Source organism: Leptopilina heterotoma, unplaced genomic scaffold (genome assembly GCF_015476425.1).
Source record: "Leptopilina heterotoma isolate Lh14 unplaced genomic scaffold, ASM1547642v1 Lhet_462, whole genome shotgun sequence".
Lineage (NCBI taxonomy): Eukaryota > Metazoa > Arthropoda > Insecta > Hymenoptera > Figitidae > Leptopilina > Leptopilina heterotoma.
The window spans coordinates 693,359-765,447 of record NW_025111094.1 but is presented as its reverse complement, the minus strand read 5'-3'; the positions used below and the strand labels follow the sequence as shown (position 1 = coordinate 765,447).

The following is a 72,089-nucleotide window of genomic DNA, read 5'->3' as shown; positions in this document are numbered from 1 at the left end:
TCGGTCCAAGATTCCAAATTTTCATTTTCGAAAATCGTAGCTGATTCTTTTTTCGAAAAAAACCAAAAAACATATATATATATGGGCAATTCCACGTGAGATTTTAGTCGACGTCTTGAAATCGCCCAAAAATATTTTTTTTCTATTCTGTATTGAAAAAAACAGATACGTATTTTTTTATTTTTGTTTAATTGTCCAAATTTTAGAGTTATGAATTTTCGAAATTTTGGACTTGTAATTGTAGACCTATATTTAGTAGCTTATAAGTCCGAAATTATTCAGTTTAGGAAAAAGTTGTCAAAGAATGAAACTTTTAGTTTTCTTTCGACTTTTAAGAAATGTAAACAAAAAAATTTTTTGTTAATTTTTTAAAATTTTTTATAAAAAAAAATTTTTTTTTATAAACAAATTAATTTTTTTTAACTTTAGCCCGGATTTTTTTTAATTTTTTAAAATTTATTTATTCCTTATAATATATGGAAGATTTTTCAAAAAATCCCGAGGTGGGACTGATGTGTTGAATGAGTTTTAAAACATTTTCAAAAATCACTTGCAAGCATCACAGTGGGATTTTTTTACAATTAACTTTTTAAAACTGTCTACAGTGTATAATTTTAATCTATTTGAGAGTTCTTTTTTTAAATTAAAGGATCTACGCTGTATAGACAATTTTAGAAGTTAATTGTAAAAAAAATCCCACTGTGATGATTGCAAGTAATTTTTGAAAATGTTTTAAAACTCATTCAACACATCAGTCCCACCTCGGGATTTTTTGGAAAATCTTCTCTATATTATAAGGAATAAATAAATTTTAAAAAAATAAAAACAAATCCGGGCTAAAGTTAAAAAAAATTAATTTGTTTATAAAAAAAAAATTTTTTTAAATAAAAAATTTAAAAAAAAAATTTTTTTTAATAAAAAATTTTAAAAAAATTTTTTGTTTACATTTCTTAAAAGTCGAAAGAAAACTAAAACTTTCATTCTGTGACAAATTTTTCCTAAACTCAATATTTTCGGACTTATAAGCTACTAAATATAGGTCTACAATTACAAGTCCAAAATTTCGAAAATTCATAACTCGAGAATTTGGACAATTAAACAAAAATAAAAAAATACGTATCTGTTTTTTTTTCAATACAGAATAGAAAAAAAATATTTTTGGCCGATTTTAAGAGGTCGACTAAAATCTCACGTGGAATTGCCCATATATATATGTTTTTTTGGTTTTTTTCGAAAAAAGAATCAGCTACGATTTTCGGAAATGAAAATTTAGAATCTTGTGCCGATTCCAGATAAAACTGCGTTAGCACAATTTTTACTCATTTTAGGTAAACCTAAAAGTGCTTGAAGACAACCGTGTTATAATGATAATGATTTTTTTGATCCTAACTCTACGAGATTTCATACACTTTTGCGTCAGCTTGTTTTTAGAGATATGTAATTCACTATTTTTAAGTTCAGCCACTTATGTTTCATTTATTAATTTCGCTTAGTGCAATAAAATTAGTATTAAGAGTACTTTGTACGAAAAAGCATAGTCCCGTTTACTACTTAAATAAATAAATAAATATTTAAAAATATTTTGTGATTATATAAGAAAACGAATGTATTTATTTAAAAATAAGAGAAATGTATCTTAAAAACTAATCTTAAAATGTGTTATTTTATAATAAAAATTTCATTCTATGCCTTTATTTAAATATGGAGTTTTTATAAAATAAAATTAAAAATATTCTTTAATTTATGGTTATAATTTTCCAATTCAAAAAAAGTTTAACATAAATTTTTAGGTCAAAATTGATTCCAAAAAATATAAACTTTATAAAAAAAATTTTTAAAAAACTTACAAATATCTGAACTATTTAAAATTATTTTATCATAAAAAACTGAAATTTTTTGAGGACATTTTAATTAAACAATTTTATAAACTATTAATATACTTAAACTATTACTATGTATTTTATGAAATGACAAACATAACATTAAATTCGAATAAAAGCTTTTCAGTCATTTAAAATGGTCTATTCAACGCGGGCTTTTCATGCACATGCGCACCCCCACAGCACCGAAACTTTCCTAAAAATTTATTAAATATTTACTTGCAATATTTGGAATATTTAATTGCAATGTTTATTGAAAGTTGTGAACAGAATTAAATGTCCCGATTAAATAGATGTTTAGCGCGAAGCTTTCCTGAACATTTCAATAAAATTTTTAAAGATGTTTAACTTTTTTGGATTGTTCTAATATAGTAAAAGATGTTATTTGTTTTTTAAAAAATCAATCCACATTTATTCAAACGATTATTTATGTCAAATGTGAAGCTTTTCGTCCATCGACGATGGACCTCTTTAGACAATATATGGAAACTGCAAATTATTACTTAACATAAGTTAACGGTTCATTAAAACAAAAAACAATACTGTTATTATATTCCATTATAGGCTGAATCCATTTCAAATCATGCAGACTGACCAGCTTCAAGTCTTGGATTTAACTGCTGATAAAATATGTCATTGTATATGAAAAATAAAGAGACACGTATTTTTTTATTTTTCATAAGAACTATTTTGAAGGAAGTTATGCATATTTGAAGTTTCAGTGGCAAAACTCGAGAAAACATTGGGAAAAAATTGTTTCGCTTTAATTTTTTTTCTAATGAGTATAATCAAGTTTTTTTCTTGGAACTTGTAGGTGGGCTAGTCCTCTTCAAAATCCAATTTTAAATTTTAAAAAAACTTCAAAATTAACAAAATACGAGATAGTTTTCTAAAAAAAAAATAATGTCGATTTTCTCAAAAACCCCACTTTTTTTTCTTTCTAATTTTTACCATAAATTCTCATCAATATAGAGAACAAATCTTATAATTTTCAAGCGGGCTAAACCATCCTGTTAGCCAGGAGAATTTTTTTTCGAAATATTTCCTTTTACAAAATTTGAAAGTGTTTACTTACATTTTGGAGAACAAATGAACAAACTGAAGTAAGTCATTTTATAATTAATAATAATAAATGCAGGGAAAATAACCGCAAAATTAATTCTGTCAAAGGTTTTCAATTTCAATACATTTAAAATTGTACATTTTATGTATTATTTATTACCAAAAATTATATTGTTGGTGTAATGTAATTGATTGAGTGAATGTAATTTGATAAACAAAAAAGTGCAATCTGATAATTTGATTTTTCGTAACAATTTTCAAAGCGGTATTTCACTATTTGCTAAGAGTGAGTTTATTATTTTATTTTACTTTCTAGTTGAATTTATAAAAAAAATCCTAATTTAATTATTCTTTTCAGGAATTAAAATTTACTGTGTTTTTAACGTCAGATGTTTAGTTTTTGCAAGTTATAATGAGGAGGAGTGAAAATTGTTATTTTTCTTCAGATCGTAAAGTTTGTCCTGATTTTGAAAATGTGCACAAGAAACGAATACGTAACCTCGAAAATAATCGATTTATTGAACTCGGAGATTTGTCTTTGCTTTTACAACCTTTGTTTCCGGATAAAAATATTAATTCCAATGATTACGTCTGCAAAAATTGTTATAAACGTTTTGCTTCGAAATTTATGGTTCCTTCTGATTATAATATTTTCGGAATAAGCGATGGTGATTTTAACGATGATAATTTCTTGAATTCTAAAGCTGAAACACTTGTACAGGATGATCTTTTTGAACCTGATTTTAAAACGCAATGTGAAGAAATAAACGAAATTTCTTCAAAACTTTGTTTGAACGTTTCACCTTTGAGAGAATTAAATTCAAAAATGACAGTAGACCAAAGAAAAAATTATGCTTGTAGGAAAAGGAAAGAATTCACTGATTCATTTGCGGATGTCACTACTAGTAAGCTTTCAAAGCTTTATACTGTAACTTTGTCAAAGGAAAACGACTGTGATGTTTGTGATCAGTGGATGGATAATTTTAATTTGGCTTTTCAAAACTGCGCAACAATTTCTGAAAAAATCCGCCTTTTGACTATTGTACCTGAATCATTCGCGAAAAAAGCTTTACTTTTAAAACTTTCAGGAGCAACTTTGTACATGATTGATGAAGCAAGAAAATTAAAGCAAAATAAAGGAATTTATAACTTGCCTGATCTGTATAGTGGTCATCCAGTAAGCAAAGAAGACATAAAAGTAGCTGAAGAGTTCTACTTAAATGATGATTTCGACTGTTCCAGGCAAAGTCCAAACAAAAATGATGCTATTAACGTTAATATCGATGGAAAAAAAAAGTGAAACGTATTTTAACTCGGAGCATTAGAGAAATTTATCAAATTTTTCAAAAAAAATATCCTAACACAAATATTGGAAGATCAAAGTTTTACACGTTGAGACCAAAATGGGTAATAATTAAACCACAAAGGGAAGTGTGTGTTTGTATATACTGTGCCAATTTCGAACTGTTTCTTATTGCTTTAAAAAATTTAAGAAAGGAACGCTTCTTAGATATCAAGGAAATTCAGAAAGATCTCTTCACAGCCGTAATGTGTTCTCCTTCAACTGAACAATGCGTTCTTCAAGAATGTAGTCTGTTTCCTGGTGCTGAAGGAATAACACTGCAAGTTCTCAAAATTTCTGAAGAAATTTCTGTCGGTGAAGTAACCTACGCTTTGTGGAATAAGGACAAGCTTGAGAAAAGAACAACGAGTTTCAGCACATTTTTAAGTGAATTACAAGAATACACGCTTAAAGCAAATATTCATAAATTTATAAAAGATATTCAGAAAGAAGAAATAATGAAAATTAAGGAAGAAGTTAAGTTAAATCCGAAGAAACTGGTATTTCATGTTGATTTCGCAGAAAATTGGAGTGTAATTTTTCCAAATGAAATTCAAAGTGCCTACTGGAAGACGAAACAGATTTCTATTTTTACAGCGGTTTGCTACAGCAGTAAACAACCAAAAAGTTTTGCTGTCGTTGCTGATGACACGAAGCACGATTCTGCCCATGCATTTTTCGCCTTAAATTTGATAATCAAGAGCTGTAAAGAAAACTTGGAATTAGAAGAAATAGATGAAAAGACGATTATTTCAGACGGAGCCGCTGCTCACTTTAAAAATCGGTATCAATTTTTCGAGTTTTCAGAATCGACTATTGATAAACAGTGGATATTCTCAGCAACAGGCCACGGAAAAGGAGCCTGTGATGGAATCGGCGGAATTGTGAAGCATTTTGCGAGTGTTCACAATTGTCAAAAACCCCACCTTGAAGCAATTGATAATGCCGAGTCTTTTGTGAGAGAAGTGCAGAAGTACACTTCTTCAATCAATTTACTTCTGATCTCATCTAGGGAGTTAGAGAAATTTCGAAAAGCAAAACTTCGTAAATTTAAAAATGTAGAAAAAGTTCCAGGAATTCAAAAATGTCATATTTGGAAGATCAAACACATTGAAAGTGGAGATAAAGTTTCCCATATGGCTCGAACCGCCAAACATGATTTGGAGAAAATTAAATAAACAATTATGATTTGGGAAAAATTTAAAAAACAATTTTTCCATCAAATGTATATATGTATTGCAAGCTTTAATAGTTATTTTAAATATGTTTAAATGAATAAAAAAATGTTGTTTACATGTTTAATAAAAATTTCAATTAATTAATTTATATTATTAATAATAATATAATAAAAAAAATCTTTATTACTCACTTTTTTGAATTCTCATAAAATTAAATGTTCCAATTTTAAATTATTTAATTTATTTTAATAATAAAATTTGAAAAAACATTTATTAACAATTAAAAATTTAAATTTATTATAAATATTTGTGTAGTATTCTTTATTAATTACGATAATTATTTTATTAACTTTAAGTTTCAGTCTTTTCGAATAATAATTAGCACACAAATTTCAAGAGTATTCCGCTGAAAGAATTATTTATTTATTAATTAATTTATTAATTGAATATTTATGATTCGAAATATCTGCCTTTTTTGACCTTGTATCTGACGATTCTTAAATTGTCCAATTTTAATTGTATTGATGTTGAAAATCATTGGAAAAATGATTAAGAATTAATTTTGCGGTTATTTTCCTGCATTTATTATTATTAATTACAAAATGACTTACTTCAGTTCGTTCATTTGTTCTCCAAAATGTAAGTAAACACTTTCAAATTTTGTAAAAGGAAATATTTCGAAAAAAAATTCTCCTTGCTAACAGGATGGTTTAGCCCGCTTGAAAATTATAAGATTTGTTCTCTATATTGATGAGAATTTATGGTAAAAATTAGAAAGAAAAAAAAGTGGGGTTTTTGAGAAAATCGACATTATTTTTTTTTAGAAAACTATCTCGTATTTTATTAATTTTGAAGTTTTTTTAAAATTTCAAAATTGGATTTTGAAGAGGACTAGCCCACCTACAAGTTCCAAGAAAAAAAACTTGATTATACTCATTAGAAAAAAATTACAAGCGAAACAATTTTTTCCCAATGTTTTCTTGAGTTTTGCCACTGAAACTTCAAATATGCATAACTTCCTTCAAAATAGTTCTTATGAAAAATAAAAAAATACGTGTCTCTTTATTTTTTATATAGAATAACATATTTTATCAGCAGTTAAATCCATGACTTGAAGTTGGTCAGTCTGCATGATTTGAAATGGATTCAGTCTATAGTAACATTACGTACATAACCTCAACTTACCAATGTGGATTTCTTTCATCACATATACAATTCTAATAAAATTTTACAAAACAATCATCATATAAAAAATCTGTTTTTTGCATCCAAAACGTTGAGATCTTTGAAAGGGTCATACTGGCCGGTATTTTGTCTCTTTAAGGTTCTTAACAGGAAACAATACGTGCCTTGATATGACAGATATGTATATCGGTTAGTAAGTAGAGGCACCCCTGTCCGTCTTTCCCAGAAATTAGTCAGCTTAGTGGTTTGCACTTTAATGTGCAAAAAAGTTCCTCGAGATGGCGCAGTACTCACTACTCGTCAGCAATATTCGTTACCTCATTCATTATTGTATTTGTTGTGTTGAAATCGGTTAGAAATCTCAACTAAATTTTATAAAAAAATGTGAAAGTAAAAAAAGTATTAACATTAAAAACTATTTTAATGTTGTAAAAAGAGCATATTGTTTAAAAAATGAAAATGTTTTTAATAAGTAGCCGGCAAAGCTTGCCTTAGTTTAAAAATTTTAAAAAAAGTTTAAAACTTTTAAATTTTTATTTAATATTATATTTTTTATTCATTGTATACGTTCATGTTTGTTTTTGTCTTGAGTAAAATTTCATCTCAAATAATAAATAAAAAAAATGGATTAAAGTTAACCCTCCGTCACACACCTAGGGAGGGATTCCCTCTACGGTTTCAGTATTTTTTAAATAACTTTTGTTTTCCTCATTGCAAAATAAAATCAGTTTCTATACCTTTCGACAATTTACTCCTCAACACATTTCTAAAAAAACATTTAGTTTAAACATAATTAATATTTAATTATGAAGCTTCAAAGCCAGAAGAAACTCGAAAAAGTGAGGTTATGTTAAATAAAAAAATCAAGTTTTAAAAACATTTTTTGTTCCACTGTTGGTTGATGACAAAATTATATTATAAATATAATTAAAATAAATTGTTTAATGATTTTTTTGCTTATTTGTTAATGTTACATTATTTTTACATGTCGAGTGGAATTTCTTTGAAGATGTGCATTCGTGTAATTAATTTTTATTTTTGAGACCGAAAATTAATTTGATTAATTTTATAATTTAGAATAATTTACTACATATTCGTAAGTTTGTGTTAAAACTAAATTTTTGTTGATTCCTTTGTTTATGTTGTAATGTTGCTTATTTTACAATGTGGTGAGCGATTCCCTCTGAACGTGTGTAAGGTCGGAATATTTTCTCATGTGTGTGACGGAGGGTTAATGCTATTTATATTATCTAAATTTGTTTTCTTTATTTTAAATATACTTTTTTTCTATGACTTTCCTTTAACTTTTATTATAAATCAGTTTATCTGATAATTTAAACGATTTAAACGAAAGTCATCAGTTTATTGTACAACACATTTATGTATTTTCATACTAATTATTCAATTGTTCTATATTCATCTTTAATGAGTTAAAAATACAATATTATTTCTTATCGTGTATTTTTAACATCACTAACAACAAGATTTCATTATAAAAACAAATAATTTATTCGTTTCTATGATATTTTTCTATTGCTTTAGTGAATTTTGAGCGAGTGTTGAGAACAGCGCCATCACGTGTTACTTTTTGGCACATGAAAACGCAAACCACTAAGCTGACATATTTTTCCTTCAAAATACATAGGAGTCGGACTGGGGTGGTAGAGGAGAGAAAAAATCTGAATTTGATACATTTAAAAGGTTCAGTTGATAACTATATTATAAATGGTAAAAAAGAAAACCACTATATCAATCAAATTTAAAATGAAAAACAACTTTATTTTTAAAAACATTAAAATTTGATAAAGTAAAATGAAAATAATAAAAATTAATTCAAAAATTAATTCAAAAAACTTTTTTTATAAAAAATTTTTCCTATTAAAAACAAAAAAAGAAAAGAAAAACAAACTAATAACTTCCTATTTTAATAAAATCTTCGCATAATTATAATTATAATTATAATTATGCGAAGATGTAATTTCATGTTCAGGAAATGTTCAGGAAAGCTTCGCGCTAAACATTTATTTAATCGGGACATTTAAATCTTTACACAATTTTCACTAAACTTTTCAGTTAAATATGACGAATATTGCAAGTAAATATTTAATAAATTTTAAGGAAAGTTTCGGTGCTGTGGGGGCATATATCGTCGGTTGGGTGCAGAAAGGTGTCAATTCAGACTAGTCGTGAAAAACGTGCCGTTTCAAAAAACACGTGAGAAACCTGACACTTCAGCTGCGATTTGGAAAACATGCCAACTCAGAATTAACGTTCATTTTTTTAATTTTAGGTTGACATTTGGCAGTACAGAAAAATTTGAAGTTAAGATTATAAAGTTGTACAAAAATTATTTTTTTAGTTGCATTTTGCATAATTGTTATTTTTCTTTGAAAAAGGAATATTTTTACTAATTTATTGAATTAATTTGTTGATTATTTATTATTTGATAAACAACTTCTTTCTTGTACCTAAAATGAAAAAAATGAACGTCAATTCTGAGTTGGCATGTTTTCCAAATCGCATCTGAAGTGGCAGGTTTCTCATGTGTTTTTTGAAACGGCACGTTTTTCACGACTAGTCTGAATTGCCACCTTTCTGCACCCAACCGACGATATATGGAGATACACTACCGACGGAAATTGTGCGAACGCTAACATCGGTTTAAAATGAAGCTAGATGCTTTTGATGAAAAAAATTGTTACTTTTACAGACTATTCCTTCTAACCTAAGCTTTAAATAGAGACCAAGATCAGCAAAAAATATGTACGGATTCCCGAGATATTACAAAAAGAGTCGGACCGTGCAAAGCAATATTTTCAATCATCGATTTCTCTAATTCGCCGTTGAGTCAATTGCGTGGCTGTGAAAAAAGTGTCGAAAATTAATTTTACCAAGTACATTCTTACTGGGATCCATTTTTTAATTTAATTTATTAGGGGAGTGTAAGGTATGGTGGCGCACTTGTCAAATCTGGCATGTAACGTCACATCTGAAGCGCCTTATCACTATGGTCGATGTCTTTTATCGTGATGACATTTTATATGCAGTAGTATTAATGATCAAACGCGTGCTTTGTACTTTAAGTGATTTTGAATAAAAAAGTAGTGAAAAAAAGAAAAAAAGTTTTATTGGATATGTGTGTTAACAGTGCCAGAGTGAAGATTTTTTGAAAATTGAGTCTGGTAAATGTATGGAACGTATTGTTTAGACCTTGGACAACAGTTTTTTGTATTTTACATTTTTCTCGATTCGCGCTGTATGAAAGTAACACCATCATATTTTCATCAATAGCTTGTAAGGTATGATGGCGCAATTTTTGCAACGTACAGTGGCGGATCATTTTTTGCACGAGTTTCAATTGTCTTTGCATTTTTTGTGTACTAATGCCTCATGTGCTCCAACGCAACAATTCTCGAATATGTGACACTTGCGGTCTTCTCTTATTCTAGTTGCGTTAAAACAGCCACCAGCTACTTCACATGTCCAAAATTGTAACCATAACTGAAGTGAAACTTTTTTTTCTATAATGTAAAATCATCAGTTTTCTCTACTTTTGTTATTTTTCATCATTTCTAGTAGTTTTAAAAAATAATTTTAACATCTACATAATATTTTAGTTAAATACACCAAATGCGCCACCATACCTTACAACTTTCAAAAATAAAAAAAATCAGTTTTTTGCGCCAAGAGCTGTAAAATTTCACTGAATTTAAATTTTAACAGCCGCTTCTGACAGAAATATGCTTAATAGATGTCAGCAACTGCCTGCTTTTGAAATTTTGAAAAATATTGTTTTTTGAGAGAGAGAGACGCAAAAAAGAAAGTGTCCGCCACCATACCTTACACTCCCCTATATAATGATATTTAAAAAGTGGATCCCAGTAAGAATGTACTTTGTAAAATTAATTTTCGACACTTTTTTCACAGCCACGCAATTGACTGTTGAGTCAATTGGCTGTTGGCGAATTAGAGAAATCGATGATTGAAAATATTGCTTCGCACACGGAAAAAAATTTTTACTGTGGGGAACAGCTAATTTTAAAAATAAATAACATAAAGAATCTTTTAAACTAATTCAGTGAATGATTTCCAATGTAGTAGTCAAACTGTTTCCCTGATATAGAGAAAATGAATTTCACTGGTCAGCCATATTGGAAATATTTGACAGTTTACCATTCTCATAGAAATTTCTCTAAAATCACAAATGTCAAATTTACATTTCTTACCTCTAAATACGTATTAAATTTACTAATTTTACATTTTATTAGTTATAATATATAAAATATAATTAATAAAATTTGAATATACGCTTTGAACATTAATTTAAAAATGTTTTCATTCAAGTGTTATTTTGAGGTTATGTTGTTTTCAAAAGGTAACGCAAGAAATGTCATTTTCGCTAGATCAGCGAAAATGGATTATCGATGGAGCTAAAACAGTGAAACTTATAATATATGTAATAGCTATCTATTACAGTGATTGTTATCTCTACTTTAGTAGAATTTTTTTTAGCGTGCACGGTCCGACTCTTTTTGTAATATCTCGGGAACCCGTAAACATTATTTGCTGATCTTGATCTCTATTTAAAGTTTAGGTTACAAGGAATAGTCTGTATAAGTAAAAATTTTTTTCATCAATTTTTCTAAATTTTGCCAGAAGTCAAAGTCAGGGTAAGAAATTCCGAAAAAAATTGATTTTTTTGACTTCATAACATGATATCTCCGATTTATACAATACAACTTAAAATAGTGGCATCTCATTGGAAATTTAATAAGCTTTCCAATGCAATTTAAAAAAAGCATCTAGCTTTATTTTTAGGGTTTCGTGGCCAAGGGCCAAAACACTTATAGCGAGACTTCGGTGTCCGTCCGTAGTTTTTACGTCTTAAGTCTTATGTAATAAGTCTTAAGTCTTATAGCGAGACTTTGGTATAAGAAGGTCTTAAGTCCTATGACTTAAGACTTAACTTTAGGGCAGCTCCATACGAAAAGCAAATGGTGGATCACCGATTTTTCTTAAAGTTTGTAATTTTGTAGTACTTGGGGTACTAAATAACTGTGCCAAACAGTTTTGCAAAAAAAAAATTTTTTTGCAAGATATTTAGATTTGAAAAATCGGAAACTGAAAAAAATGACTTTTTTTGAGAATTTTTATTTCGAAAACTATTGATTCTACAAGAAAAAGTCATTTGTTAAAAATTGTAGAGAAAATGTCAATTTTTTATAATATTAAAAAAAAGTTTAAAAAAATTAATTTTTCAATAATTTGTTTAAACAATAATTTTTTATTGTTAAAAAAAAGAGCAAAGGACATCATGGAATTTTCTAGAAAAATTATTTTCTCAAAATTTGAACCTTCCTTAATAAGTGGTTAAATTTTTAAAGAAGTGCTTTTTGATGTTTTTGAGAAAAAAATTTTTGAAGTTTGCGCTACGAGTTTTTGTGCGTTGCGCTAACTAAGCAGCGCCTATATCAGTGTATTTTAAAAGATGATAAGACCTTTACTGCTCGCCCCTAATACATTTATTAATTATATACGTATATATTATTATTATAAACAGTTTAATAATATATTTTTAACTTTTTTATAAACATTATTTTCCTTTTTTAATCCATTAATGCCCATGGGCACAGGAACGCAGATATAAAAAGTAACTATTGAGATCCTGGTATTGGGTCTAATGATAATTTTTGACGTTAAAAATTTAAAAAAAAAATTTTTTTGTAACAATTTGTTATAAACAAATGAAAAAAGATTAATTTTCATAAAAAAAAACTGATAGCGACATTCGATTCGACGCAAAAAATACTACGAGAACGTATATTACATAATTTTTAAAAAAAGACATACTATTATTGTAAAAATGTTATAAACAATTAGCCTGCATTTATACTGTATGAGATAGAAGGATCGTTTTTCAGGTAAAAATTTTGTTTAAAAAATTTTTAACGTCAAAAACTCTCCTTATTAAACTAATTTTGTTTAAAAAAATTTTTAACTTTAAAAACAATCATTCTATCTAATACAGTATAAATGCAGGCTAATTGTTTATATAATTTTGACAACCATAATGTCTTTTTTTAAAAATTATGTAATATACGTTTTCGTAGTAGTTTTTTGCGTCGAATCGAATGGCGCTATCAATTTTTAAAGAAAATCAATTTTTTTCATTTGTTTATAACAAATTGTTACAAAAAATTTTTTTTTTTAAATTTTTAACGTCAAAAATTATCATTAGACCCAATACCAGGATCTGAATAGTTACTTTTTATATCTGCGTTCCTGTGCCCATGGGCATTAATGGATTAAAAAAGGAAAATAATGTTTATAAAAAAGTTAAAAATATATTATTAAACTGTTTATAATAATAATATATACGTATATAATTAATAAATGTATTAGGGGCGAGCAGTAAAGGTCTTATCATCTTTTAAAATACACTGATATAGGCGCTGCTTAGTTAGCGCAACGCACAAAAACTCGTAGCGCAAACTTCAAAAATTTTTTTCTCAAAAACATCAAAAAGCACTTCTTTAAAAATTTAACCACTTATTAAGGAAGGTTCAAATTTTGAGAAAATAATTTTTCTAGAAAATTCCATGATGTCCTTTGCTCTTTTTTTTAACAATAAAAAATTATTGTTTAAACAAATTATTGAAAAATTAATTTTTTTAAACTTTTTTTTAATATTATAAAAAATTGACATTTTCTCTACAATTTTTAACAAATGACTTTTTCTTGTAGAATCAATAGTTTTCGAAATAAAAATTCTCAAAAAAAGTCATTTTTTTCAGTTTCCGATTTTTCAAATCTAAATATCTTGCAAAAAAATTTTTTTTTTGCAAAACTGTTTGGCACAGTTATTTAGTACCCCAAGTACTACAAAATTACAAACTTTAAGAAAAATCGGTGATCCACCATTTGCTTTTCGTATGGAGCTGCCCTTTAGTATAAGAAGGTCTTAAGTCCTAACACTAAAGACTTAACTGCGGTATAAGAAGGTCTTAAGTAATAAGTCTTAAGTCTTATGTCTTATGTCCTATGTCTTAAGTCTTAAGTCTTATAAGTCTTAAGTCTTAAGACAACTTAACAACCGTTGCCATGGTAACCGGTGCTATGTTAATGGTTGACATAACAAACGTTGCCGTTGCAACCGTTAATACAGTAATGGTTGCCATTACAACCGTTACTATGATAATAAAAAAAAATTTCAATCTTAAGTACAAAAAAATTTCTAAATAAATTATTATTTATGTATTTTTTGTCATTTTAGGCCACGAAACCCTATGATGTAGGCGCATTGCGCCTGCTTCTATGACTGATTTTTAACCGAGTTATCACTCTTTCTGTGCGGGTGTGTTTTTTAAGAGCTCGAGATGTTAGCGTTCGCACAATTTCCGTCGGTAGTGTACGTATATTGGAGAGGGCATTTAATAAGTCTCGAATTCCCAGAATTTTCCTCTCCTACAGTCCCGAATGCTGAAACTTATCGGACTTTGACTGTAACACTGCTGCGTATGCCTGACATTGATAGAACACTACTGCACATGCCTGACATTGATAGAATACTACTGCGCATGCCTGATATTGATAGAACACTACTGCGCATGCGTAACATTATTATAACACTAGTGCGCATGCGTTACATTGATATAACACTACTGCACATGCGTGACATTGATAGAATACTGCTGCGCATGCGTAACATGACATGTATGTGTTTTGTGTATATGTGTAACATACATGGGTATGTGTTTTTTGGACATATGTGATCCACTACAGAAATTTTTAATCCGGTGTAATTATATAATTGTATAAAAATATACACAGATACGACAGCTTATTTGACATAAAATTAGAAGATTTTCTGTTTTTAGCAGAGCATTTTCATGTCACTTATTCTCATGGGAGAGCGAGGAAAGAAAGAAAATTTATAATAAGTTTATCAGTTGACGAATCTTTGTGTCTGCGGGTCGCTGTTGATCTTCGTGAATGAATTCATGGTTCTTGGCAGTTCTGGAGATTTGATAACTTTGAGAAGCTGTAGTAGAGCGATAGTACACATGGAGCAAGAAAGAGGCTAGAGTGCATAGGGAAATTGTGGGTGTCCGGTGTTTTAGAAGCTGTAATGGATTATGAAGGAGATTCTGCCCAGCCGGTGGGTATAATGCGGCTTCTGTTCACGGAAAGATCTACAGCAAGGCGGAGATAAGCTATGCCTTATAAGCGTAGATGTTATCTAAGTCGCTGCTGCATGTGCAACAACTTTTGTAGTTTTTGCGACTCACCAACATATAACAACTACACGTCTATCATTATATCTCATTTTCCTTTGTCAATTTCATTCTTCACTTGTGTGAATTTCTTTTCCGCCATACATATGCGTTTTTATCGCATATCTCAATTCATATTTCTACTGTTCATATACTATATATGAATGGTGTCGTCCTTTACTATCCTTTATATTCCTCTTGTTCCACGTCGATGGACCATGCAAACCCGAAAAGAGCTAAAAGCTTGATAAAAATGCAAAATCGCGTTGAATTTGGACGTCCTCCAAAATAAGATAAAAAACAGCGCTTCTGCTTAAAATCACTTTGACAAAGGAATATCTAAAATCTATTTCGGTTTCGATTGCGGATTTTTTTTTATTGAAAAACGATTTAAACTTCAAATATCAAAAAGTTATATTTCGAGCTAGGTATATTAGATAAGTTTCTCTTTTTCGGTTTGATTCGAGATTGGATTGAGAAGATATTTTCTATATAGTCTGCATTGTTTAAATGCTCCAACAATTTTTTCTATTGCTTCGTTTATTGCATTGACAATTTTTTTTGTTCAAAAGAAATTTTTGTGAATGATGAGGGGGTGAGGATCCTTTTATTTTTATCAAATATAATACAGTTTTCAATCACAATTTAAATATTTTTTACATTCCCATCACATGAGAAAGTATTAGTTTTGGTCGAAAATTGACTTTCGCTAATTTTATAAAATCTTGACGTTTTGGGGTACCCTGAGTCCGAAAAATATGGACTAGAAAAAGTGTTTGTATGTATGTCTGTCTTCGTGTCTGTCTGTAGACACAATGGTGTCGCCACGATAACTTTTTAAAAACTTATTGTATCAACTTGCAACTTTGCAGGTACAAAGTTAGTGTTAAAATACAGATCGAGTTCATTAGCCAGCAATTTTCGTCAAAAACTACAAAAACTCTACAGTACTTTCAAAATTTTGAAAATTCCATTTTTTCAAATTTTAGAATTTTCATATGCATATTATTATAGCTTATGAAAATACAAACAACTTTTCTCTACAATATTTTTTAATAGAAAGTCAAATTTTTTTTGTAAGTTATTTGTTAATTTTTGACTTTTTATCCCATCTCACTGGAAATGATTTGTTTTTGCCTATTACTTTGAAGGTTAAATTTGTAGGATTGTTTTTATTTTCTTAGTCCAAATTTTTTTTGAGCTGCAGACCTAATTTTTTACTATCTTAATTTTAATCGTTTTGGTATTCATTTTGAAGTAATTAAATTTACCTTAAGAGTCAAATAATACGTAACGTTTTTTGGGCGGGGGTCAAGCTATCTGTTACGCTCAGCAGAAAAAATGGCGTTATTGTATACAACATTGAAAATGAAATGAAAATGAAAAATGGTAGCAGCAGAATTTGACAGGCCTGACTGCATTTACTATTTGAATTTATGAAGTCGGTAATAGTACATTCTTTTCAATCTATTTGAACTTAGTTTTTTGACTTATTTTTTTAGTAATTGTAGTCGCGTCTGGCAAATTTTTGCTTTATTAATTTTCAACAAATTGTTATTGATTCTTTTCGAAGTCGTCATTTTTGTACTCTGCTGTAGGGAGAATCTTTTAGGAACAATATTTTCTTTATTGCTTATTGTGAGCAGATACACTGTGGGTTTTGAATAAAACACTTAATGAAGTTTAATACACAAGAATATATTGTAACATAAAAGATTCTAGAACATGTATCTTGTACAGATGTCTAAAAGGAAGTGATAGTCGGAAGTACACGAGCATCCGCGTCGTAGTCACAAATATAGAGGGCGGTGTTAGTGTTTTTTGAAGAGACCGCGAATCGTTTAAAAAGTAAAATGCACTTATTTATTTACAACACTTATCTTTATGTAAAATAAAAATAGGTGGATTCAATTTGATAGACGACTTTCTTAAAATTAGATTTAATTTGCTTGAAATTTGCTATATTGCATTTTTAGGTTCGTTTATTACGAAATCAGTGTCAGTTTTAAAAAATTTTAAATCGCGTATCAAATATGAATTATATTTTTTTCTAATTAAAATAACAAATGTGTCGTCCATAAACCACGTAGCTCTATTTTTGTCACATCTTGACCCTCTGCTTTCTAAACTGGCTACGTGGATTATGGACGACGCCAAAGAAACATGAAACACATAACACCGGCTCACAAAAAAAATTCTTTTCCTAATAATGTATCTAAGAAAAAAACGTAGTCGGACCTAAAGTTTGGTGCTGGTATTTTGTTTACACGCCTGGTAAGGTTGTGAAGTCTGAGAAATTTATTTGCATGGGAATTTACTTACTTTTTATATCTAAAACAGACTTTTCGCATATTTTTACTATTGATTTGAATTCAGTGACTCTAATTACATAAACATTGAAAGCACGAAAGAAATTAAAAATGTTTAATCCAAAATGGCTGACCTAAAATCGCGGATTTTTTTTTAAAATTCGGATTTCTTAAAAAATTGTTGCTCGAGGGTTTTTGGGGTCGCTGATTACGAATTTGAAGTCGGTTTTTAAAAATTAAAAATGGCGAATACAATATGGCGCCCAAAAAAATTTTTAATTTCTCAGATTCGCTTGAAAATTGATATTCTGAGGTTTTCAGGGTCCCTAAAACGAATATGATGTCGGTTTTGACAAAATTTTAAATGGCAAATTGAATATGGCTTACGACTAAAATCTTTGCATACTCTTCCCAGCAAACACGTTATATAAGGTCATTTCCACGTGAGATTTTATAAAATGACATATTTTGATGTTTTGATTGATCCTTAATATGTAATATTCAATATTCAATTAATTGGCTTTAGGCTTTAGGAAAGCCAATTAATTGAATATTGAATATTTTATAAAATAGTTGACCACTTAAAATCAGGCAAAAATATTTTTTTTCTATTCTGTATCCAAAAAAAGCAGATATGTATTTTTTTATTTTTGTTTAATTGTCCAAATTTTCGAGTTATGAATTTTCGAAATTTTTGACTTTTAATTGTAGACCTATATTCAGTACCTTATAAGTCCGAAAATATTGAGTTTAGGAAAAAGTTGTCAGAGAATGAAAGTTTTAGTTTTCTTTCGACTTTTAAGAAATGTAAACAAAAAATTTTTTTAATAAACAAAATAATTTTTTTTAATTTTGGGCCGGATTTTTTATTTTTTAAAAATTTCTTTATACCTTATAGTATAGAGAAGATTTTCCAAATAGTCCCGAAATGGGCCTGATGTGTTAAATGAGTTTTAAAACATTTTCAAAAATCACTCGCATGCATCACAGTGGGATTTTTTTATTTGTATGTTCTTTGTTTTAAATTAAAGGGTCTACGCTGTAGACAGTTTTAAAAAGTTAATTGTAAAAAAATCTCACTGTGATGCTTGCAAGTCATTTTTGAAAATGTTTTAAAACTCATTTAAGGGGGAGTTACAACTTTGAGGCTTCTTTTGAACCTGTTTTTCATGAATTTTTTTAAGACACGGGAATAAAGTAAACGAAATTTCGTTTTGAGAGATTTATTTGTTAACTTTTTAAGTTTACAAAAATATATTTATACGTTAAAAAAGTTTAAATTTGTTGCCTGTAGAGGGCGCCGAAGTTGGTCTCCTTTCTCTGCAGAGCAAATCGGTGGGCAAGATTCCGGTTAGACCGTTTAATCTAAATCAAAAATTCAAAGTTTTTCTGAATATGAGATAGATTTAGCTTTCGAGTACGTAGGATATTTTAAAAATATTAATTTTGGTGTATTTGGCAGTTGTTTGAAGTAAAAAGTCGATTTTTAGGGCGAAAATTTGTCAAAAAATCTGTTGCCAAAAAAAAACAAAGAAACCAAAAGAAAATCCGCTACGTACTCGAAAGCATTAGTAAATGACGATAAAAAAAACTTTGTCCAAAGTCAATGCGATCAAAACTGTTCTAGCTAGACTGCCCACCGTTTTGAAAAACGTCATTTCGAGAAAAATGCGTTTAAAATTTTGAAAGCACTTGAAGCGCTCTTGGACACCTTTTGCAGATTTTTATTTTTCTCACATAAAATAACTTCGAAATCATCTCTAATGATATGATTTCTATTCTACACAGTATAAAGTATCGTTTAAGCAAAAAAAAAACCGATTTTTTTTCGGGTCAAAGGTGTCACTCCCCCTTAACACATCAGGCCCATTTCGGGACTTTTTGAAAAATCTTCTTTATATTATAAGATATAAATAAATTTTAAAATAATAAAAAAAAATCCGGCCCAAAGTTAAAAAAATTAATTTGTTTATAAAAAAAAAATTTTTTAATACAAAAATTTAAACAAAAATTTTTTTGTTTATATTTCTTAAAAGTTGAAAGAAAACTAAAACTTTCATTCATTGACAACTTTTCCCTAAACTCAATATTTTCGGACTTATAAGCTATTGAATATAGGTCTACAATTAAAAGTCTAAAATTACGAAAATTCATAACTCGAAAATTTGGACAATTAGACAAAAATAAAAAAATACGTATCTGCTTTTTTTGGATACAGAATAGAAAAAAAATATTTTTGGCCGATTTCAAGAGGTCGACTAAAATCTCACGTGTAATTGCCCATATTTAGTAATTATTGACAACAAATTGCTTTCTTATTTCTTTTATACTACTATTAGTAGCATTTTTTACTCTATCTTTAAATTTTCTTCAGTTTTATTATTCTTCTGGTGACTATTTAAACAATATTATTATGTATAAAAGTCTCATAAATGTTTTAATGGTGTAATGTAATCGATTGTACATAACATAATTATACTATTTTTGCAAATACAGTATCCTTTTTCAAGTTACAAAGCACATTTTGATAGTTCCTTCGTTATATGGGTGATTATCATGTCCTGCCCAAAAATCTGGAATACTAGTTCATATATAAAAGTTTTTGAAGTCAATTAATTTTCTTAATCACTCCTTCTACTTAAATTAATAATTCTTAGTCGCTAGAAATTCTCTTAAAAAATTTAGCAGAAGAATTAGAAGCAAAATGTCAGTGGTGTCCCTTGTCCGCACTTAAGAAATCAGAACTTTACCTAATAATAAAAATTGTTGATTCTCAAATTTTTAGTACCAGAAAAATTATTTTGTACAGCTAAGAGTCTATATTTTTATATAGTAATTGTGCTGGCAGAATAATTTTGATCCAGTGCTAGAAAAAAATCAAAATCGCCTGTCCGTAAGTTTCATATTTTTAAGTAATTATCGCAAATTTTGAATATCATGCCTGATATTTAAATAACCCAGTGCAGATAATTGCCTTATTAAGCGTTAATAGTATTGGTGATATGTATAGCTTCTTAAAGAAAAAAACATTACAACATTCTATCACATTTATAACTTGTACGGTTGATGGCAGAAAGCAAGTAACACTTTGTCGTGCACACCATGTCAGTGGTGACCCCATCAAAAAATTGTTCATAATATTAATATTTTTTAAATATTATTGTATCTCATATTCAGTTATTACACGTACTTTAAAAACCGCAACGACTTTAACTAAAAAATAAAGTCTTTCTTTTTCGAAAATGAGAAATGAAGCAAAATGTCAGTGGTGTCCCTTGTCAGTGGTGTCCCCTCAAAATTCTGTTTCTTGCAGCTTATTATTTTATTTTTAATAAATTTGTGTTAAATTTACTCCTTATATGCAGTTAATGAAGATTTGATACTGGTTTGTAATTTATAAGCTGATTTTATTCTCACTATTCAAAAAAAATTATCAGTGAAATCTTTCAAAAATGTCAGTGGTGTCCCTCAATGTTCATATGTCTTTTTGGTCTTCAAAAGTATATTATTTTATGGCAGAACTCATTACAAATATTTTTTAAGTCATGTTGAAACATTCATTATTGTAATTTGAAATATTTTAACTTTTTAAAGTTGTAAGAATTTATTTGAGAAAAGAATAAAGGAAAACAGAAAATTTTTTATCATTTCTGCCTATCGTTTTTGACCTGGTGAAAATTAAAATTTGCTTTCACCTGCTCGACCGCTATTATTTTTGTCCATCATATATTCTAGTCAACCAAAATAGAGTATCGTTAAGTTCAAAATCCAACATCGAAAAATCAAAGTTAGTAGGATCAAGAATGACATTTTAAATTTAATCACCCATATATGTAAATGCTAAACTTCCTTTCATGAGCCTCCGTGGCGCAGTTGGTATAGCGTTTGATTTCTAATCCACTCCTATAGCTGCGTCTTGCGTTCGAGACCTCGTGATTGTAAATATTTAAATAAATATCAAAAAAAATTTTCTTCGACAGGTATAAACATTCCAAGTATGTATGACATGCGAAAACAGCGTGGAATATTTTTTTTATTTTAATTTAAAAGTTTTTTTAATGACAGATATGAGTAACTGATATTTGTAACTGTTCTAGAACTGTGACAAGTATCTTTGTCACCATGTTACAAATCTGTTACTTAACTGTGACATCCCCCTGACTACGACATTTTGCGTACCCAGTAAGTCCCTTGTGAGTCACTAGTTACAGAACATGTTATTCAATCACTTGTCACAGTTCTGTAACAGATCTGTAATAGTGTTTGCTGGGTTGATTCTTATTACTTAGGTGTTTTTTCAAGCCGCTAACTGTAAATCTGAATTTTTTCTAGTTCTGGAATGCACGGAAAGGCGATGAATTTCATTTTGAACATTTAAAACGATTGAAAGTTGCATTTGAATAAAAATTACAATTTTTTGTCAATAAGAAACATTTGTTAAGTTTTAGGTTATGTTACTTAAATCATTTGTTATTGACAAACAATTATAATTTTTATTCAAATATAACTTTAAGTAGTTAAAAATTTAGAAAATTAAATTGCTTTCCCTTATATCAAAAGGAATATTAAATATAATTTGACCTCTTCTTTTAAAATACGAAATTATTATGATATTGGACTAACTATTGTTCTGATTGTTTATCAGATTTTTCCTTAACATAGACTTATTTTGAGTCACAACAAAAATGATTCCAATTTTTTTTGTCTGGTTGCTTGTGAAAATAAAATTTTAAGTATTTTTTTATTTTTAAAAAAATTAGTTTCGTGTTTATTGATTTTTTTTACATTTTTGCGATTAGAACACCTCCCCTTGGTGAAGGCGCACAACAAATTTTCGCTTAATTTTCTAGGTTACAATTATGCCTTCATGGAAAAAGTATATAAGAAGTTTACGATGCAAAGGAATCATTTTGAGTTCATTTTCTTATGTAATTATTGTCGGAGCGCGAAGCGCGACGACCTTTCTTCGCGCGCCACAAGGCTTTCTAAAAAATTGACATAAAAATAGTGCTCTTAGGTAGCATATGACCAGAAGTAAAACCATTCACTTATTCGATCGTATGAAGATGTTGAGTGATTTTCATAATTATATTTAGACTTTTCATTAAAACTTTTTTAAAATAATGTTCATTGTATCAGATAATACATGGTTTTATGAACTTTTAGCATACCCTTTTAAATGAGACTGTAGCCGACTAATATGCTTCAACCCTTAAGGAAGGGGGTATGTTTTTGTCCAGGAGTGCGACAACTTTAAAATACATATACAAAAATAATTATTTAAGGGGTGTTTTTAGGGTAAACTTAGGGTAATGTCACCTTGAGTGAACCGCCTGAACTTTTAAGTTATCTGGCAGCAAAAACGTGAAATAAATAGTCCAAATAGCATCAGCGCACCCGAAAACCGTAAGAAATTAAGTTCCGCGACAAACATATACGTTATCGTTTGATGAAACGCGTTTTTAAGAACACAAACCAAAAAAAAGTCACTCTTACAATAAGTAAAGTGAATTGGAAGTGTAAGAGTAGTGTAAAATTTATGTTTTAAAAAGTAACTTATTTTTTTCCTACTACTTTGGACATTGAAATTGATTGTCTTAGTTTAATTAAGTGATAATTTTGACTCGAAAAATAATTCTGGTGCGGCTGCCATAAAAAGTTACATGTCACCATGAGTGGACCATTGTTAGTAATCATGAGTGGACTGCCTGTTTTTTCCATTTTTAATGTAAATTTTCCAATTTTATGGATATAAATTGACAGTAAATTGCTTTGAAACTATCTTTTATGTTCTTTATTAATTTTTTTGTGATATTGATGTGATATGTGCCAAAATTATTAAAAATGGTTTCACTTGAAAACATTGCGACACAGATACATGGTCTGAAGCTGCATAAGCATAATTTTTGTTTTAATGTATTAGAAATATTAAATACATTAAAGAATTTAAAATAACTTTTGCAATTCTTTGAGATTTTAATAATTTTCAGACGCAATTCTTCAGGAGTGGTCCACTTAAGGTTACATTTTCTTCATTCCTTAAAAATTAGCTTTTTTTAAAGTCAATTTTTTCTCAAAATTAGAAAAATCAAAGCTATTATGGTATAAACACTTATCTAGGAATCTAAACTAAAGCTTGGAATAGAAACCTCCGATTAATTTGCATTCATAAAGAATTTTTACGAAAAAAAGCTTATGCGGTCCACTTAAGGTAACATTACCCTACACGAAGTACTTTGCGCGCTCTGAAAATCGTACAAATCATCGAGCTCGAGTATTAAAAATTTTTTTTTAATGTATGCAATTGACCTTATTTTGGCACTCGGGGGTTTTCGGGGTAGCCGGTTACGAATTCGATGTTATCAAAAATTCAAAATAGCTGATCCAATATGGCGGACATTTTTTTTAAATTTATACAATAATTGACTTTAATTTTGTCACTCATCGGGGGCTTTTGGTGTCGCTGATTACGAATTAGATGTTAGTTTTCAAAAATTCAAAATGGCGTATCCAATATATCGGAAATTTTCTTTAAATTTGTGCAATTGACCTTAATTTTGTTACACGTGAGTTCTAATACCAATCAGGTAGCTTCAAATGGCCTAGGAGCGCTCACTGACAGTTGACTTCTTTATTAGCGCTTGCGTCGACGCACGACAATTGACCGTGGATGAAATTTTTTTAAAATTCTCTTCCACAATATTATATTTAGCCACTTTGAATTTTTGAAAACAAATATCGTTTTCGTAATCAGCGACCTTAAAAACCCCCGAGTGACAAAATATAAAAGAAAAAAAATATTTTTACTTTCGTTTTCTTTCTGTATTCTCGTAATCTTAATAGAGCGCTTTAAATTGACGCGCTTTATTCTACCAATAAGATCATTTTTGTAGCGCAAGCGCAGTTGCGTTTGAGAACGGTCGTTAGCATCAAAAAAAGTACCGTAGCAACTGTTATAAACAGACGCGCTTTTTTCACTAAAATGAATTTAAAATGATTTAAATGGAATTTCGTTAAAAGTTTATTAATTTGAAAACACGCGGTTATGTTACTCTTTTACCTGGAAAACCGGGAATTTAATATGAACTTAAAATAGTATATTAAGCAACAAGGGTATAAAGGCAGCCATTTGTTTACGGTGATTTTTGTGACACGAGTGGAGGTCTCGGGGCGCCATCGACCTCCACTCGTGTCACAAAAATCATCGTAAACAAAGTGGCTGCCTTTATTCCCATGTTACTTACGATATTTTTTATTCCTAATGCACAAAAGTGGCGATTTCAGATAGCAGACGACAGGGAATAAAAGTCAGTCCCATACTGAAATTCTACATATCGTCACCTATTGAGCTAAAATTCGGTATACGTTTAAATTTGCAATTCTAGATTTTAGGACAATTTTAGCAAACCTGATTGGAGGTCATATTTACGAAATAGAAAGGAATGAAATTTAACTTTTTCTAAAAAATGTCAAAAAGTGACCCTGCCCAAGTAGAAATGTAATACTGGCATAGTACTGATCTTGTACTGACTGCCAGTATTGCAGTACTGACTCCAGTACTAAGTCAGTACTGGGAAAACCCTGGCTGGTAACGCTGTCCAGTACTGATTTTTACCGGCGGTCAGTATAAGCTCCTTATTTAATTCACAGGTCAACAAAAAAGACTTACTTTTTTTTTATGAGATAGCGGAATGGTTTCCTATGTATTTTTGGACGCTGAACACGATCCCGACTTCCAAATTTGCCCATCACGTCAGGATTTTGAGAAAAGTGGGGGTAAAGACCCCAAAAACGCTTTTTTGAGGATTTTCAACATTTCTTTTCTCTTTAACCTGACGTGCTAGAGACTTCCACAAGGTCTTAAATTAAAGCTTGTAATGTGCACTACAAGACCAATATCCATAAAATAAAAAAAAATTAAAATTTTTTTCAAAAGATGGGGTTGAAGACACCAAAAATTTGTGTTTTTGGATTGCTTTAATAGACTTCTTGCAATCGCTTGGATTCGCTTGAAAATGGGTACTTGGGGTTTTTGGGGTCGCTGATTACGAATCCAATATTTGTTTGCAAAAATTTAAAACGGCGAAACCAAGATGGCAGATGTAAAAATTAAGAATTGCTTGGATTCGCTTGAAAATTGTTATTTCAGGGTTTTTGGGGTCGCTGATTACGAATCCGCCATTTTTAATTTTTGCAAACTAATATCGGATTCGTAATCAGTGACCCCAAAAACCCCAAGTAACCATTTTCATGCGAATCCAAGCAATTGCAAAAAGTCTATTAAAGCAATCCAAAAACACAAATTTTTGATGTCTTCAATCCCATTTTTTTAAAAAAAATTTTTATTTTTTTTTATTTTATGGATATTGGTCTTTTAGTGCACATTATAAGCTTTAATTTAAGACCTTGTGGAAGTCTCTAGCACGTCAGGTTAAAGAGAAAATTTGAACACAATCCCGACTTCCAAATTTGCCCATCACGTCAGGATTTTGAGAAAAGTGGGGATAAAGACCCCAAAAACGCTTTTTTGAGGATTTTCAACATTTCTTTTCTCTTTAACCTGACGTGCTAGAGACTTTCACAAGGTCTTAAATTAATCTTTTTTTGTCTTTTTTAGTCTTTTTTTGTTGACCTGTGCGTCAACAAAAAAAGGCTTACTTTTTTTTTATGAGATATCGAAGTGATTTCCTATGTATTTTTGGACGCTGAACACGATCCCGACTTCCAAAATGGCCCATCACGTCAGGATTTTGAGAAAAGTGGGGGTAAAGACCTTAAAAACGCTTTTTTGAGGATTTTCAACATTTCTTTTCTCTTTAACCTGACGTGCTAGAGACTTCCACAAGGTCTTAAATTAAAGCTTATAATGTGCACTAAAAGACCAATATCCATAAAATAAAAAAAAATAAAAATTTTTTTCAAAAGATGGGGTTGAAGACACCAAAAATTTGTGTTTTTGGATTGATTTAATAGATTTTTTTAAGTTGCTTGGATTCGCTTGAAAATTGTTACTTGGGGGTTTTTGGGGTCGCTGATTACGAATCCGGTATTAGTTTTCAAAAATTCAAAATGGCGGATCCAAGATGGCGGATGTTAAAATTTAAAATTCATCGGAATCGCTTGAAAATGGTTACTTGGGGGTTTTTGAGGTCGCTGATTACGAACCCGGTATTAATTTTCAAAAATATGTCGAGATTAATATTTATTATTTATTTTTATGTTTTATTTATACTTCATTTTTCTCCCTGAACAATATGGATCATTTGAAACTTGTCGCATATTTTAGTGGCGTTGAGCTTCAACCTTGAGCATGGTAAATATAATAACTTTTATGCAAATAATGTCTCTTTACGCTCTCAGTGTTGTGATCGGCAACCCTAAAATATCCTGTGTAACAAGTTCCAGCCAATTTAATTAAAAAATTTTGAAAATTGTGGTTGAAAGTCGAAAAAAATTTTGATATTAAGTATTTTTAAAACGTTTTTATTTTTAACCTATGGTGGTAAGAATTTTAAACCACTTTCAATTAAAGTTTAATTTTTGAACTATACCAATAAAAAATACAATAATATTAAAAGGTAATAGTAATAATGTAAATAAATAACGATATGTAAATATGTACCACGCCAAATTTGTGTTCGTGTTTTGTTTTCTTATGGACAAAGTATTCCTAGAATTCTAAACATGTATGTAGTGACACCTTTGTGACGCGCAAGGATGTGGGCCAATCAGTGATTTGCACTCGCATCCCCTCCACCGCACTGACACACGGACCAGGGTTCGGCGCTAGCGTATTTATTTACCATTGAACCTCTAAGCGTTTAATACATTTTAATATATTTTTCGAAGCTTTTTTCAATCAGCGTTTTAAGACTCGCTTTGTAGGAATCTGAAAAGTTAATCTTTTCTTCCTAATTTTTTCTTTATTGATTTAAATATATGCTATATGTGATATATTTTCAATATTTCTTTATTTTTGAACTATTCATTTTTCATGTCATTAATTGATATATTTTTTAATGTGATTGTTTTATGATAAGTTACTACTTAAAGAAATGTCGAAAAGATCTTGCATTAACGACCCCGACAAATTTTGTTATATTTGTGGTAAGTATGTATGTCAGAAACAGAGTCTAAATATAACTGAATTTGTCAAAACCGCATATTTTAATTACTTTAAAATGAAAATAGAAAATCAGGACAAAAAATGGGTACCTCATAAGGTATGTCAATCCTGCACTCAATTTCTAAGATTATGGGATAAAGAAAAAATTAAATATTTGCCATTTAGTGTGCCAATGATTTGGCATGAGCCTTATAGTCACGATGAATGCTACTTTTGCTTATGCAATGTATTGGGTTTTAATCGTAAAAATAAAAAAAACCTTGTTTATCCAGATGTCCCATCTGTATGTAAACCAATTTTTGTATCATCAACAGATGTTTCTCCGATTCCACCAAACTCTGAAAATTTAAATGAAGAAACATCATACGATTGTATCGATGTTAATGATGATGATGATGATGATGATTATGATGATGATGATTTTGAAGATCATGATGTTTCTGAAGATTGTGATGATAGCAATTCTAATTTGTATAGTCAATCTGCATTAAATGATCTTGTAAGAGAATTGGATTTACCAAAAGAAAAAGCAGAGTTATTAGGCTCGAGATTAAAAGAACGTAGTTTCCTTCAACCAAATGTGTCGATTAGTCTTTACAGAAAGCGAGAGGGAAAATTCATTGATTTTTTTTCTGACAAAGATTCTATGTCCTATTGCAATAATGTTCAAGGATTAATAGAAGAGTTTGGAATCAGGTATGATTCTAAAGATTGGCGGTTTTTCATTGATGCGTCCCAAAAAAGCTTAAAAGGTGTTCTGTTAAATAACGGTAACAAATATGCATCGATTCCCATATTTCACTCAGTCCATTTAAAAGAAAATTATACAAACATGAAAACCATATTCGAATGTGTTCAATATGAAAAATATCAATGGAAAATTTGCGGGGACTTGAAAGTAATTGGTATGGTATTGGGACAGCAAGCCGGGTTTACTAAATTCCCTTGTTTTATTTGTGAATGGGACAGCAGAGCAAGAGATCAACATTGGATTAAGAAAAATTGGCCACTTCGAAAGTCACTAAAACCAGGTACAAAAAATGTTCTAAATGTGTCTTTAGTTGATAGGAATGACATTCTGTTTCCAGGCCTTCATTTAAAACTGGGATACATGAAGCAGTACGTTAAAGCACTAAACAAAGAAGGCGATTGTTTCCTTTATCTGAAAAAGAAATTTCCAAAATTGAGTGACGCAAAAATCAAAGAAGGTGTTTTTGTTGGTCCCCAAATCCGAGCATTGATGAAAGACAATGAATTTGAAAAGACAATGACGTCGAAAGAGAAAGATGCTTGGCAATGTTTTAAAAAAGTTGTTAAAGGGTTTCTGGGCAACAACAAGGAAGACAACTTTAAAGACCTTGTTCGAAATATGCTAAAAGCTTTCAAAAACCATAAATGCAATATGAACTTAAAGCTTCATTTTCTGAACTCCCACTTAAATTTTTTCCCAGACAATTTGGGTGATGTGAGCGAAGAACAAGGGGAACGCTTCCATCAGGATATCAAGAACATGGAAAGCAGATATCAAGGACGATGGAACTCGGTTATGCTCGCTGATTACTGCTGGAACCTAGATAGAGATGACTCAAGCCAATCATACAAAAGACAATCAAAATCTCTCAGTTTCGACAAAAAACGAAGACGATACCACTGAATTTTAATTAGAGTTGACATTTCTCTAAAATAATCTTCCCTTGTCGGACTCACACTAGTCTTAACTTTGCTGGTTGGTCCCAAACTAGTCTTACCTTAGGTGGTTGGACTCACACTAGCCTTACTTTTGCTGGTTGGGCTCAAACTAGTCTTACCTTTGGTGGTTGGTCCCAAATAAGTCTTACCTTTGGTGGTTGGAATCACACTAGTCTTACCTTTGCTGGTTGGACTCACACTAGCCTTACCTTTGCTGGTTGGGCACAAACTAGTCTTACCTTTGGTGGTTGGTCCCAAATAAGTCTTACCTTTGGTGGTTGGAATCACACTAGTCTTACATTTGCTAGTTGGACTCACACTAGCCTTACCTTTGCTGGTTGGTCCCAAATAAGTCTTACCTTTGGTGGTTGGAATCACACTAGTCTTACCTTTGCTGGTTGGACTCACACTAGCCTTACCTTTGCTGGTTAGGCACAAACTAGTCTTACCTTTGGTGGTTAGACTCACACAAGTCTTACCTTCGCTGGTTAGTCAAAAAACTTGGATCCGCAATTTTAAATTTTTGAAAACTAATACCGAATTCGTAATCAGCTACCTCAAAAAACCCCAACTAACCATTTTCAAGCGATTCCGATGAATTTTAAATTTTAACATCCGCCATCTTAGATCCGCAATTTTAAATTTTTGAAAACTAATACCGGATTTGTAATCAGCGACCTCAAAAACCCCCAAGTAACCATTTTCAAGCGATTCCGATGAATTTTAAATTTTAACATCCGCCATCTTGGATCCGCCATTTTGAATTTTTAAAAATTAATACCGGATTCGTAATCAGCGACCCCAAAAACCCCCAAGTAACAATTTTCAAGCGATTCCGATGAATTTTAAATTTTTGCATCCGCCATCTTGGATCCGCCATTTTGAATTTTTGAAAACTAATACCGGATTCGTAATCAGCGACCCCAAAACCCCCCAAGTAACAATTTTCAAGCGAATCCAAGCAACTTAAAAAAATCTATTAAATCAATCCAAAAACACAGATTTTTGGTGTCTTCAACCCCATTTTTTGAAAAAATTTTTAATTTTTTTCGGTCTTATGGATATGGGTCTTGTAGTGCTCGATTCAAGCTTTAATTTAAGACTATGTAGAAGTCTCTGACACGTCAGGTTAGGGAGAAAAAAAATACTGAAAATCCTTAAAAACACGTTTTTTGGGTCTTTACCCCCACTTTTCTCAAAATCCTGACGTGATGGGCCATTTTGGAAGTCGGGATCGTGTTCAGCGTCCAAAAATACATAGGAAACCACTTCGATATCTCATAAAAAAAAAGTAAGCCTTTTTTTGTTGACCTGTGATAATTATCAATTTCAAAGACCACTTAAAGAATACATATTTAAAAAGAATAGCTAATTTTAAAAACGCGTTCCCTAGAGACTCATTAAGAACTTTTATACAAAATTGTAGGTGGTTAATGAGCAATACGGTACCTTTAAAATTTACAAAGTATTTTTAATACTTAATAATAGACAATTCATTCCGGGACTAATTTTGCACTCAAGAAGAAAAGAAAGTAAAAAAGAAGGAGGAGGAAAAAATATAAAACTTGTTTCTGAATATAGTGTCCATTGTCGGTAGATTTATTTCATGCTCAACTGGAAAATTCTGTTTCTAGAGAGGTGAAAAAAGTATTCGTATGATGTACTAAGAGATAAAATCCGGCTCTTTTCTTAATAAATGAACTATCGTCAAACGAGTTTCTAGATGTGACGCTCTGCCTGTCGACAGAAAAGAGTGCTTCGTTTCATTTTCCCCGAAGAAAACTTTCATCGTGCGACTAGTGCTTGATTAAAAGTAAACGGGAACGTAATCTCAAATTCGTTACATCGGAGACCCACCAGAGTTCCAGAGTATTGTTGAATGAGATGGGAGTTGTCGTCGACATCGTCGTTTTCGTCGAAAGGATCCTTCGAAACGAGAAGCTTATAAACTATTCTTCAGTCTCCTATTAAACGATTTTCTCTTACCCCTTTAACTTTTCACCTGTTTTCCAACCTTCCGTCATTTGTTTTATTGTGCCACGTTGTATTTAACAACCTGGAAAAAAGTTAAATTACTCTAACCAACATAAATTTATTAAAATAAACTTTTCTATATACACAAAATTTTCTTTCTTTCTTTTTCATTTATCCAAAATATGTTTTCTAAATAGCAAAATAAATTAATTTTTTATTTACAAATATAATTTGCAAGAATGTTTTCACCATAAGAAACAACTAATAATATTATTTTTGATGAGTTGGTTATTCAACTAAGAGCCAACTCTACTTTAGTTGAGACGAATAGAATTTTTATATTGAAATTTAAGAATAAAAATATGTTAAATTAAGTCAAATAAAATAATAAGATAAATCTGATCAAAAATAAATAAATTCTTATCTATACCCCTCGTACTTAAATAGTCCTTTAGGATGAGTAAAAAATTGTACTGGATCTTTATCTGATCTAGGGAAGGAAATATTTCAAGAATTTACTATTTGACCGATCTGAATAGAACTTGAATTCTCCGCAGAAGCTGAACAATACGGAGGAATTAATCTATTCTGTGATCTATTCGAAGAAAACCTCTAAATCGATTTTGATCCGCAGACATAAAATGATTTTGTCCAATTTGTTCATCCTCTCTAATGTCACTATTATTCCATGGAAACATTGAACCTATTCTACGATAAATTGATCTTGACAAATCACGATCAGGAATATCAAAATTATAACCGGAATACCCCAAATCACGATTCACGTTCTTATTAACTTGAATAACGTTATGCCTTAAATAATCGATCATTTGACTATACTGATCTTCATTTACGAAAATTTCTTCGTCGATCAAAGTTCCGTCTGTCAACGGCTTACTAACCATTACTCGGATTAAACGAGGGGTAGAGTTTTCAATATTCGGTTCTGAATTCGCACGCGAGTTCCCAGCGCCCTCTATTCCGTTATTAATAGATCGAAAATTTTCATTTAGCGACCCAGGAACAGTGTCGAAACGTACGCGTCTTGAATCGTTTTCAATTCGCTCGATCTGTCGAACCGAATTTAAGTCACCACGATTTTGAACTAATTGTTCATTTTGGGTATGATTAACCGAAGATCGAGGGTGAACTGACGGTTGTTTATTTTTACGCGAATCAATATCGATCAATTATTCGTCGGAGGAAAAAGATTGTTCTATTATTCGCGCTTCTCCCCTTTCAGAGCGTAAGTTACCCCGAGAGCTTACGATATTTGGAACTTGATCGAATTTAGCCGCCAACGCAATCAAGACTTCTTCCAATGAGTCTATTCGACGATGCATTGCAGATGTAACGTAAAGAGAGGGGGTGTCACTTCTACCATTTCCCCTTCCAATCGTAGATCTCATTGCAAAATCGTAAAGACTTCCGGTACTATTACGCGATAATGATTTTAACTGATCTGCATTTATACCCGAAAAATTTCGCGTATTAGGCAAAGTCGAATTCAGCTATTTATAATTGTTAATTACAGAAAAAAAATTCAATATGTTTAAGTTAATAATTTTTCTTTAGACAAGTGATAAGTTCAAAAAACATGACAAAACTAAATGAGAAAAAAAATTCAATAAATAAATTTTACTTTGCACAAAAACCCAACAGCAGAGCAAGATCTAACTGTCAAAACAAAACTTTTATGCAAAATAAGCAATAATTAAGACAAAAATTTCTATTCCAACTAGCGACATACACCTCGCTCGCTAACGCTCGCTTGTCATCTTATTTATTTCTCCTTACATATATATTTATTATTACACATTATTATTATAATATTTGAAATTTTATTATTTATTGAATAGCATCTTCATTGTTAAAATATACATATAAGTAGTATATGTACATATTAATATTAATTTTGTATATAATTGCATATTATTAAATTAATAATTGAGTTCTTTTGATGAATTTTAATCTAATTTTTAAGAATAATTTCAATAATTACATTTTTCGAGAAAATTTATTAAAATTGAATTATTGCGAGGATTTTATAAAAAAAGTTTTAAATAATTGATTTTTTAATAACAATTTAGATAAATTCTATTTTTAATATTTCAATTCTTATGAAAGTTTAATTCTTTTAGAAAATAATTGAATATTCTTGTAGAATTTTGTCAAAATGTTTTTAGATAATTAAATTCTTTTTGGAAATTTTATTAAAATATAATAGAAATACAAATTATTGAATTAAGAAAAATTTGTGAAAATAATCGAATTCTTGTGTTGGATATAATTGAATTCTTGTTATTTATAGAAATAATGGAACTTTTACAATGAATTTTATTAAAATTTTTTAGGAAACTCCAGGATGTCCTTAGTATATTTTTTTAACAATAAAAAATTATTGTTTAAACAAATTATTGAAAATTTAATTTTTCTTAACTTTTTTTTAATGTTATAAAAAATTGGAACTGCCCTTGATATAAAAATTTTAATTTGTAGTATCAAAAAAATAGTTATTTGTAGCAAATTCGAATTATTTAAGTCAAATGAATGGAATAATTGAATCTAATAAATATTGCTTTAAATCAATTAGGTCAATTACTTGATTCAGTAATGCATGGATTTTAATTCAAATAAATATTTATTTGCATCAATAAAATAATTTTTTTGCAACACTAACCTGTAAAATTGGATTTTACACACAGAAAACTGTGTGTAAAGTACTTCTTTTTATAGCGGTGTGTAAAGTTTTACTTTACACACCGCTAGCAGTGTGTAAAGTGATTTTTAGTGCGTAAAATGGTTACTTAACGTATTCTTGTGACTGTTTGATGAGAAACAATGAAGTTAAGCTTTTAAACAACAATTTGCAATCACATTTTTTTATTTTAGTTTCTAGAAAACTTCATTTAACAGTGCCCCCACTACACCTAAACTTACAGTAATATTGGCAATATTGCTGCAAGATTAGTTGTTGTAGTGTTGCAAAAAATTTCGTATGGCACTCGTGCGTAAATCAGATTATACTTGTGTGACTTGCAGCACTCGCCTTCGGCTCGAGCTGCAAACGTCACACTCGTATAATCAACGATTTTACGCACTTGTATCATAAATAACTATTTTAAAATAACTAAATATATATGGGACATTCCGCACGGACAAAATTAAAATTTTATCAGATTCGATTAAAACTTGTTACTCGGTGGTTTTTAGGGTCGCTGATTACGAATCTAGACTACCGGTCAAAATTGAGAGACCATCCGTTTTCAGGTGATTGAAAAACATTTTAAAACATAAAATGTATGGAAACTAAAATATTTTGCTTCTTATTTTTTGAAAGATGATAAAATTTTGAAAAGAACAAGATCTTTTAGAAGTGATTTGGCCAATATTTTATTTAGATATTTTTAAAAAATTGTCATTTTCAATGTCTTACAAAAATTTGAATAACTTTTAAAATAATGAACGCTTTTTAATGATCTTAAGCTTATTTTTTAGGTCATTTGCTACACTATAAGAATTACTTATAGGCATTAACGTGTAATTTTTTTCCTAGAAAATGCAGGCCGTCAAAGTTGGAACAAAAAAATTCAAAAAATTTGGAACAATTTTTCTGTACTAAAAACTATTTTAGAAAATATATAAAACATTATGTGCACGGAGAGAAATTTATAGTAGTGGGTAACATAATTGTGGTTAGGGTGACCATCTTTAATGCTACGTATACAGACAGCTATCTAGATAGTCACCGTTACCATCAATATCATCAGGAGTAACATCTTGGTAGTAAGGGGTAGCATAACTATATTTTTTTTAGCATCTGTGATGGTTGGCAGTAGCATAATGATAGTATCGTGTAACATCATCTTTTTAACATCAAAATCTGACTATCCATTTCTCTCAGTGTGGTGTAGATTTTTCAAGAAAATTTAATAAAAAAAATACGTTTGAATTTTAAAAATTATTTTTCTGTAAATAAGAATGTTTCAAATTTTTTATATTTTTTTGGTTCAAGTTTTTATTTTAGAAGTTATTCAAATTTTTGTAAAACATTGAAAATGGCGATTTTTTAAAAATATCTAAATGAATTATTGGCCAAACGACTTCTGAAATATCTTCTTCTGTTCAAAATTTTATCATCTTTAAAAAAATGAGCAGAAAAAAATTTTAGTTTCAATAAATTTTATGTTTTAAAACGATTTTCATTCGACTGAAAATGGGTGGTCTCTCAATTTTGACGGGTAGTCTAAAGTCACTTTTTAAAAATTCAAAATGGCGGATCCAATATGAAGAAAAAATTTTCAAATTTATCCTATTCCCTTAAAACGTGTTACTCGGGGGCTTTTAGGGTCGCAGATTATGAATATAAAGTTACTTTGTAGAACTTGAAAATGATGAATCCAATATGGTGGAAAATTTTTTAAATTTGATCAGATTTAATTAAAAAGTGTTACTCGGGTGTTTTTAGCATATCTGATTACGAATTTGAAGTCACTTTTAAGAAATTCTAGCTTCATACTGTTCTATAATGTAAACAATTTGTTATTATTACAGACTTTAAGCGAAATGTATCAAAATTGGACATTTTTTCAGTCATATCCCGCGTGGAAATGTAATAATGGGTAAAATCTAATGAACATTGGGTAAAATATTAAACAAAAGTAAAAACGATTTTACCCACAGTTTTCGACAATTGTCAAAATATGAGCAACTATTGCTCATGTCCCTTTCCCATGGTCCAAGCTAAAGATTTCTTCAAACCTAAGATTGGCAAAAACTTCTTAACTATTGGGAAATTATTAATATTAAAATTTTTTCTAATTTTTAACCATTGAAAATATCTGGAGAACCATTGGAAAAATGTTTATATTAAAAATTGTAGAATTTATAATTCATATACATATATATAATTTTTTCTCATTGCCGGGAACTTTTTTATGTTGAAGTTTTTAGAGCAATGCTAAAATCTCTCTAACAAACTGAAAAACATAAAATTAAAATGTTTTTGAACATTAGTTTAAAAGTCATCAATCAAGCATTGAACAAATTTTATATCTTGAAATTGTTTAATTTTTGCACAATTGCTAAAATCGAGCCAATCATTAAAAAAACATAGAATTTAGAAAATTTTAACAATCAATTAAATCTCATTAACTAAACAAAGAAAAAATATACATTACGCCTTAAAATAAGATTCAAAATATTTATTATTGTTAAATTCTTATCAAATAGTAAAGGATATTTTTAATCCTTAAATTTGCGAGATTTAAATAATATTCTAATAATATTTCAAATTAATTTAAAAATTATAATATTTGCCTTTAAATTGTAATGTTTATAAATTAATCTTCATTGCGCATATTAAATAAATTATATAATTAATGTTAAATTTTTTAAACTTATTTTTTAACGTGGTTTATCTTTTTTTAAATTAATTTTTTTTGTTTTTTTCTTTCCATTTGCTCGTCAGAATCTTCTCCATTTGTTGAACTGTCTGCTTCCGGGGTTTCAGTTTTTCTTGAACGTTTATTTCGTTTCTTTCTTTCCATTTGGTCGTCAGAATCTTCTTCATTTGTTGAACTGTCTGCTTCCGGGGTTTTAGTTTTTCTTGAACGTTTATTATTAGTTTTTGATCTAGGGTTTCGAATTGTTCCGCACATATTGTTAATAGCAGTATGATATTGTTGAACAGTGAATGGTTCATCTTTATTTGTCCTTTTTCTTGTAATGTATACTATACATAAAAATCAAAGAATTGATTTAATTATTTAAAGAAAAGGCGATCGTTAAATAAAAAAAGTTACTGTCTTTGGAAAATATTTTGCATAATTAAAAGAAATATTTTTTGCAACAATTATATATGTTTTATATTGATGCAGGGTTGCCACAGGTCAGGGAAGTCAGGGAAATCAGGGAAAAGTCAGGGATTTTTACTAAAAGTACTGCAAAAAATTGAATTTTTAAAATTCATGAGAAAACTTTGAATTTTTTTCCTTTTTGCCTCGTAAATTATGAAATTACCTCGAATTTTAATACAAAACCTTCAATTTTTTCAATTTCTGACAATAATTTCTTTTTAAATACTTAATTTTTCAAAAACTATCATAAAATTATGACTTACAAATTATTTTATAAATAATTTTTACAATTTTCATAAATACTAGATTGATAGAAGAATTTGAGTTAAAAATACTAAAAAAATTGGATTTTGGAAAAGTTACAAATGATTACAGAAATTCAATTATTTTCAAAAGTTAAAAAAATTCTTCGCAAAATTTCAATTATGTTCAAAAATTAAAAAAAAATTGTCGTCAAAATTTCAATCATCTTTATAAATAATAAAATTCTTCATCGAAATTCAATTATTTTTAAAAATTCTAATAAAATTCTTGTCAAAATTCCACAGGAATTCAATTATTCAATATTTAATAAATTTCTTTGAAATAATTCAATTATTTTCATAAGTAAAAAATTTTCACAGGAATTCAATTATTTAAAATACAAAATTTCATAAAATTTTTCGAAAAATATAAATTATATAAAAAGATTTTTATAAAATATTTTCATGAATTCAATTATTTTTATAAATAATAAAATTCTTCACCGAAATTCAATTACTTCTATAAACTTGAATAAAATTCGTTCGAAGAATTAAATTATTTTCAAAATAATAAAATTCTTCTCCAAAATTCAATTATGTTCAAAAAATTTTTAAAAATTCTTGTCAAAATTTCAATTATCTTTATAAATAATAAAATTCTTTATCGAAATTCAATTATATTTAAGAATTTTAATAAAATTCTTGTCAAAATTTTGTAGGAATTCAATTATTCAATTTTTAATAAATCAATTCAAAATAATTCCATTATTATAAAATTCTTTATGAGAATTCAATTTTAACAAACATTCAATTATTCAAAAAATTATTTATTTTTTAATTTAAATAATTGAATTTTTTTAGAATTTTCTAATAAAAGTTGATTTAAAAATGAATAAACAAATAATCGATTTATTATTATTTATAAAAATAATTGAATTATTGCAACGAATTTTATTACATTTTTTTTAAATAATTGAATTTTTGTGAAATTGTACTTCTTGTAAAAATAATTGAATTCTTGCGAAGGATTTTTTTAGGATTTTTGTAAATAATTAACTTATTTTAAAAAATTTTATGGCAATTTAAATTATTACAAAACATGAAGACGATCACTCCGGAGTGATCGTCTTCTTCATGTTTTGTAATAATATCCTTATAAGTTGTTGAATTTCAAAAAGGTTTAAATTTGAATATTTTGAAGAATTTTAATTCCTACCGAAAAATAATAATGATTAAATATTTATTTAAGAAAGAAGTTATTGATGTTTTTAAATAATTTTACAATTAAAAAAGTTTGTAAATAAATGTAATACAACATTTTTTTTGAGTATCTAATAATTTTTAGAGTGAATCAGAATATTCTTTAGAGTCAGGGAAAAAGTGAATTTTTTTTCTGGAAATCAGGGAAAAGTCAGGGAAAAATAAAATTAAATATTTGTGGCAACCCTGTGATGGAAATAAGTATACACTTGTAATAAATTATGAACTTACAGAAAACAGCTTCTCTTATATCGTCTGAAATTCCCTTTTTTTTCCCTTTCCCTAAGACTGTCAAATTGCATAATTCGTCTTTTCCCACCAGTTGCAAGAGTAATCTTCGAGTTAATTCTTTTGGATTATTTCGAAACCGCTTGATCATGAACAATTTTGACGACTGAATATATACAGGAAACTCTTTGCATAATTGGGTCATGTCCTTTTTTCAAATTAAGAAATTATTTTAAACATTAAAATTTTTTTAAATCGCATGAAGCATTTGAATTAAAAAAGATTAAAGTAAACGTTCTGATAAAAAACTTTCAAAACAGAACATTTAAAATTTATATACAATAATTTCTTCTAGAAAAATTGAAATTTAAAACATAAAAAATTCTTTGTATAAATACGAATAAACTGACTTGTGATACAATTGAATTTGAATTTGAAGTTTCATTGACCCTGTCATAATTGCATTGACTGCGAGCAAGTTCTGTTACACGTTCCAATATTTTTAACGTATCTTGAGTTACAACTGTATAAAATAATTACAAATTCGAATTAAATAATTAATTTAAAATAAGTGTAAGCTATTAAAAATTATAAAAGAACAACATGTTAATGTATTTTAAAATCAAAAATAAACAATTAATATTTTAGTAAATGAATTATTTATTTATATGAAAGATTTTTTAAGTTATTTCAATTATATGTTATTATTAATTAATTTATTATTAATTTATTTATTATTTATTATTTATTATTATTTATTATTATTTATTATTATTTATTATTTATTATTTATTATTCAACATGTCAAAATATCTTAAAAGCATAAATAAACAATTAATATTTTAGTAAATAAATTATTTAATTATTTGAAAGAGTTTTTAAGTTATTTCAACTATATGTGATTTTACCTAATCCGTCAAATATATTTATCACGTTTGAAGAAACACTTCTGGACTCTTTGACATTTTTTTTTGGTTTAATTTCTTCATCTGTACTATTAGCTTCGCTTTCGTCCTGTATTTCCTTATATTCCATAGGTTCAATAGTTTCCACTTCTTCTTCCTCATTCCTTTTCTCTTCGATTTCGTCCTCTCCAGATACACTTTCCTTCCTATCTGTATCTTCTTTTCCTTTCTTTTGGGTCTCTTTTTCTACATTAATTTTACGTTTAATTTTTTTCCTTTCTCTTTCCTCATTTCCTTTAATTTTCTTAATTTCATTTCTTATCTTATTTTCTTCTTTCTTTTTTTCATCTTTTTCAATTTTATCAACTTCATTGTTAAATTCTTCTCTGTCACATTTTGGTCCAGTTTTCTTAGTTTCCCTTATTTCATTTTTCTGATCTTTGCGACCCTTTACTTTATTTTTATCAGCTTCAGTATTGTCCCTTTCTATGTCCCCTTTTCGTTCATTCTTTTTAGCATCTTTCTTTTCCATTGTTTCTTTTTCTTTGATTGTTTCCATTTCACTATTTCTATACTTTTGATGTTTGCTATTTTTTTCCTTACTTGTTCCTGCTTTACTAGTTTTTTGCAGTAAATCGTTAATTTTCTTAATTCCTTTTTTCTGACTTCCTTCCTCTTCTTTCTCTTTGTTCCTTCTTCTACAAGTCTCACCGGTTCTTTTTTCAATACATTCTTCTTTCTCAATTCTCTTCGTTCCTCTTTTTTCATTATCTGAATCTTCGTTTTCTTTTTTCTGATCTATTCCAGTTTCATTTTCAGTTTCAATTTCAGTTTCAGTTTCAATTTCAGTTTCAGTTTCAGATTCAGTTTCAGTTTCAGTTCAATTCTATTTCTTCATTATCTTCATTTTTGCTATCTTGCTTTCTTTTTAATCCAGTTTCACTTTCTTTATTAACAGTTTCATTCTTTTTCTTTCCCTGATATTCGTTTTCATTCTTCTTTTTCGTAAATTCTCTATCCTTTTTCTCACTTTTATTTCTATTATCAATTTTCTTATTTATTTTTCTTTTTGTAATTCCTTGATCTTCGTTAACTTCTGGCTTCCTTTTTGTCGTTTTCAAATCTTTTTCCTTATTTTTCTCAATCTCCTTAATTATTAAGTCGGCTTGTTGATCATCTTTTTCTCTATCTAAAAAAAAAGTTTAATAAACTAATGGCTTCTAAACAATTAAAAGAAAACTTTGTTTATTTTTTTTTTAAATTCTAAAAAATTATTAAACAATTTCGAAATAAGGGCTTTGATAAAATTTGCTTTAACATGAGTATGATTTTACATTGCTAGTAAAATATTAAAAAAAAATTAACAAATTACGCATTAAAATTATTTTTAATTTTTAATAATTAATTGAATTACTTTGAGAAGTCCCAGGAAGTGGAAGTTTTGTGGATATATACTTTTCCAAAGTTTTGTTAGTTTGTATCCTCATTTTTTTTTTTATTTTTTCAGCAGCTTTATCGATATTTGATTTTTCTTTAATGATCTTATCTATTTTTCCTTTTTTTGATTTTTGAATTATTTCTCCTTCGACAGATACATTAATTTTCTGAAGAAATTGTTTATCTTCTGAAATCAATAATATTTAATTAATTTTTATATACATATATATATATATATATATATATATATATATATATATATATTGTTACGTGAAAAGTAACTTACCTCTTAACATTTGTTATCCTCGTTTTAAATAAGAAATTCCGAAGAAATCTTATTTGGGAATGAGGAAAAAGAATCAATGAATAAAAGTTAAGAATTAGTTAAAATGAAATTTATTATAAAATAGTATATAATGATTTCTTGAAGTTCTTTATTTGTATGTTGCCGAGAGAAGACCAGTTCCAATAAACACCTTTAACAAATAGGCGTTTATTAGATATAGAAATTGTATCGAAAGAATATGATGAAAAGATTTAGTTAATTACCTTTATTGCTTCTTTGTGAAGCTGAAAACCCGTTCTCCGCTCGTGCGTCCACAGTCAGTTCAGATGCACCGCCTTTCCAATTTTTACTGCTTGGAGGTTTGACAATGGCTCGGTCACACACGAGATGGGTATTACTTAGACTGGGATAATCGTAGGTAACGAGTATAGATTCGTACTGACTACTGGTACAGAGATGATGTCGATCGCTTTGATTTAATTTAGATACTGACTGGATGCTGACTAGATACTGATTTTTGGATCCAAATTTAGGGCCTTATATACCCAGATCACATCCGTGTATCGACGTAATAGGGTTGTAAAAAGATTGCTCATTGATGGGTGTTTGTCAAGTTTGCTTGGTAACAGGTCTGGTCTAAGGTTACTTAGAGGTCACACACGTGGCATGTGACACCTCCCCTCTTAAATCAATCGCACAATTGAAAATTTGCGATTGAAGCTTCGGCAGAAGATTTGTCTAAAATTCTCGATATCGAAATACATAAGATTAACTTTCTTTTAAATCGTAGAATCGTAGAAAAAGAATTCCAAGAAAACATTATTCTAGTGTTCATTGTGAAGAACAAAATATTTTAGTAAATCGTAATACAATATGTTTGTTTAACATTATTGAGTAAAATCGTTTTAACATTATTTGTTAATTGAAAAAGTTTTGAGTAAGTCATAGAAAAATTTTGTATAAATCGTAGAACAATTTTTTAAAAATTTTGTATAAAAGAAAAATTTTGTTTAAATCGTAGAACAATAATCGTAGAAAAAGAAAAAATTTTGTTTGAATCGTAGAACAATTTTTGAAAACATTTTGTATTAAAAGAAAAATTTTGTTTAAATCGTAGAACAATTTTTGAAAACATTTTGTATAAAAAGAAAAATTTTGTTTAAATCGTAGAAAAAATTTTTTTTTTTTTTTTTTTTTTTTTAAAAATTTTGTATAAATCGTAGAATTTAGTTTAAATCGTAGAACAATTTTTTTTTAAAAAAAAAATTTTTTTTTTCTTTTTTTTTTTTTTTAAATCATAGAACAATTTTTGAAAAAATATTTTATGTAAAATAAAGTTGTTTAGTAATTGTTAATTAAAAATAATTTGTTTAATAATATTTGTTAATATTTTTAAATTATTCGTAGAATATTATTTGTTAAAAAAAAAAATATAATTATTAATAGTACATGATTATTTGTTAATATTTTGCAAAAAGTTAAAATTATTCGTGGTCTATTATTTGTTATTAGATCGTATTAGATCGAGTCGTACAATAATATAATTGTTCAATGTACATAGTTTACATTAAATGATTGAACATAATTTTTTTTTATATTTTATACATTATTTTTATTATTAGTCGTAGGGAACTAAGTATTGAAATCAAATCGTCAAATATTATCTGTTAATAACTCATAGAGCACAATTGCTTCACAGTGGTTGAGTAAGATTTATTTAATATTAATTGTTCATATTTCTTGTTAAAATATTTATTAAATTGTAGAAAAGATTTAAAAAAAATAGAAAGTTTATATATAATTTTTCCATCTTTTTTTTTCTTTATTTCATAAAGTCACTATTATAAGATTATTCGTAAAGAATAGTGAGTTTATGATTTTAATTAATTATCCTTTATGTATATATATTTTTTGTTTTGTTATTTATTTAATATGTAGTTATTATTATTTTTGTTTATCTAATGTTAAATTGAGAATAAATTGTTTTCTTCCCAAACTATATCTTGTAGTATTGCCCTTAATTCGATGTAACATTGTTTACAAAATAATGATCTTCTTACTACTTTGTATAATACTTCTTTGCATCTAAAGCAATCTAGGCTTATATTTGCACATGCTATTAAATGATCGTCTTGTCTCATCTCTAATTCATTGTCGAATAGCGGATAACAATCTTCGCAATATATTAACCCTTGTTGTTTGATAAATGTGTTTTTGGTTGTGACTTTTCTACAACATATATGTCGTATTAGTTCGTTATATAGTCTGTCTTGAAAAGCTGATCTAATAGGAGCTAATGTTTCGCTTTCATAAAAAGTTTGGTTTTCTGGAACCATTTTTTTTAATCAATGCTTTTCGAAGAATAGTTTAAAAAAAAAAATTTATATATAAGCAAAAGAAATTTTATTTTTTTATAACTTTCTTTAAAAGATTTAAACATATATTATTGATATTTTTATTGAATTCTGAATAGCGCTATAATTATTTCTGTTAAAAGTGTTATTAAGGTTATATATGTTATTTCTGAAAAAATTTTTTTATATTGTTTAAATGTTGTATTTGAAATTTTTGGAAATTCTGGTATATAATTAATTATTAAAGTTTTTGTTAGGTTATTTGGAAAGTTAAAAGAATTTAATAAAAGTGGCTTTTCTTCTAATTTATTACTTTGAATATTTAATTGTCTTTTATATGTTATTTTATATATGAGGGATTTATTTCTAAGAATCTTCTTCTTGTAAGATATAAAGAATAAATTGACATAATAAATGGATTTGTTTTTACTAAAGGAATTTACTAAATCCATGTATCATGTTTTTCTTTATAAAATCGTTTTATCAACTTCAAAATTTATTTAATAATTGAATCTCTTGCTACTTATAGATAAGAACATCAACAAATTAAAAATATTTATTCTTGTTATTAATTTTTAGTTTTGCAGCATTATTTTTTAAAAAATTTTGTAATTATTTTTATTTATTTATTTATTTATTTACTTTGTTTTACTGTAGAAATTGTAAATTTAAAAAATTTTAGTTTGATAAAAATTTTAATCTTTTATTTATAATATATCCGTGGAAATCTGGAGGAAGGTATTTTTAATACAGAAAATGACTTTGTAAATAATTTTTAAAGAATATTGAATCCCATAATCATTTGGAAATATGAATTAGTTTTAAATATGAGTTTGTATTTCATGTGTATCTCAGAAAAGATAAATTTATCGGTAATTATCATTTTCAAAATACATTCCTCCTAGGTGAGGAAAATGGGTATTGCTAAATAAGGATTGGTGAAAAATAGAAAAAATATATGATTAGTACTCCTGTTGAAAATATATGTTCTGCTTCTCAGATCTGAAACGAGAAAAAATTATATTAGATAATTGTTTTATATTTGTTAAGTTAAGAATTAATTTTTGATTTCTTTAATCTATTAATATGGACTATTAAAGGTTTTCCTTTAAAGTTAATTTTTACATTACCTTTTCCTAATATTTCTAAAATTTCATAAGGACCTGAGTATTGGTTTTCTAGTTTTTTAATTTTTCCTCCGTTTAATAAAAATACAAAGTCGCCATTTTTTATTTCTAGGGGATTAATTTTTCTATCATGATAAAATTTCGATTTTTCCTTTGCCGAAATTAAATTTTCCCTTGCTTGTGCTCTCATTTCGTGTAATTGTGTAACAAAGGTAGTTAAATATTCATCGTATGTTTGTAATTTTTCGTTTTGAGAAGGAGATTCGCTAGAGGGTTCACGAGCTAATTTTCCAAAGACAAGTTCGTATGGTGTGCATTTTGTTCCTTCGTGTATGCTAGTATTGTAGGAAAACATTGCTAATTCTAACCAATCGTCCCATTCAGAATTTTTCTCAATAAATTGTTTTAAGTATTCTGCTAAAACATGATGCGAACGTTCGAGTGACCCATTAGATTGAGGGTGAAAAGCTGTTGTACGAAATTGTTTAATTCTAAAACGTTTTGCTAATCTTTTTAATAAATTGCTCAAAAAGTCTCTTCCCTGGTCTGTTAGTACGCCTTTAGGTGAACCGAATATGCAAATGAATTTTTTCACGAATGCGTCTGCTATTGTAGCAGCTTGATGATTAGGTAAAGGGATTGCTAAAGAGTATTTTGTGAAGTTATCTTGAATTGTTAAAATGTACGTGTTGCCAGATTTAGTTGGAGGGTTAAAAGGTCCTACAATATCCATAGAAATTTTTTCAAAAGCAGTTGTAGGTGTGTCTGTGATAATCATTGGATTTTTAGTTTTAACGCGAACTAATTTCTTTAATTGACATTGTAAACATCCGTTTATGTATTTTTGAATATCTGTTTTTAAATTTTCCCAATAATATTTTTGACGAATTCTAGCTAAAGTTTTTGTTACTCCCTTATGGCCTCCGATTGCCGATGAATGATTTTCTTCTAATATCTGTTGTCTAATTTCTTTGTTAGGGTATTGCGTAATCCCATTACAAATTATAAATTTTGTTTTAGATTTTGAAAAAATATCTTGAATTAAAATTTTAATATCTTCCCAAGGAATGTGATTAATTTGAGATGTTTTTGCTATACTAATACTGCAAATGTTTAGTTTATCACTAATTGAAAGTAAAGAGTTAAAACATGATTTGATTGTATTTAGAGTATCAGTTAAGTTTTCTTTGACATTTTCTTGAATTGGAAGTGCAAAATGATAATATTTTCCCTTTTTAAATTCTTTTACTAAACCTTTTTGTAAATTATTAAATTTGGGTAGAATTGATTTTTTTGTTAAACTTTTAGATCCATTGTCGAGAGGGGTACCGTTAGTACTTACAAAATATAAATAATTGTCTTTTCGCATTGTTAATTGGTCACGACATTCTATCAAAATTTTATTACTCGTAGATTGTTTTTCTTGAACAGGAGGTGCTTGAGTAATTTCTTCTTTTCTTCTTAGATTACGCCCTTTGTCTTTGTTATTTTCTTCAATTTCACTTTCTTGTATTTTATCTTTTTCTTCAAAAATTTCTTCGTTATCCATGGCGTCTTGAAAGATTTCATTTTCTTCTTCATAAAATTCTTCATCGAGGGATTCTTCGAATATGTCGTCATCTTCTTTTGAACTATCATCTTCTGTGGATGAAAAGTAAGTTTCATTGTCTTCATTTGGTTTTTCTTGAATTACGATTTTGTTTTTCTTCTTCCCCTTTGTCCTTTTAAGTCGTTTATTTCTTCTTAATTCATCGAAGTATTCTGGATCAGTTTCTTCTTCAGCTTCTGAGATTGGCTTCTTGTCTTTCCTCGGCCTTCCTCTTCTTTTGGTACCAACCTTGTCTTCTTGTATGGGAAGTTTATTTTTTAATTTTTTAGGACGACCTCTTGACCTCTTGATAATGGGCTGCAATATTTTTTCTACGTTTTCCGTAAGTTTTTCTTGAATTCCCGTTTCTTCTAATTTTCGTTGTGCCCTAGTGAGAATGGTTTTCCATTGTGTGTTTGTAATGTAATCACTAAGTATTGGGTTAAGAAGAGTAGTTAATAAGAGTAATAATGTAGATGTATTATTACTGTCGTGAATATTTTCACTTGATTTTTTATTATCCCCGAATGTTAAAAATGTATCATCGTCGAGCACCTTTTGATTTCTAAATAATTCTTCTTCGTTAGGAATTGGATTTCTTGAAAGAGCGTCTGCATTCACGTTCATTTTACCTGCCTTGTACACTACTTCATAGTTATATTCTGCTAATTTTAATCTCCAACGCGAAACACGTGAACAAGGATCCTTCGAATTTTGAAACCATACTAATGGTTTATGATCAGTTACTAAAGTAAATTTTCTACCGTATAAATATGGTCGAAAATGAGATACGCAAAAAATAATAGCTAATGCTTCCTTCTCGTAAGTGTCATATTTCTTTTCCGTATCGCTTAAGCTTCGAGATGCATATGCAATAGGCTTGTCTTTTCCTATTTTCCCTTGTGAAAGTATTCCTCCAATCGCGTAACCTGATGCGTCTGTTGTAAGCACGAAGGGTTGGGAAAAATCTGGTCTTTGTAAAAGAGGTTCTTCGCATAAATGTTGTTTTAATGTGTCAAAAGCTAATTGTTGTTTGTCTGACCAAATAAAAGGTGTATCCTTTTTTAAAAGTTGGTTTAGTGGATGTGCAATTTTAGAAAAATTTTCAATAAATCTTCTATAATATCCTGCTAATCCTAAAAATTGTTTAATGTTCTTTGTTGTTTTCGGTATAGGAAAATTTTTAACCGCAATAATTTTCCTTGGATCGGGTCGAACACCATTTTTATCAATAATGTGTCCTAAGTATCCTACTTCCGGTCGTAAGAATTCGCATTTGTCTGGTTGTAAATGAAGATTTGCGTTTCTGAGTCGTTCAGCTAAATTATTAAATTTTCTTTCATGTTCTTCGAGTGTGTCTGCGTAAATAACAATGTCATCAAGGTAAACAAAAAGTTCTGTTCCAATTAGTCCAGTTAATGTTAAGTCCATAAGTCTTTGGAATGTCGCGGGTGCTGTTTTTAAACCAAATGGCATTCTATCAAATTCATAATGACCATGAGGTGTTGAAAAAGCTGTCTTGTGTGAGTCATTGGGATTCATTCTTATATGATGAAATCCGGTTGCTAGGTCGAAAACAGAAAAGTATTTTGCGGAAGAAATTGAGTCAAGTATATCATTTATATGAGGTAATGGATATGAGTCACCTATAGTTTTTTCGTTTAGTTTTCGAAAATCTAATACCATTCGCCATTTTAAATTTCCGCTTGAGTCAGGTTTTTTAGGTACGATCCATACCGGTGTGTTATAAGGTGATTGAGAAGGTTTAATTATTTTATTTTTTAAAAGTTCATTTACTTGTTTAGTTATTTCGTCTTTGTGAATTTGAGGAAAACGGTATTGTCTTGAAAATATTGGGCAGTCATCTGTAGTTGGTATTGAATGTCTTAAAATATTAGTTGCTTCTAAAGGTTCTCCAGGCATTTGAAATCTGTCAGCGTTATTTTTTATAAGATTTTCTACATGATCGTATTCGTCTTGGTTTAAATGGTCTAAACGAAGAAGTCGTTTTATTTCTTCTATTCTGTCTTCAATTGTCATTTTATTAAAAGTACAAAAATTTTCTGATATTAAAAAATTATTCAGCAAGTTATTAGTCATGTCATTGTTATCAAATTTTTGAGTTTGTGTGATAGATGTATAAGGGTTGATTTCTTCAAAATCTTCTAATTTAATTGTAGGAATTGAAATAGTGACTGAAGTTTCATTAGTGTTTGCAAATTTTAAAAATGTTTTATTGTCGTAATTTTTTACTACTGCGTCTCCGGCATAAATTCCTGAACCTAAATTCAATCTTGGTATGTAACCTTCATTTTTATTAGTTTCGTCAAGAAAAACTGTAGTTGTTATTATCGTTCGTGCTGGTATTGTTAAAATTTTTGTGGAAACAAAAGGATAAAGATTATTATCTATCTCTAAACATTTTGAAGTGTAATTAATGTTTACGTTATTGTCTCGAAAAAATTCTGTCCCTAAAACACCGTCTTCGTCTACTGGGACTGCATCTGGGATAATATTAAATATTGTTTGATGACCAAAAATATTTAATTTTATTTGCCCTAAAGTGTAAAGAGGTAAATCATTTATTCCGATTAATTTTAAAATATTTTCTGTATCAATTGGAATTCTTGGATCAATTGCTTTTAATTTTAATAAATTTCTTCCAGCTCCAGTATCTATCATCATTCGAGCTGGAAATTTTAAACCGTCGGCAGAGATAATAATTGAGGGAATTGTATTTGTTTGCGAATTGTTTAAAGTAATTTGTTCTTTTGAAACGGGTGTTTTTAAATTTATTCTACCCTCAGTCCACCCTTGCTGGGGGTTGAATTCAAGTTTCCCGAAAAATGAGGTTGTAGTTCTTGTGATTTTTGAATATGGTGTGATTGAGATTGTGATTGTTGTTTAGAATATTGTTGTTTGTTGTATGATTCTTCTCTTCTAGGAGGTCTAATTTTACATTCATTAATATAATGACCTGATTTTTTACAATAATTGCAAGTTATATCTTTTTTGAAAAATCTCTGATTATTATTATTATTATAGTTTTTATTATTATAATTATTATTGTTATTATAATCGTTATTATTATTGTATCGTGAAGTTTGAAAGTTTCTAGAAAGTTTATTCATAAAATTGTTAGAGTTATTATTTTTATTTCTGTAAAAATTGTTACCATTGTTAAAGGGATTTCTATTTTTTGAGAAATTTTGATTATTAAAATAGGGTTTTGAAAATCCTTGTGTTTGTCTTGGTGGACTGTATGTTTTATTTTGTTGTTTTGAAAAGAAACAGTTTTCTGTTTTATGATTTCGTCTCTTACAAATTGAACAAGGTAAATCAGAATCTTGTAAGGAGTGTATTTTTATAGCTTTATGATCCTCATTAATTTTGCTTTTTCGAAGATCTGAACTAGCACTTAAATTCCTTTCTATATCAATCGCGTCGTTTACTATCTCTCGGAATGTGGGTTTTTCTTTCATACGAATTTCTATTTCGGGTCTTAATCCGCGCACAAAGCAATGCTTCACGTCTTTTTCTAGATTTTCTTTAAAAACATCGTTAACTGCATTGTTATTACCTAACCTGTGAACATCTTCAATTTTATCGGCAATTTCTTTTATTCGCGCAGCATAAGATGTAATATTTTCCTTTTCCCACATATATATATTTCCTAATTCTCCCTGTAATTGGTACACTGTTTTAGCTGGCAAATATACGCGTTTCAATTTATTTATTAATTCGCCTACATTTGCTATTTGAGTTCCGTAAATACATTTTCGCGCATCCCCACTTAATTTTGCCCTTAATAATTTTGCTAAATTATTTCGAGCTACTCCTTCTGGAAGCATTTGCTCTGCTTCTAAACACCCTTCAATAAAATGTGAAATTGGAATGTTAGTCCCGTCAAACAAAGGAACTATTTCTAAAGCGTCACGTAAAGATACTTGTTGATTTGTTGGTAGAGCCATTTCGTTATTTTCTGTTAAATTTTCACTATCACTGTTCTCGTCGTGACTGTTTTCGTCGTCACTGTCGTGTGTGCTAATTATGGAATTTTCGAGTCTTTGTTTAAAACTATTTCGTAATGTAGAATTTAAAGAACCGTTATTTTCTAAAATTGTATTGTCACTTTCTTCGTCAGTTTTGAAAGAATTGTTATCAAATAATGAATGACAAATTCCTGAATCTAATTCGGATTTGCAAAAAGGGTTTGGATTTTCGTTAGAGTATCTAGGTGTACCAGTAGCTAAAGGTTTAAAATAGGGAATTCCTGGGTTAAGTTTTAAAGTAGGGTTTTCTTTGATTTTTGATCGAGTTGTATGTTTATCTTGTGTAATATTTTCCTTAGAAGTAGACATTAATTTTTAAAAGAAATGATTTAATCATTGGAATTGATTCTCTCTCGGTTTGTGTTTCAATTTTTTATTAAATTTTAGAATTGTTAATAATAAGAGTTAAAAATTGATTTTAAATGTTTCAAATTTTAATAGAAAATTTTAGAATTGTTAAAAACATGTATATTTTTTATATCTCAAAATAAATTTTTGGAAAAAATAAGAATTAGAAAAAATAATATCATTGATTCTTTATGGCTTTCCCGGCCGATGCACCAAGAAAAGAGGGTATGTTACGTGAAAAGTAACTTACCTCTTAACATTTGTTATCCTCGTTTTAAATAAGAAATTCCGAAGAAATCTTATTTGGGAATGAGGAAAAAGAATCAATGAATAAAAGTTAAGAATTAGTTAAAATGAAATTTATTATAAAATAGTATATAATGATTTCTTGAAGTTCTTTATTTGTATGTTGCCGAGAGAAGACCAGTTCCAATAAACACCTTTAACAAATAGGCGTTTATTAGATATAGAAATTGTATCGAAAGAATATGATGAAAAGATTTAGTTAATTACCTTTATTGCTTCTTTGTGAAGCTGAAAACCCGTTCTCCGCTCGTGCGTCCACAGTCAGTTCAGATGCACCGCCTTTCCAATTTTTACTGCTTGGAGGTTTGACAATGGCTCGGTCACACACGAGATGGGTATTACTTAGACTGGGATAATCGTAGGTAACGAGTATAGATTCGTACTGACTACTGGTACAGAGATGATGTCGATCGCTTTGATTTAATTTAGATACTGACTGGATGCTGACTAGATACTGATTTTTGGATCCAAATTTAGGGCCTTATATACCCAGATCACATCCGTGTATCGACGTAATAGGGTTGTAAAAAGATTGCTCATTGATGGGTGTTTGTCAAGTTTGCTTGGTAACAGGTCTGGTCTAAGGTTACTTAGAGGTCACACACGTGGCATGTGACAATATATATATATATATATATATATATATATATATATATATATATATATATATAAATTAATTTAATAAATTAAATTATTTATTTTTAATTAAACTAAATTTTAATTAACCAAAAAATATTTATTATTGAATTTTTTTTATTTATAACCAAACAACTTGAAAGTAAAAATAACTTAAGCATTAATAAAATAAAAATTTTAAGATTTGTATGTAATTTAGGACATTGTTATATTATTTAAAAATACTTTAGAACATTTTATTAGTTTGAAAATTATTCCAAAAAAAATTTCTTTTACCGCTTCGTTTGATTAAAGTTCCTTTATGTAAGATATTGCCATATAACACCTCAACAGAATCTCCTTCGTCTTTTTTCTCCAAATCCGTGGTCTCCTCCATCACTGTAATTTTTTTCGATTGGTCCCATTGCAATAAAACGAACATTTTTTCGAAGTTACTTTTTTGTAATTAACCAATTCTTCTGTCAGATGTACGTAAACAATAGACAATAGACAAACACATTTTAATAATCGCCAACTTCAAATTTTTTTATAGTGTGATTATTTTGTTTGGATATTTTGTTCTTTTCGAATAAATTTTAAATAAATCGCCAACTTCAAATGGTTTTAAATTGCGATTATTTTGTTCCGTTATTTTACTGTCTTTTTGAAAAGCGAAAGGAAAGCGTCAAAAATCAAAAATAAATGTTTTGATAAATACTCTTTAATACTAAATATTTTCTATTCTAATGAACTTATAATGGAACGACAATTAAGAAATTTGGAAGACTATACAAGAAGACATCAAAGGAGAATCGTTGCGGCCTTGAGAGAATCAAACTCTGAAGATTCAAATCATTCAAATGAATCTGACGATTCGCATTCTGTAAATATCATGTCAAAGATATTATGTTTTTTTAATTGTTTTCATATTCTATCAACATTTAAACTATTTTCTTAATTTCTATCAAATTTCTTTATATCTGTGCTTTATTAAGTCATGAAAAGTTTTGTATAAAAATTCATTTTCTCAAAAAGATGAAAACTAAAAAAGTAAAAAAAAGTGTGAGAAATCGAAAAATCAAAAACTATTTTACATAACTTGATAAATAAATTAGAAATAATAGATAAAATTTTACTAAACTTTAAAATACATTCGTCTCAGAAAGAAAACTTAAAGTCTAATATTAAAATAACTTTCACATAACTTAATTAGAAAAAAATCTTGAGTTAATTATTTATTAAAAATAAATATTTCTTAAAGTAATTAACAAAAATTTTTAATAATAAATTTCGAGGGAAAAATTGTAATTTAAAAATTATAGTATAATTTAGCATAAGTCTCACACAAATTTTAATTTTCAAAAAATTAATATTTCAAGTTTAAATGTTTCAAAGTTAATTATTGATGACTGATATTTCTCAGGAAACTAACGATGAAATTGACAGTGATGAGAATGACATTGATATCAACAATGATTTTGAGGAACAGATTATGCACGATATTTATTCTAACACCAGCGATTCAACAGACAACCAAAGTGTTGATTCTGAATCAGTTTTGGCTGACAGTAGCAGTGACAACAATTCTGATGATTCATTTAGTGAGGCTACAAATTCTTCTGATGATGGTAATTTAAGTTGGGTATTTAAGTAATCCTTTCCAAAAGTTTACAATACACAGATCTTCAAACGATTTTAAGGCGCAAGAAAAATCGCTTTAGTCGATTAAAAATTCTAAAAAGTAGGAAAAGTCGTTTATTTTATTCAGCATTGTAACAAATATTTCATTTTGTATTTCTATAACATTTCATTGATTTTTAAATTCAAAAATTACTTAATTTTATTAAATAAAACATTTAAATACTAGTTTTTTTCACAGGATTAATAATTGAAATTGGATAAAACCAAAAATATTAAAAATAATTAAATTTAAAAAATGTATAATAAAAAAATTCTTAAAACTAGTATTTTAAAAATATTTAAAAATAATTTTTGAATAATAATAGATTTTGCTTTCTCGTAGAGAAAGTTTTACAGCCCTTTCATTTATCAAACTTGTAAAAATGATTTAAACAAATAATACTTCTCTTTTTGTGAACACGATAACTTGAAGAGGTTTTACTGAATTTTGGTACTGATATATTGCTGATTATAAAGAGGAAGCAAAATGTGAAAAAATGTCCAAATTTATTGAAATTCAATAAAATTTTTTGACAATAATTAAATTTATTGAAAGCATTTTGAAAAATACGAAAAATATAACAATTGATTAATTTATTGTTTGAGGAATTTTAATTAAATATTTTGAACTTAATAGTTTTCATAAAAAATTTTATTAATTCTAAATAATTACATTTTTTAAGAAATTTAACCTTTATGGGACTGAGGAAAAAAAAAACCTTCTATGGACGGACGAGGTACCCGGGTACCTATGTTTAATTTGACGATTTCTTATGGATATTATTATTAATTATAGCAACTGAATTACATATTTTATAAACAAATTATGTGTAGTACTATAAAAAATTGTTTTTTGAAATTTTTCATAATTTTTTAATAGAAATTTCAACATCTATTAGCCTGAAATGTATAGAGGTACCCGGGTACCTTGTCCGCCTTTTATGGGTGAAGAAATTTTGTTTATTTTTTCCGAATAAATAAATAAATAAGTTACATTATAAATAATATCAAAACACTTTGTATGGATAGATGTTAGATGCGAAAAAACCTTAGGTTGATACGATTTTCGAAATTATGAATAAAACCAATATGAAAGTGCAGAAGGTACCCGGGTACCTCGACCGCCTTTTATGGGTGAAGAAACTTTGTTTATTATTTCAGAATAAATAAATAAACAAAGTACATTATAAATAATGTAAAAACACTTTATATGGATAAATTTGAGATGTCAAAAAACCCTGGGTCGCTACGATTTTAAAAAATATGAAAAAAATCAATTTTAAAATGCAAAAGTTACCCGGGTACCTCGTCAGTCCCATAAAGGTTAAATGGAATTAATTTTTGTAGATATTAGAATTTGTGTAATTGAAAATATTGAAAATAATTAAATTTTAAATTATAATTTTAAGAATTACTTTTTTAAAATAATTTCTTAATATACATAGATACATCTCTAAAACTAACTTTTATTGTTTTTTCTATTTATAATTTTTAGGAATTTAATTATTATTTAAAAATTTGGATTTAAAATTTTCAAAAATTACAGAACTTTTTGATTTTGTATTTCAAAAATTTAATTATCTTAGAAAAAAATCTACCAAAATTAAATTTGAATTAATAATTTCTTTTTTATATTAAAAAGTAGTATTTTGTTGTAATATTTGAAAAAAAGCTGAAAAAGTCTAATTTTTAGAAATTAAGTCAAAAAAAGTTTCTTTTTCTGAAGATAGTAGAAGAAAGTCCATATTCCGTTTTTTGTCGCTCTCTATTTAATTTTAATTTTATTAGAGTCTTCTTTTTTATGAACTATTTTTTTATTCCATTTTACAGCGTACACTAAATTACTCCTGTTTGTATAGTTTACCCTTAAAAATTTAATCTTTTTTGTAATGTCTTAATTACTATTATCTTAAAAAATGTAATAAGTTTGGAATTTTTTTTAGAAATTCATGATTCCTCTGAAAATGATGACGATGATGATGCCCCTGAAGATGACAGTAATTCAGAAAATGAAAATGACGAATTTGGCAACAATGACGTAGATCCACCGTTGTTTCCAGGATGTCCTCTTAAATTTTCCGAAAGCTTATTATGCGTACTATCCCTTACATTAAGATATACTATTACTGGAGTATTACTTGCTTCAATTTTGGAAGTTATTAAGATGCATTGTCCGGAACCCAATTATTGTATAGATTCTTTATATATGTTCAAGCAATATTTTGAGCATCTGAGGAGCCCTGTTAGAAGACATTTTTATTGTACAATTTGTTTAACAAATATTGAAGAGGAAAATCAACAGTGCCCCAATTGTCTTGATAGAACTGAGAGTAATTACTTCATGTAGATGTCGATAATTTCACAATTAAGTTCTTTATATAGCAGACGCGGATTTCGGGAGAAGTTAAATTATAAAAATACTAGAGTAAAATTAGTTGAAGAAAATATTGAAGACATTTATGACGGTAGCGTATATAAAGAATTGAGTCGAGAAGGGGAAATATTATCTGATCCAAATAATATATCATTCTGCTGGTATACAGATGGGGTTAAAGTCTACAAGTCATCAAAGTTTTCTTTTTGGCCTTTTTATCTTGTGATAAATGAATTACCTTACAACGAACGTTTCAAAAAGGAAAATTTAATTCTAGCAGGAATGTGGTTCGGGGAAGAGAAGCCTTCCCCAAACTTATTTTTACTTCCTTTACACGATGAAATTATTCAACTACAAAATGGCGTTCAATTTAATATACCTGATGCAGACGATCCTCTCGATGTTAAAGGAATTGTAATTTGTGGAACATGTGATCTTCCGGCGAAAGCCCTATTCATGAATATGAGTCAATATAATGGAGTATACGGTTGCCAGAAGTGTAGAGAAGAAGGAAGAAGAATTGGTAGACTACAAGTATATCCTTATCACCGAAATTTTGTTATGCGCTCAGAAGACGAAACTTTGGCAGAAGCTGCGCAAGTAAATAGAAGACCGGTATTTGGTGTGAAAGGATTTACAATGCTGTCTCTTCTTGCCTTTCAATGGATAAGAACCACTGCACTTGATCCCATGCACTGCATTTTCGAAGGTGTTATGAAGGCTATGTTGAACTTATGGTTCAATTCAGAATTTGCTGACATGCCTTGGTCACTATATGAATATATAGATACCATCGATGACCGCCTTCAACACTTAAAACCACCCGGATTTGTGCAACGAAGACCACGATCTATTAAAAAGCATCTAAGTTACTGGAAAGCTTCCTAGATGAAAAATTTTTTTTTTTACTATTCTCTCTTAATACTAGAAGATATCATGGACGTAGACCATTTTGAACATTTTAAATTATTAGTTGGAGCAATTTTCCTACTTTGCCAAAAAAGCATATCCGAAGAAATGATAACTGCAGCATCTAGGATGTTGCACGAATTTGTGTCTAGGTATCAGTATATTTATGGTCTGCGTAATATGTCTTGCAATGTGCATTCTCTTCTGCATTTTCCGGATATAGTACGAAATTTAGGACCTCTTTGGGAATACAGTTGTTTTTCTTTCGAAGATATTAATGGGAAATTAAAAGCGTTAGTCCACGGAAGTAAATCTGCCCAATTGCAAATTTATAATGCGGCTTCGCTATACATAGGCACTTTTACACTCAATAAAGATCTAAATGAAGCTGGAAAACCGTTCTTATTTTGTAAAAAGTTGTTAACTCCAACAAAACAATTGAGATTACACAATATTGGACCATCTCTATTTATTGCTGGAGGACTCTGTCGAACTCCTATTCCAGACGATGTACTTCGCGAATTTCAAAGGAACGAGATTATTGGTCAAAAATACACTGTTTTTAAGAGATTATTCAAAGATAAAACGACATTTATGTCCGAAATATACACTCTGCCCAAAGTAACGAATTCTACTTGCGCAAAGTACGTTAACTTTAACAGAATTGCATTTGGAATTATAAAATTTTTTGTGAGAGTTACTAACTGCAATTGTCGCCGCATATGTGAATGTCAAGCAAATCATTACGCAGTGCTTAAAACTTGTTATACAGAAACCGCATATCCGACTACATGCATTCCTGGAATAACACCTATTAATTACATTCACCGTTTAGAAATTATTGAAAATGAAATAGAAATTATAGAAGTAAATTCTTTAATTTCGCTATGCTTTCTTCTCGAGGTCAAAGATACTAACTTTATATTTGCAGTGGAACCTATTAACATGGTTGAAAATGAATAAAGTAATCATTACATAGTAGCTTAAATCACAGCTACACTTTTAAGTTAATTTTCACAAAACTTACAAACAATTGTCATTGTCATAAAATGATATAATAATACATATTTTAACTTTAAAAATAAAAATAATCATTTTGAAAATATTCAAGAATTAAATAATATGCATTTGTTTATTAACTTATTTATTTATTATATTGTAGTCAATCATAAAATTTATACACTGTAAAAAAAGGAGTTAGATTTTACCTAAAACAAATTGTTAGCAATTTTTCACACTAGTCTTATAATATAAAAAATTGAAAATATTTTACAATGGTCCTTATAATTATTCCAATGACTGAGATATTTCAAGATAATTTGCAGTAAGATGGTTTCCAATGGTTAGTAATTTTTTTGCAAGTCTTAAAAAATAAAAAGTTAAGTATTTAACAATAGTTCCTAAGATATCAATAAAGACATAAAATTCGTAAATTTTTTAAGTAACAGTGAACAAATAGTTATTTATTGTATATAAAAATTTAAGGATTTTGACAGGGTTAACTAACATTTTTTTAACCAGGTTTGTGCTAGGCTAAAGATAGCTTTGTCATTAGCCATGGTTATTCCAGGGTTAAAAAATAACTGACTCTAGGTAAGGTTTTGCCATGGGAAATAAATTCTGATGTTTAATGAGACTACAACTACTTTTGCCATGACTTTGATAGGGTTAACTAACATTTTTTCTAGTCAGGTTTTTTCCAAGGTTAAGAAATAAATGTCTCTAGCCAAGGTTTTACTATGGAAAATAAATCATATGTTTAAAGAGACAATAACTACTTTAGCCATGGTTTTGCCATTGTTGGGACATAACTGTCACAGGCCAGGGTTTTGCCATAGTAATGAAATCTTGTTGTTTTTAATTAGACTAACTGCTGTTTCCATGGATTAGCCAGAGTTAATAAATAAGTGTCTCTAGCCAAGATTTTGTCATGGTAAAGAAATCTTGTTGTTTCTAATTAGACTGTAACTGCTTTTGCCATGGTTTTTCTAGGGTTAATAAATAAGTGTCTCTAGCCATGGTTTTGTCAGGGTTAATAAATAAGTGTCTCTAGCCAAGGTTTTGCCATTGTTGAGGCATACGTGTCTCAGGCTAGGGTTTTGCCATGGTAAAGAAATCTTGTTTTTAATTAGACTAACTGCTGTTGCCATGGTTTTTGCAGGGTTAATAAATAAGTGTCTCTTGCCAAGGTTTTGCTATTGCAAATAAATCATGTTTTTAATTAGACTAACTGCTGTTGCCATGGTTTTGCCAGGGTTAATAAATAAGTGTCTCTAGCAAGGGTTTTGCCATGGTAAAGAAATCTTGTTGTTTTTAATTAGACTAACTGCTGTTGCCATGGTTTTGCCAGGGTTAATAAATAAGTGTCTCTAGCAAGGGTTTTGCCATGGTAAAGAAATCTTGTTTTTAATTAGTCTAACTGCTGTTGCCATGGTTTTTGCAGGGTTAATAAATAAGTGTCTCTTGCCAAGGTTTTGCTATTGTTGAGGCTTACGTGACTCAGGCCAGGGTTTTGCCAAGGTAAAGAAATCTTGTTTTTAATTAGACTAACTGCTGTTGCCATGGTTTTTGCAGGGTTAATAAATAAGTGTCTCTTGCCAAGGTTTTGCTATTGCAAATAAATCATGTTTTTAATTAGAATAACTGCTGTTGCCATGGTTTTGCCATGGTTAATAAATAAGTGTCTCTAGCAAGGGTTTTGCTATGGTAAAGAAATCTTGTTGTTTTTAATTAGACTAACTGCTGTTGCCATAGTTTTGCCAGGGTTAATAAATAAGTGTGTCTAGCCAAGGTTTTGCTATTGTTGAGGCTTACGTGACTCAGGCCAGGGTTTTGCCAAGGTAAAGAAATCTTGTTTTTAATTAGACTAACTGCTGTTGCCATGGTTTTGCCAGGGTTAATAAATAAGTGTCTCTTGCCAAGGTTTTGCTATTGCAAATAAATCTTGTTTTTAATTAGACTAACTGCTGTTGCCATGGTTTTGCCAGGGTTAATAAATAAGTGTCTCTAGCAAGGGTTTTGCCATGGTAAAGAAATCTTGTTGTTTTTAATTAGACTAACTGCTGTTGCCATGGTTTTGCCAGGGTTAATAAATAAGTGTCTCTAGCAAGGGTTTTGCCATGGTAAAGAAATCTTGTTTTTAATTAGACTAACTGCTGTTGCCATGGTTTTGCCAGGGTTAATAAATAAGTGTCTCTAGCAAGGGTTTTGCCATAGTAAAGAAATCTTGTTGTTTTTAATTAGACTAACTGCTGTTGCCATGGTTTTGCCAGGGTTAATAAATAAGTGTCTCTAGCCAAAGTTTTGCTATTGCAAATAAATCTTGTTTTTAATTAGTCTAACTGCTGTTGCCATGGTTTTTGCAGGGTTAATAAATAAGTGTCTCTTGCCAAGGTTTTGCTATTGCAAATAAATCTTGTTTTTAATTAGACTAACTGCCGTTGCCATGGTTTTACCAGGGTTAATAAATAAGTGTCTTTAGCCAAGGTTTTGTCAAGGAAAAGGAATTCTGATGTTATCAATGAGACTACAACATATTTTGTCATTGTTTTTGCCAGGGTTAAGTAACTTCTTTTTTTAGTCAGGTTTTTTCCAGGGTAAAGACGGCTTTGTCTGTATTCAATGTTTTGCTAGTGTTAAGAAAATTGTGTCTTTAGCCAGGGTTTTGCCATGGTTAAAGTAATATCCTTAAGGGAGGACTCTAGGTAACTCATGAAATATAGGCGTTTTTTTAGAAATTTTTCTTGGCTTAATGAAATGGTCAATTAAAAATCTGTAAAGTACGTTTTATTGTATAAGTATTGATATGCAAAATACATTTTTAAAAAAATTTTATTACTAAATGGCTGCTGTGTAGCATTGAATTGGCAGGCGTCTATTCTTTTAGGGTTCCATGGCCTGACAACTATAACGTCCTCAATTTTCGATTTGGAAAAAAACAAAAATGTTGTCATTTTCTATACATCAACAGCTATCGACACACGTCGGTAGGATTTTTTCGATATTTTGATTTTTCGCAAAATGGTGCGTGATTTAACAAAAAAGTAACAATTTAAAAAAAAATTCACAAAATTGTTAATAAAAATAAAAGTTAGTAATATAAAAAAAATTCTACATATGTCGCTAGCTGTTGATGTATAGAAAACAGGGATCGACACGAACACGAAAAAACACGAAAATTCGTGTCATGTCCGTCTCGTGCCTTGACACGACACAAAGTTCGCCTAGTAATTCGTGTCGTGCCAAGACACGTTTTAAGGATATCAAAAAGAGGTGTCTTGGGTGGAGACGTTTTTGGTGTCTTAGACATCAAAAATATCTTAAACAAAAACGCTTTTGGCGTCTAAGACACCAAAAACGTCTCCAATCAAGACACCTCTTTTTGCAGTCGACACGCATGAAACACAAGTTACTAATATACACGGAAAAAAAAAGTTCCCAGATATTTCGGGAATTATTTCCTAACTCTTGGATACGTGGTAACAGCTCTGAACTAGCGTCGAACATTCAATGGTAATCAATGAATGTTTGAAAGAAATTCGGGAACTGTATTAGAAAACGCTGTAAATAGTCCAATAGTCTTTTTTTCATTTCTTTCTCATGTAAAGTCCATGGCACTGGCCGCAACTGTTTCTGAAATTTTCGGGAACTCGTCAAGGAATCTTGGTGCGCAGAAACTGTGCGCACCAGTCTCAACGTCAGTAAGACTTGCGTGCCTTATATATTTATTTTATGCTGAGGTATTTAACGCTCCTGTTTAGCTCACGTGGATAAGACGCCGGACTTCTATATCTCGGGTACGCGAGTTCTGTTCCAGCCGCCGTCGATTTTTCTCTCATATGGTTTTTTCTATTTCAGAAACTTAATAAAAAATAAAAATTGTTATGTGACCTTCAAGGATAAATGTGTGTGTGTGTGTGTGCGGACGTGTCAAGGAGGGGAAGTGGGAGGGGGGAAGCAGAATCCATTTTTTCTTGCATTCGCCTAACTTTTCGATTTTCTTGAACAGTTCCCGACTTTCTCAAGAACAGTTTGCCGAGAAGTGGTGAAATAGTTATAATTTGTAGAGAAATAGTAAATGACATATTTAAACGAGGCAACCTTTAGTTCTCTGTGAACTACCCGCCGTATCCAAGAGTTAAGAACGAAGTTCCCGAATAATCTTCGAACTTTTTTTTTCCGTGTATATATATATAAATAATAAATTATATATATATATATATGGGTGATTCTCCTGAAAGGGACCACTTCACGTGTCTCCAACATGAGGTTCATTATTTAAATTAATTTTTCATTAATATTTTATCAAGTTTAAATTTAAAAAAAAATTTATTTATAATCTACGAAGATTTATCTATCTTTATATAATCTTCTATTGCTTATATTTAAAGTTCTTCCTATTTAAAAAACATATTTAATTTTGTCATCGAATTTTGGTTAAACAGAATGTATATTTTATAAATATATTTTAACGTATATAAATAATTTCAACATATTTATGATATATATCAAATTAAAGTTCAGAACATAACGATTATTTTTTACTTACATTTGTTTAAAATAAGATAAAAAAAGTTATTGAAATTATTAATTAAAATAGTATTATCAATGAGAGTAAAAATTAAATTCATCTCCGAAGCCTCGTTTTCTATATAACAACATCATATTTTTTAACGTTTTAAACATAATATGTAATCTATGTGAAAATATTTGATGTTAAAAACTAAAAATATTGTTAAAAAAATTGTAATATTTTTAAAATTAAAAAAAATGAGAATTTTTTCATTAAATTATGAATTCATCTCCGAAGCCTTTTTTTATATTTGATATGCGTTTTCTTTTGTTTTTGATTTTTAATCATTGTTTTGAAATATTTAACCCTCAAATTAAATTATTAATTTAATAAAAATAAAATATAAAAGCAAAAAGTGCAATAAATTGAAACATAACAATTTATTATTTAAAAAAAAATATTCCTACCGAGTTTTTTTTACAAAATAATTAATTTAAAAGTTATAATTAATTATACTTAACCTCTAGAACACATGATAATAAAATGTTCTTGGAGGTCTTATTTCTGAAAATTAATTTTGCGCAGCTTATATTTTTATCTTTAAATATTTTCTAAATTTAATTATGAAAAAAAAGTAACAAAAAAAGAATAATTTGATTTTTTGGAAATTCAACCAAAAAAGGGTCCCTTTCAGGAGAATCACCCATATATATATATATATATATATATATATACAGTGCCGCTCAATAACTTTTGCCCACCCTACAGCGATTGAGAGGTGTACAAAAAGTTTTGTATTTTGTTTATTATTAAAGATAAAAAGCTCAAAAAGGTCTCTTTTTAAAGCTCTTTTCCTGAGCTTTAACACTGTATAAAATAAAAATTAAAAAAATTAATTTGTTAATGTTTAAAAAATGTTATTGCAACATAAAATTTTTCGTTTTTTTTGTTTTTTTTAAAGTGATACAGTTTGTTAGGAAATGGTCGCATTTTAATCCCACATATATTTTCTGAAAGCTAGTTTTATCACCTTTAAAATGCATTTTTTAAAAATTTTATACGATAACTAGCTGTCGTACCCGTCTTCGACGGGTTTTAGTTTCTACCAATACATTTAAGTTTCTACCAATCTGGAAAATCAGGAAATAGCTAGGGAATTTAATTTGACCGGAAAAAAATAATAATTAGTTACCATTATAGCTATTTTAGTAGGAAAATATTACTATTTGAATCAGTGATTGACTTTTTGTTATCAAATTAGTTATTTTAACCAATTCAAATGCAGAGAACAATATTTATCAATTTGTAGTACTTTAATTAATGTATTAAAAAAATTAAATTTTCCATACAGTTTTTGGAGTTATAGTAGAGTCTAATTGGAACTAATTGTATCGCAAGTAGACCCTACGTTACGACTGCTAAAACCTAACATAAGACCTAAATTTTAGGCTGAAAGTAGGGCTTAAATTTTGACTCGGGTCTGTTTTCATAAATATTATACATCAATAAAAATTGAAGTAAAAAGCAATTTTTTAAAAGCGAATTAATATAATGAAACTTTTTCTTAATTTGATAGGAAAATTCCCGGTTCGGCATATTCCCAGCTTTTTACAGTTTTTCCCGTTTGGTAGATACCCAGTTAAATGTATTAGTATAAACAGAAAACTGTACGACAGCAAGTAATACAATCTATATTTATATGAACTTAAGAAACAGTATTTTCATAAAATAAGTAAATTTTTATAGCCATTTGTAGATTTATTTATGGATAAAATCAAGTAAATTTAAATTTGACAAAAAAGAGATAAACCGTGAAAAGTTTGGACAAAGCAGGGAATTTTGTTAAACAAAAATAGACACCGTGTTAACTTTTGTCTTTACATTGCTCAAAACATCTCTTAAAGTTAAATCTAGAGTTAAAATGAAAAAACGTTTTAACATGTAAGTTTTTGCCTAGTGGCATAATATGCTTGTATTGTATCACAGGTGACTTACAATTCTTGACATCCTGCGAAATCATTTTAATCATAAAAAATTTCCATTTTCAATATTTCTGAACTTCTTGAAAATATTAGATTGATTTGATAAATAATTTTGAATTGCACTATTTTGACATCAAAATATTAATCAGAGACTCCAAAAATACTACTGAATTATACTTCATATAGTAATTAGTATCGATTTTTTGATATATTGAAAATTTTTTTATATTTCTTGTAGGATAGTATTTTTTGCAAAATTATGATAAAATCTGACTAAATAACATATAATATTCATTTTTAGAAAGTTTAAAAGCTATCCATTAAAAATTGTGAAATTTGGAAATTTTCCATTTTTCAAGTTTTTGAAAATATTTTTATATTTACATCTTAGTTGTAGAATAGTATTTTTTGAAAAATTATGCTAAAATGTGACCAAATAACATGTAATACTCAAATATAGAAAGTTTAAAAGCAATCCATAAAAAAATGTAAAATTTTGAAATTTTCGATTTTTTGAAAACATTTTTATACTTACATATTAGTTATAGGACTTTATTTTTTGCAAAGTTATGCTATAATGTGACTAAATAACATATAATACTCAAGTATATAAACTTCAAAAGCAATCCATGAAAAATAAAAAATTTTGAAATTTTCGATTTTTTGAATTTTTTGAAAAAATTGAATATCTCCCGTTCTAATTAATATTTTTTAAATCTGTAAATTTATAAACCTTCCTTGGGTCAATACCTAATAACCTACCAAGTTGGACTTAAATCGATTCACATGTTTTTGTGTGATTGGGGTACAAAGTTTTTGTGACAGACAAACATACATACATACATACATACATACATACATACATACATACATACATTAAATTTTTTAAGAACATTTTTGGAATCTCTGATGTCCATAATAACTAATCATGTTAACATTTTGAAGTTTTAAGCAATGTACAGACAGACATCTGATTTTATTAATAAGGAATAACATATAATACTCAAGTATATAAACTTCAAAAGCAATCCATGAAAAATAAAAAATTTTGAAATTTTCGATTTTTTGAATTTTTTGAAAAAATTGAATATCTCCCGTTCTAATTAATATTTTTTAAATCTGTAAATTTATAAACCTTCCTTGGGTCAATACCTAATAACCTACCAAGTTGGACTTAAATCGATTCACATGTTTTTGTGTGATTGGGGTACAAAGTTTTTGTGACAGACAAACATACATACATACATACATACATACATACATACATACATACATACATTAAATTTTTTAAGAACATTTTTGGAATCTCTGATGTCCATAATAACTAATCATGTTAACATTTTAAAGTTTTAAGCAATGTACAGACAGACATCTGATTTTATTAATAAGGATTTTTAAGAAAAATATGATTTTTTGTTTAAAAAAATAGCCATTTTTTTCAATTGTTGATAACTCAAGAACGGTTACTTTAGGAAAAAAATTTTAAGAACATAAATTATTCCTTTTTATGTGCAGAATTAGAAAAAAAATATTAAAAATTTTTTTTCAAAAAAATTTTTTTGACTTTTTTTGAAAAAATTTTTTTTTTTCTATTGTCGATAACTCAAAAACGGTTACTTTAGGAAAAAATTTTTAAGAACATAAATTGTTCCTATTTATGTGCAGAATTAGAAAAAAAATATTAAAAATTTTTTTTTGAAAAAAATTTTTTTGACTTTTTTGAAAAAAAATTTTTTTTTCATTTTTTTATATTTTTTAGTTTTAATTGTAGAAACTTGCTTTTTACACTTACTACAACAAGCAAGAAAATTTTTCATCTTCATTTTAAAAATTTATTAACATTGTAATCGACAGTACGTCTCGAAATGTTAATTAATTTCGAAATCTGTCGATTACTTTTTCCATCTTTGTGATGCGTTATTATTGCTATGCGCTCATCAGTAGTTAAATTTCGAGATTTCATTTTGCTGATTAATCAGAACATATAATGTTAATAATAAATTTAAATAATAAATATTTTATCCAATTTCGCGTATTTTCAAATATATAGAGAAAGACTTCCGATATTTATGACAATTGTCACAAGACTGACATTATGATGACAATCGTCGAAGTAATTAAGAACCTTTAATCCGTTTACAAACAATATAATAAATAAGTATTATATCAAAAGTTATTTAAATGATTGGTGAGTTAAAATTATTGAAAAAAATTAAATAAATACAATGAAAAATTTTCTTGCTTGTTGTAGTAAGTGTAAAAAGCGAGTTTCTACAATTAAAACTAAAAAATATAAAAAAATGAAAAAAAAAATTTTTTTCAAAAAAGTCAAAAAAATTTTTTTCAAAAAAAAATTTTTAATATTTTTTTTCTAATTCTGCACATAAATAGGAACAATTTATGTTCTTAAAAATTTTTTCCTAAAGTAACCGTTTTTGAGTTATCGACAATAGAAAAAAAAAATTTTTTCAAAAAAATTTTTTTGAAAAAAAAATTTTTAATATTTTTTTTCTAATTCTGCACATAAAAAGGAATAATTTATGTTCTTAAAATTTTTTTCCTAAAGTAACCGTTCTTGAGTTATCAACAATTGAAAAAAATGGCTATTTTTTTAAACAAAAAATCATATTTTTCTTAAAAATTATCGTATAAAATTTTTAAAAAATGCATTTGAAAGGTGATAAAACTAGCTTTCAGAAAATATATGTGGGATTAAAATGCGACCATTTCCTAACAAACTGTATCACTTTAAAAAAAACAAAAAAAAACGAAAAATTTTATGTTGCAATAACATTTTTTAAACATTAACAAATTAATTTTTTTAATTTTTATTTTATACAGTGTTAAAGCTCAGGAAAAGAACTTTAAAAAGAGACCTTTTTGATCTTTTTATCTTTAATAATAAACAAAATACAAAACTTTTTGTACACCTCTCAATCGCTGTAGGGTGGGCAAAAGTTATTGAGCGGCACTGTATATATATATATATATATATACTAGGGGGGCTCCGCCCCCCTGCGCGCTTCGCGCGCCAACCCCCTTGTTTTTTCTTCTTCTTTCTTTAATAATTTACGTCAATAGTATTTTATAATATTTAAAAATTATAATTATTGGTTTAAAAAAAAAATAAAAACATAAAATTCATAAATAAATAACATAAATAACATAAAATTCTATGTTGAAATTATGAATTTTATTATTATTGTTAATTATAATAATTATAATTTATTAATAATTAATATAAAAGTAAAAAAAGGTTGTTTTGAATATACTATAGCTTTGACTTGCAAGAGGCCTTTGAGGTTATACTTGCCCTGTGACCTGTCCTTGGGGATAAAGAGGGAGGGGCAATTTTGAGGTTATATTTGATGTGTGACATGTGAGTGAGAATAGAGGAGAGGAGAGATTTTGAGGTTATGATTGTCCTGTGACCTGTGAGTGGGAAGAAGGGGTGAAATGTAATAATATAAATGAGGGTTTAAGGTAATGTTTTGAGGGGGTTTCGAGGTTACATTTGTCATGTTACCTATGAGTGGGGAGGGGGGTTTGTGGTCATATTTGCCATGTGACCTATGAGTAGGGAGGGAGTTTTGAGGTTATGTTTGACCTGTGAGTGGGAAGGGGGTTTTGAGGTTATGTTTGCCCTTTGACCTTGAGTGGGAAGGGGGTTTTGAGGTTATGTTTGACCTGTGAGTGGGAACGGGGTTTTGAGGTTATGTTTGTCCTTTGACCTTGAGTGGGAAGGGGGTTTTGAGGTTATGTTTGCCCTTTGACCTTGAGTGGGAAGGGGGTTTTGAGGTTATGTTTGCCCTTTGACCTATGAGTGGGAACGGGGTTTTGAGGTTATGTTTGCCCTTTGACCTTGAGTGGGAAGGGGTTTTTGAGGTTATGTTTGCCCTTTGACCTTTGACCTTTGAGGAGGGGGGATGGAATCTTGAAACAGCGGCGACAGCGATATATTTTTGTAATATAGGGAGATATATATATATATATTTTAGTGATGCCGAACGACCAAACGATGAAGTACGGAATTACACGAACGACAAACGACGAAACGACAGCGAATATCTTAATATTATAGGAGAAGATTTGTAAAAAGCAAAAAAAATTTGTATAAAGACTCTTTGTTCTACACTTTAAAAACAATTTTCAATAAACAAACAAAATTTTAGCTAAAAAAAATACCACCAAAATTTTTTGTTTCCAACTAACAGACAAATTTTATCATTCGACATACAAATCCAATTAAACAACAAAAATTTTAACACAATAATAATTTTGGTTTAATTGATATACATTCGATCAATAAATATAAAATAAAATTATCGAAGTTTCTAGTTTGTCACTATTCAAACTAAGTTCATAGCTTTGATCCTTCAAGGTCGCTTAGACAATAAATATAAGCACAGACCAAATGCTCGAACATACAAAATCACAATTTAAATACTTTAATAATTTCATCATTCGAAAATTGTATTTCAAAATTATTAAAGAAAATTCAATCTGCACACAAAATTCAAAATTATTGTCAAATATTCAAAAAAATCCAACGTTGCCCCACGTTGGGCGCCAAATGAGACGAATAGAATTTTTATATTGAAATTTAAGAATAAAAATATGTTAAATTAAGTCAAATAAAATAATAAGATAAATCTGATCAAAAATAAATAAAATATATTCCATTCACATCCAGCGCGACTGGGTTCAGAGTTGCTGGAGCTCTATTTGGCGAAGAGTAAAATATTAATAAATACGCGGACGCCAGTTAACATTAACCAGTTACGTATTGTTGATCAAATATTGACTCTTGTCAATATCTCTAAAGTCAAACTTTCCTGATCAAATCAAGTCACTCAAACCAAAAGTTACAATATAAATTTTGAGGTCACATTTAACCAGTTACGCACAACAACGGTCGAACAAAGAGTCACACAATTATTTCAAAATTTTGGTAATGCGACAATTGATCAAAATATTGGCGCTTCTATCGATGTAAGGTCGCAGGGGCGAACTATTGACCTCACAAACCTTACCCTTATTCTAGGATATTTGAACGAATATTACTTGAATTAACGTCAGAATGATCTTCCCGTCACATAGTTATTCAACAAGTTAAAGTACAAAACTTGGAGAAAATCAATTCTTTCTATTCTTTGCTAAATCTTTTAGGAAGAAAATGTACTAATCGTTCTACCACGACCGAGCAAACTTTGAGTTATCGAAAAGTTTTAAGTTATCGCGCTTTGTCTTATCGAGAATTGACTGTATTTTTAAAAAATATTTTAAAAATCCAACAACTTTACAAGAGAAAAATGCAAGAAATATTTTACCGCTAACATACAATTTTTGTACCAAAAAAATATTAACTCAACCCGTTGAGAACACACCTCGTTTTCCGATCACAGAGAACCATTTTGTAAAAAATAATTAGTACAAAGTAGACATATTTAAAAAAAATTATGAACAATGAAACAAAATTAATTTTAAATAACACCATTTTTAAAAAGAACTGTGTTTTACAATATGTTCTCAGAAGGTTAATTAAAAAAGTTTATTAAGTATTAATCAATTGTTTAAAGTGCAAAGCGGTTTTCATTCGCATTTATATATATATATATATATTAGCATATCAAACATGCGGTTATAGATTTTTTTTATGAATTCAACGGTTTATTTTCTCGTGAGAACTGCGCGAGGACCACGAAAATTCAAATGCGACAGCTGCTATTTCACTTCCAGCGCATTAACCGTGCACTGTTGAGAGACGCGGTGGTGGCTGACGGCACAAGCTCTTACGCCCAACATTTTGCATGATTTCACGTGTCAGCGACCTCGCTGCATAATAATCGCAAGTCCGCGCAAATTTTAATTACATATTCCTTTTGGGAATAAAAAAATAACAAAGTTTTTTATTTTAAAAACATAAATGAAAAAAATTGCTACCGGGAATAACGGCTTATGTATCGCGACCAATGCACTGATCCACATATAAAATATTCATCATATTGCCAAAGATTTATTGCTTTCGAGAAAAAGCTACATAATATAATAAAAAAAGCGCGTGTATTGCATTAATTAATTATTACTCTTATTAGTACAAAAAATGATATAATTATTAAAAATTATATTAATTTTAGGAAACAATATTCTTCTTTCAATAATTGAAAAAAAATTATTTTCTGAATTTTTTTACAAACTTTTTTGTTGTCTTTTGCTCAAGAGTTTTTTCTCTTAGATATTTCAGCTCTTCATAAAAATAAGAAGATATTTTATTTTTATAAGCAATCATAGTTCATGAGTAGACCACCTTTCTGAGTCAAATATCTATTTTAATAATAATATAAATATTAGGCTGCCCATAAAAACCTCGGTAGACAAAATACCGCAGTGGATACATCCGCTTGGAGGGTGTATTCGGGAGGCGATAGGGGAACGGACCAGGCTACGGCTGTGGGCTGGACTCTCGCGCTTGGAGTACCGGAGAGCAATATCTTTTGATATACGACTTATCTTTAATATTTTTTATTTCATATCTCGACCAGTAAATTTTAAACTTCCTGTGTCAGTACACAGGACTCACCTGCTTGCTCAGACCACAATCCTAATCCATCATTGTTTTCCAAGAAGTTTAACCCTTGTTCTATGTGACCTACTGCAACGTGTACTTCCAATGTTTCCGAAACATTGTCCAGAGCTCTTAAAGCTTTTTTAAAATCAATTACTAAATCTCTTCCATATGATCCAACTATTTTAACTGAAAAACAACTCTTCACAATCTTATCGATGACCTTGAACGCTGATATGAAAGGGGCAACAACTATTGGACCTTCAACATGCTTGCAAATTTCTTGATTTTGCAATAAATCAGCATGTTTCAGGAGTTTTCTGCAAGCATTACCTTCAAATATTATCTTGCCGTGGTAATTTTTTGCTACACAGTTAATCGACATGGGCCACAACAAAGCTTTCTCCTCACCCAAAATTGGCACCAAACCATCCCAAAATAGATGGTTCACCAAACCTTGCAATATGTGCAATTCCGGTACAACACATTTCTCTGCCACATAAACATCGTCACTTTCTTCAAAAAGGGGTTTATTGACTGTGCTGTTACATAATTTTGCCTTTTTAGGGTTCCGTACCCGGTAGGAACCCTATTGGAACGGTTACAAAAATGACCATGTACCCCCCCCCCTAGAACTCACAGTTTTACACCTAAGTAGTATAGCTAGGCCGGTTCTACGTCGTATCGGTAATGTAGATTCCTACTTACCGACCGCTAGGGTAAGTTACAGGGCGTTAGTGGGGTATATGTCGGTAATTTACCGGCCGTTGGTGGGGGTATGAGTTTCTGTCACTAGATGGCGTTAGTGGGGTATATGTCGGTAATTTACCAGCCATTGGTGGGGGTATAAGTTTCTGTCACTAGATGGCGTTAGTGGGGGTATACATCGGTAATTTACCAGCTATTGGTGGGGGTATAAGTTTCTGTCACTAGATGGCGTTAGTGGGGTATATGTCAGTAATTTACCAGCCATTGGTAAGGTACCTGATTTGCATATATTTAAAGTAGTTAACCCTTTTAATTGACGTTAGTGGGGTATTTAATTTGTATATTTAACTTTCATTGTTAACCCTTTTAGTTTATGCAAATTCCACCCACTATCCACCCTTTTGGACGTAGAATATGCAAATACCACCCCCTCCCACCACCCACTCACCTATGTAAAATACATTGCTCTTAGTTAACCACCACCCCCCATCCACCCACTTTTTTTTCTATTATATGGGCAGCTCCATACGAAAAGCAAATGGTGGATCACCGATTTTTCTTAAAGTTTGTAATTTTGTAGTACTTGGGGTACTAAATAACTGTGCCAAACAGTTTTGCAAAAAAAAATTTTTTTTGCAAGATATTTAGATTTGAAAAATCGGAAACTGAAAAAAATGACTTTTTTTGAGAATTTTTATTTCGAAAACTATTGATTCTACAAGAAAAAGTCATTTG

At 28.8% G+C, this 72,089-nt stretch overlaps 3 protein-coding genes and 1 long non-coding RNA gene across 4 annotated transcripts; all 4 read right to left on the bottom strand.

Moving 5' to 3' along the window:
* Positions 1 to 36,444: 36,444 nt before the first annotated feature.
* Positions 36,445 to 39,133, bottom strand: LOC122507344. The gene is made up of 3 exons (XM_043620005.1): positions 39,017 to 39,133; positions 38,610 to 38,814; positions 36,445 to 36,752 (listed from the first exon to the last, which is right to left on the bottom strand). Exons 2-3 carry the CDS (start codon positions 38,809 to 38,811, stop codon positions 36,445 to 36,447), a joined length of 510 nt encoding a protein of 169 aa, XP_043475940.1. The 5' UTR covers positions 38,812 to 38,814; positions 39,017 to 39,133.
* Positions 39,134 to 39,494: 361 nt separating this feature from the next.
* LOC122507360 (myb-like protein X) lies at positions 39,495 to 42,129 on the bottom strand. Its single transcript, XM_043620021.1, has 5 exons — positions 41,235 to 42,129; positions 40,926 to 41,135; positions 40,455 to 40,700; positions 40,115 to 40,309; positions 39,495 to 39,757 (listed from the first exon to the last, which is right to left on the bottom strand). Exons 1-5 carry the CDS (start codon positions 41,242 to 41,244, stop codon positions 39,495 to 39,497), a joined length of 924 nt encoding a protein of 307 aa, XP_043475956.1. The 5' UTR covers positions 41,245 to 42,129.
* LOC122507359 lies at positions 41,383 to 48,392 on the bottom strand. Its single transcript, XM_043620019.1, has 3 exons — positions 45,820 to 48,392; positions 44,873 to 45,684; positions 41,383 to 41,424 (listed from the first exon to the last, which is right to left on the bottom strand). Exons 1-3 carry the CDS (start codon positions 48,341 to 48,343, stop codon positions 41,383 to 41,385), a joined length of 3,378 nt encoding a protein of 1,125 aa, XP_043475954.1. The 5' UTR covers positions 48,344 to 48,392.
* A 2,655-nt stretch (positions 48,393 to 51,047) lies between these two features.
* LOC122507340 lies at positions 51,048 to 51,600 on the bottom strand. The gene is made up of 2 exons (XR_006302111.1): positions 51,217 to 51,600; positions 51,048 to 51,143 (listed from the first exon to the last, which is right to left on the bottom strand). It is a non-coding gene; the product is annotated as an uncharacterized LOC122507340 (long non-coding RNA).
* Between the last annotated feature and the right edge of the window lie 20,489 nt (positions 51,601 to 72,089).

What these genes read in the sequence shown, in the direction of transcription:
- LOC122507344 (XM_043620005.1), bottom strand. Translation starts at nt 38,811, where the DNA reads ATGACCCAATTATGCAAAGAGTTTCCTGTATATATTCAGTCGTCAAAA. An exon ending in TATAAGAGAAGCTGTTTTCT is followed by an intron (nt 36,753 to 38,609) that starts GTAAGTTCATAA and finishes TTTTATGTATAG; the next exon opens with TATACATTACAAGAAAAAGG.
- LOC122507360 (XM_043620021.1), bottom strand. An exon ending in TGAAACTGTTAATAAAGAAA is followed by an intron (nt 40,310 to 40,454) that starts GTGAAACTGGAT and finishes AAACTGGAATAG; the next exon opens with ATCAGAAAAAAGAAAACGAA. An exon ending in AACTAGTAAAGCAGGAACAA is followed by an intron (nt 39,758 to 40,114) that starts GTAAGGAAAAAA and finishes AAATTAATGTAG; the next exon opens with AAAAAGAGACCCAAAAGAAA.
- LOC122507359 (XM_043620019.1), bottom strand. Translation starts at nt 48,343, where the DNA reads ATGACAATTGAAGACAGAATAGAAGAAATAAAACGACTTCTTCGTTTA. An exon ending in TGATAAACTAAACATTTGCA is followed by an intron (nt 45,685 to 45,819) that starts GTATTAGTATAG and finishes ACCCTAACAAAG; the next exon opens with AAATTAGACAACAGATATTA. An exon ending in CAAGGGAAAATTTAATTTCG is followed by an intron (nt 41,425 to 44,872) that starts GCAAAGGAAAAA and finishes TATTTGTTAAAG; the next exon opens with GTGTTTATTGGAACTGGTCT.